Genomic DNA, 72089 nt, shown 5'->3' on the forward strand with positions numbered 1-72089 from the left:
TGGAAAATTTAAATAGCGAAAGCGAAATCACACAAAACAATTAAATTTATGATACAAACACTGTCGAAAGTCTTTGATTCCTAATACCGATGTCCTGCTAGTATCGATATCGATGAGAGGCAAAAATCGTCGAGATTCTCGATTCCCGGGATGGATGAGACATCGAACCTCATAATCGAGTTTGTACAGAATCCTCGGAGAGCGACTCCTGCCCGCACTTGTCCCGTTTTTCACTTTTTGTGGTACTGTCTCCCTCTGACTTTTAATTCTGTTAACTATTTCTTGTTGTGGAAGCGGTTCTCCACTCTTTTTTGGCACTCCTTATTTTCATTTTTCTTTTTTAACTTATTTTCATTACTTCAGAATTTTGGAACTGCGTGTTATGGACAACGTGTAAGTAGGATGTTTAGGTTTATATGTTGGTAACGCCACGTAGCGCTCTGTATGAAAATCAGTGACTGTGCTGTGTGCATTCTGTGGCTGGTTGGACTCATTGTTGGAATATTCGCTATTGCAGTGTTGGGCAGTTGGATGTTAACAGCGCTTAGCGTTGGGCAGTTGGAGGTGAGTCGCCAGCAGAGGTGGATGTGCGGGAGAGATATGCCAGAGTTTTGTGAGCGGCCGATCTGGACGTGTGTCCGTCAGAAAAAGGAAATTTGTAAGACTGGATGCCATGAACTGATATATATATATATATATATATATATATATATATATATATATATATAATGACTTTTGAACACTGTTGAGATAAATACATTGTTTGTTTTCTATCAAAATCTTTCATTTGCTTACTGTTGTGTTGGCAGAAGAGCCAACACCGTGTTACTAGTGGAGGCCGAAATGCACGCGTTTTAGGTCACGCAAGCTGGCGTGAGGAGGGAAGAACTATACTGACGTGAGGTCTGGAACATGACAAGGAATTAGAATTCAGAAAGCGGACGTAATTAGTTTGATACTTACCTTTAATCCATTAATGATGAACGTCGCTCTTGAATGTACATGATTCACAATATCAATAGTAGCTGCATATGGCGCCTTGCTAGGTCGTAGCAAATGACGTAGCTGAAGGCTATGCTAAACTATCGTTTCTGCAAATGAGAGCGCATGTAGGCAGTGAACCATTGCTAGCAAAGTCGGCTGTACAACTGGGGCGAGTGCTAGGGAGTCTCTCTAGACTAGACCTGCCGTGTGGCGGCGCTCGGTCTGACTCACTGATAGTGGCGACACGCGGGTCCGACGTATACTAACGGACGGCGGCCGATTTAAAGGCTACCACCTAGCAAGTGTGGTGTCTGGCGGTGACACCACACCTACTATGCCTATCAGTAGTTAATGCCTTCAGTAGTTAAAATCTTTTATTTAGTTGACAGTATTGGCGCTCATTGTATTGCAGTAACTCGAGTAACGAATATTTTTGTGAGGTAAGTGATTCATGTAAGGTATAGGTTATTGTTAGTCAGGGCCATTCTTTTGTAGGGATTATTGGAAGTCAGACTGCGTTGCGCTAAAAATATTGTGTGCCAGTTTAGTAATGATCAGAATAAGTAAAGAGAAAACTGTTTCGGTACGTTGAGTTTTGCCCAACTGTTTGAAAATCAAATAACGCAAGAGGTTTACCAGTACAGTAATTCATAATGTTTCAAAGGGGACGTTACAAAGTTACACGTGACTTATCTTGTAATGGAGTTTTACCTTATTCTGTAATAATTCCGACAATCTGTTCGTGAAATAAGCTCTGTTTTGCGAACAGCCCCAAACTTTAACAGGCCAGTGTTCATTTCTAACCATTGTTTATAGCTGCCGTTTCTTTACCTGATAGATGTTGCATCGATCGCAAAACCAAACGTATCTTTAGGTCAGTTAGTATCAAGAGAAGCAACCGTTGACGTACAGAATGGACCTTCGTTTTCTCGTACGGCTTTTGAGAGGCTCCCTAATTTTGCCATGCATGTCCGACCTTATACGCAGGAACGCGAGTCGGAAGGAAGGGAGGACGAGCACCATTTGTTGAGGAAGATGGCGAGGCTTTGTAGCTCGGGCAGAGGTCGCCTCGTTATCCGGATGCGCTCCTCCCGACCGCTAAGGGCTCTTGGGCTTTCTGAGAACTCTTTACAAATCGAATGCCTTCTGGGGAGAATACGGAATGCGGAACGCCAGCGCCAGCTAAGTAGTTAGCTGCCAAGTGTCGTCTTTCAGCTGTTCTCCTTGTGTTCCACCAAGTACCTGCTGAATCCCGAGCTCAGAATTGTACCGTCGTTTCATCAGGTAACGCTTAACAGTGCGATGTAAATGGCTACGGAGATTACAAGCTGTGAGAAGTTCAATGAATATATTATGTCCACTAAGTTCACTCTTACATACAGATTAATCATTAAATACACTCCTGGAAATTGAAATAAGAACACCGTGAATTCATTGTCCCAGGAAGGGGAAACTTTATTGACACATTCCTGGGGTCAGATACATCACATGATCACACTGACAGAACCACAGGCACATAGACACAGGCAACAGAGCATGCACAATGTCGGCACTAGTACAGTGTATATACACCTTTCGCAGCAATGCAGGCTGCTATTCTCCCATGGAGACGATCGTAGAGATGCTGGATGTAGTCCTGTGGAACGGCTTGCCATGCCATTTCCACCTGGCGCCTCAGTTGGACCAGCGTTCGTGCTGGACGTGCAGACCGCGTGAGACGACGGTTCATCCAGTCCCAAACATGCTCAATGGGGGACAGATCCGGAGATCTTGCTGGCCAGGTAGTTGACTTACACCTTCTAGAGCACGTTGGGTGGCACGGGATACATGCGGACGTGCATTGTCCTGTTGGAACAGCAAGTTCCCTTGCCGGTCTAGGAATGGTAGAACGATGGGTTCGATGACGGTTTGGATGTACCGTGCACTATTCAGTGTCCCCTCGACGATCACCAGTGGTGTACGGCCAGTGTAGGAGATCGCTCCCCACACCATGATGCCGGGTGTTGGGCCTGTGTGCCTCGGTCGTATGCAGTCCTGATTGTGGCGCTCACCTGCACGGCGCCAAACACGCATACGACCATCATTGGCACCAAGGCAGAAGCGACTCTCATCGCTGAAGACGACACGTCTCCATTCGTCCCTCCATTCACGCCTGTCGCGACACCACTGGAGGCGGGCTGCACGATGTCGGGGCGTGAGCGGAAGACGGCCTAACGGTGTGCGGGACCGTAGCCCAGCTTCATGGAGACGGTTGCGAATGGTCCTCGCCGATACCCCAGGAGCAACAGTGTCCCTAATTTGCTGGGAAGTGGCGGTGCGGTCCCCTACGGCACTGCGTAGGATCCTACGGTCTTGGCGTGCATCCGTGCGTCGCTGCGGTCCGGTCCCAGGTCGACGGGCACGTGCACCTTCCGCCGACCACTGGCGACAACATCGATGTACTGTGGAGACCTCACGCCCCACGTGTTGAGCAATTCGGCGGTACGTCCACCCGGCCTCCCGCATGCCCACTATACGCCCTCGCTCAAAGTCCGTCAACTGCACATACGGTTCACGTCCACGCTGTCGCGGCATGCTACCAGTGTTAAAGACTGCGATGGAGCTCCGTATGCCACGGCAAACTGGCTGACACTGACGGCGGCGGTGCACAAATGCTGCGCAGCTAGCGCCATTCGACGGCCAACACCGCGGTTCCTGGTGTGTCCGCTGTGCCATGCGTGTGATCATTGCTTGTACAGCCCTCTCGCAGTGTCCGGAGCAAGTATGGTGGGTCTGACACACCGGTGTCAATGTGTTCTTTTTTCCATTTCCAGGAGTGTAGTTCTGTGTACGTAGCAGTTACAATAGTAGCTTCGAACGCAAATAGAGCTATCCCTGGCTCACATGAGCGGTCCTTTCCTGCTCACTGCAGTGACAATACAGCTTACCACTTCGTTTTGTACGGTAAGGAAATCTGCCAAGCAGCTGCAGACGGTTTGGAAGTTATGTGATGAAATCTATTATAGCGAAAGTGGATCTGTAATGTTGACTGTGTTTTTAATGCTATGGTCTTTTAGATGGTACGCATACTGATAACTTGCGTTTACCTTGCGTAACACTAGCTGTTGGTGGCAAAATTCAGCTGCGAGATTGCGTAAAAAAAGCTAACTGCGAGAACTCTAAGGAAACCATCCCCTACATTTCCATCTGTACCCTATGAACCACCGTGAGGTCCATGGCAGAAGGTCAGTCCCATTATACCAGTTATTAGGGTTTCTTCCTGTTCTACATCTACATCTACATGATTACTCTGCAATTCACATTTAAGTGCTTGGCAGAGGGTTCATCGAACCACAATCATACTATCTCTCTACCATTCCACTCCCGAACAGCGCGCGGGAAAAACGAACACCTAAACCTTTCTGTTCGAGTTCTGATTTCTCTTATTTTATTTTGATGATCAGTCCTACCTATGTAGGTTGGGCTCAACAAAATATTTTCGCATTCGGAAGAGAAAGTTGGTGACTGAAATTTCGTAAATAGATCTCGCCGCGACGAAAAACGTCTTTGCTTTAATGACGTCCATACCAACTCGCGTATCATATCTGCCACACTTTCTCCCCTATTACGTGATAATACAAAACGAGCTGCCCTTTTTTGCACCCTTTCGATGTCCTCCGTCAATCCCACCTGGTAAGTATCCCACACCGCGCAGCAATATTCTAACAGAGGACGAACGAGTGTAGTGTAAGCTGTCTCTTTAGTGGACTTGTTGCATCTTCTAAGTGTCCTGCCAATGAAACGCAACCTTTGGCTCGGCATCCCCACAATATTATCTATGTGGTCTATCCAACTAAAGTTGTTCGTAATTTTAACACCCAGGTACTTAGTTGAATTGACAGCCTTGAGAATTGTACTATTTATCGAGTAATCGAACTCCAACGGATTCCTTTTGGAACTCATGTGGATCACCTCACACTTTCCGTTATTTAGCGTCAACTGCCACCTGCCACACCATACAGCAATCTTTTCTAAATCGCTTTTCAACTGATACTGGTCTTCGGATGAACTTACTAGACGGTAAATTACAGGTCATTTATATAGATCAGGAACAGCAGAGGTCCCAGGACGCTTCCCTGGGGAACACCTGATATCACTTCAGTTTTATTACTACGAACTGCGACCCTCCTGACAGGAAATCACGAAGCCAGTCGCTTGTGAGGAACGGTGTATAAAGCTTTCCGGAAATCTAGAAATACGGAATCAACTTGAGATCCCCTGTCGATAGCAGCCATTACTTCGTGCGAACAAAGAGCTAGCTGCGTTGCACAAGAACGATGTTTTCTGAAACAATGCTGATTACGTATCAATAGATCGTTCCCTTCGAGGTGATTCATAATGTTTGAATACAGTATATGCTTCAAAACCCTACTGCAAACCGGCGTCAATGATATAGGTCTGTAGTTCGATGGATTACTCCTACTACCCTTCTTAAACACTGGTGCGACCTGTGCAATTTTCCAATCTGTAGGTACACATCTATCGGTGAGCGAGGGTTGTATATGATTGTTAAGTAGGGAGCTATTGTATCAGCGTAATCTGAAAGGAACCTAATCGGTGTACAATCTGGACCTGAAGACTTGCCTGTATCAAGCGATTTGAGTTGCTTCGCAACCCCTAAGGTATCTACTTCTATGGAACTCATGCTAGCAGCTGTTCGTGTTTCAAATTCTTGAATATTCCATTCGACTTCCCTGGTGAAGGAATTTCGGAAAACTGCGTTCAATAACTCCGCTTTAGTGGCACAGTCGTCGGTAACAGTACCATTGGCACTGCACAGCGAAGGTATTGACTGCGCCTTGCCGCTTGTGTACTTTGTATACGACCAGAATTTCTTCGGATTTTCTACCAGATTTCGAGACAATGTTTCGTTGTGGAACGTATTAAAGGCATCTCGCATTGAAGTCCATGCCAAATTTCGCGTGTCTGTAAATTTTAGCCAATCTTCGGGATTTCGCGTTCTTCTGAACTTCGCTTGCTTTTTCCGTTGCCTGTGCAACAGCGTTCGGACCTGTTTTATGTACCATGGGGGATCAGTTCCATCTCTTACCAATTTATGAGGTATGAATCTCTCAATTGCTGTTGCTACTATATCTTTGAATTTGAGCCACATCGCGTCTACATTTGCATAGTCGGTTCGGAAGGAATGGAGATTGTTTCTTAGAAAGGCTTCTAGGGACACTTTATCCGCTTTTTTTAAATAAAATTATTTTGCGTTTGTTTCTGGTGGATTTGGAAGAAATGGTATTGAGCCTAGCTACAACGACCTTGTGATCACTAATCCCTGTATCGGTCATGATGCTCTCTATTAGGTCTGGATTGTTTGTGCCTAAGAGGTCAAGTGTGTTTTCGCAACCATTTACAATTTGCGTGGGTTTGTGGACTAACTGCTCGAAATAATTTTCGGAGAAAGCAATTAGGACAATCTCAGAAGATTTTTTCTACCTACCACCGGTTTTGAACAAGTATTTTTGCTAACATATTGAGGGAAGGTTGAAGTCCTCACCAACTATAACCGTATGAATGGGGTATTTATTTGTTAAGAGACTCAAATTTTCTCTGAACTGTTCAGCAACTATATCATCTGAGTCTGGGGGTTGGTAGAAGGAGCCAATTATTAACTTCGTTCGGCTGTTAAGTGTAACCTCCACCCATACCAATTCGCATGGAGTATCTACTTCGACTTCACTACAAGATAAACCACTACTGACAGGCACAAACACTCCACCACCAATTCTGCCTAATCTATCTTTCCTGAACACCATCTGAGACTTCATAAAAATTTCTGCAGAACTTATTTCAAGCTTTAGCCAGCTTTCTGTACCTATAACGATTTCAGCTTCTGTGCTTTCTATTCACTCTTGAATCTCAGGGACTTTCCAAGCACAACTACAATAATTTACAACTACAATTCCGACTGTTCCTTGATCCAAGCACATCCTTAATTGATTAATTACTTTGATAATGTTGTTGTAAGATCTATAACAATTATTGGTATAATAAATCTAATAAAAACTCTTGTAGATAGGATTAGGATTGTTTTTCTTGATTTGTATCAAGCTTACTGATTGTAAGTCAAATGTACTATTTATACTAGAAAAGCAATTATCTACCTCATCAGTAAATAGAAATGTACAAGAATAACCATACTACGTCTATGAAGTGTCAGTATCATGCTGCTGCTTCAAATCCAAAGTGGTTTCTTGGTGAGAATTGATTTATTGAGTGTCGAAGTAGACAAGTTGTTAAGAAAATTGTTCCAATAATTATGTGGAGACCATGGAACCCTGTTGCAACAAAGAATGTTGATCCATATACTGTGTGTGCAATAGTGAAAGGTGCTTCTCAATATTCATATGCTTGAAGAATTGTGAAATATAACTCTAATAATACTGTAAAAAATAATCCTTGTAATGCTTCAGTGTGATTATATTCTATTAAACTATGATGTGCTCATGTTACGGTTACTCCTGAGGCTAAAAGAATAGCTGTATTAAGTAATGGAATTTGTATAGGATTAAAAAATTGAATTCCTATTGGAGGTCATAATGTTCCTAGCTCAATTGTTGGTGCTAGTCTTCATCTAAAGTAGGCTCAGAAGAATGATACAAAGAATAATACTTCTGATGCAATAAATAGGATTATTCCTCATTGTAATCCAATTGATACAAATCCTGTATATAGTCCTTGATATGTTCCTTCCCATACTACATATTGTCATCATTGAATTATAGTTAATAAGGTAATTCCGAATCCAATTATAAAGAAGTTAATGTTAAATAGGTGGAATCATTTTGCTAATCCTGATACTAGGACTATTGCTCCAATTGCTCCTATTAGTGGTCACGGTCTGTAGTCTACTAAGTGGAATGGGTGATTTGAGTGAGTTGTTAACATAGGTTTAATATACTTCTCTAGAATATAAGGTTCTTAAAATTGAAAAAACATAAGCTTGAATTATGGCTACTGCTGATTCTAGAATTAATAGAAGTATTTGTCCAATAATTAGTAGTGAGATTAAGTTTATTGCTATAGACGGTCCTGTGTTTCCTAACAAGGTTAATAGTAAGTGTCCCGCAATTATATTTGCTGCTAGTTGTATTGCTAGTGTACCTGGTCGAATGACATTTCTAATTGTTTCAGTGAATACTATGAATGATATTAATGCAGGTGGTGTTCCATTTTGGAACAAGGTGTGTAAATATATGATTAGTATGATTAATTCATCCAAATAATATGAATCTTAATCATATAGGTAGGGCGGTTGCAAATGTTAATGCTGAATGTCTTGTTCTAGTAAAAATGTAAGGGAATAGTCCTATAAAATTATTAAATAGTATTATAATAAAAATTGAGATAAAGATGAATGTTGTTCCATTAAATGATTTTTGTGCTAGTAGTGTTTTAAATTCATTGTGTAAAGTTAAGGTTAGTTTATTTCAGATAATATTAATTCGTGATGGTGTAAGTCAGAACATCGATGGGATTAATAATAGACCTAAGAATGTTCTAGTTCAAAATATTGACAAATTGAAGATGTTTGCTGATGGATCAAATGTTGAGAATAAATTTGTTATCATTTTCAATTTAAGTTTTTTATATCAATTGTTCTTTTTTCTGCTCTTTTAATAAGGTTAGGTTTAAATGAAAAAAGTTTATTTTATTAAATAGAATTAAAGTAGCTGAAAATATAATGAATAGGGAGAATCATATGAGAGGATATATTTGAGGGATTTAGATTTAATTTCCCCAATTCAGAAGTAGTCGTTAATATCCTATTGGTTTAAGAAGCCATTACTTACTTTCAGTCATCTGATGTTTCAAGGTGTACTAATTGTTTAGTTATTTAAGATTGACACTCTAATGTTACCTATTTTAACTAACTCCTTAGATTATCTTAGATAATCACTTGAGAAATAAATTTACTGAAGTTCTTTCAATTACAATTGGTATAAATCTGTGGTGTCCTCCACATATTTCTGAGGATTGGAGAAAAATGGTCCAGGTTGGTTTATTCTAAATGTTTATTGATTTAGTCGACCTGGTGTTGCATCAATTTTAACCCCTAGAGCAGGAACTATTCACGAGTGAAGAACATCTGATGCTCTTGTTAATACTCATACTTCTAAATTTATTGGGAAAATTGTTCGGTTGTCTAAGTCTAGAAGTCGAAATCCGTCGTTTTGTAGATCTTGTTCCGGTGTTATATAAGTGTCTAATTCTACGTCTATGAAGTCTGAATATTCATATCTTCAGTATCATTGTCGTCCAATAGTTTTGATTGTGATTATTGCATCTACGGAATCATCAAGTAAGTATAGTAGTCGTAGTGATGGTAAAGCAATAAAAATTAGGGTAATTGCTGGTAATGCTGTTCAGATTGTTTCAATGAAATGTCCACGAAGTATGTTTCGGTTTGTATAGGCAATAACTAATATAAAACTTAGGGCATAACCTACAATTACTGTAATTAACAATAATACAACCATAGTAAGATCATGAAAGAATGATAGTTGCTCCATTAATGGTGAAGCTCCATCTTGAAGGGATAAATATGATCATGTTGCCATTTGAATATTTTTCTAATAAAAGGTCAAACCTTTATTTATAGAGCTTAAATCTACTGCACTAATCTGCCATATTAGAATCTAGAGATTAATGGTAATTCTGAGTAACTGTGTTCTGTAGGTGGATTATTTTGTAGTCATTCTGTTGATCTTTTTATATTAGCTCTGAATATAATTGCTCGGTTTGTAACCATTCATTCTCATTTGATTACAAAGAATATAATAATTCCTACAATTGAAATTGTAGACCCAATTCTTGATACTACATTTCATGATGTATATGCGTCTGGGTAGTCTGAATATCGTCATGGTATTCCTGCTAACCCTAAGAAGTATTGATGGAAGAATGTAAAGTTTACTCCAATAAATATAATTGTTAACTGAATTTTTAATCATGTATTATTTGTAGTTAATCCTGTAAATTGTGAGTATCATTGAATAACACCTCCTATAATTGTGAATACTGCTCGTATAGATAGAACATAGTGGAAGTAGGCCACTATGTAATATGTATCATGTAATACAATATCAAGTGGTGAATTTACTAATACTAATCCTGTTAATCCACCAATTGTGAATAGGAAAATAAGTCTTAGAGCTCATAATAATGGTGGGTTAAACTTGAATTTAGTTCCATATAGTGTAGCTAGTCATTTAAATACCTTAATTCCAGTAGGTATGGCAACAATTATTGTTGCTGATGTGAAATATGCCCGTGTGTCAACATCCATTCCTACTGTAAATATATAATGAGCTCATACAATAAATCCTATTAATCCAATTGATAACATGGCGTGAATTATATCTAATGTTCAAAATGATTTAATTTTTCCTCTTTCTTGACATACAATGTGCGAAATAATACCAATTCCAGGTAGAATTAGAATGTAAACTTCTGGGTGCTCAAAGAATCAGAATAGGTGTTGATATAGAATTGGATCTCCTCCTACCACAAGGTCAAAGAATGAACTATTTAGGTTTCGGTCTGTTAATAATATAGTAATAGCTCCTGCTAAAACTGGAAGTGAAAGAAGGAGAAGAAGGGCTGTAATAGCTACAGACCAAACAAATAAAGGTGTTTCATCTAAAGTTATACTTTCTGATCATATATTAATTGCTGTTGTAATGAAGTTTACTGCACCAAGAACTGATGATACACCTGCTAAGTGAAGTGAAAAAATAGCTAGATTATTTTTAACAGTATTATTAGAGTTGTATTTCACATTACTTCAAGCATATGAATACTGAGAAGCACTTTTCACTATTGCAAACACAGTATATGGATCAACATTCTTTGTTGCAACAGGGTTCCATGGTCTCCACATAATTATTGGAACAATTTTCTTAACAGCTTGTCTACTTGGACACTCAATAAATCAATTCTCACCAAGACACCACTTTGGATTTGAAGCAGCAGCATGATACTGACACTTCGTAGACATAGTATGATTACTCTTATACATTTCTATTTATTGATGAGGTAGATAATTGCTTTTCTAGTATAAATAGTACATTTGACTTACAATCAGAAAGCTTGATAAAAATCAAGAGAAACAATGCTAATCCTATCTACAAGAGTTTTTATTAGATTTATTACTCCAATAATTGTTACAGTATTTGCAACAACATTATCAAAGAAATTAATCAATGATCAGGAAAAAAGATCGCCATTTGAGTGTGGGTTTGATCCAAAAACATCAGCACAAATACCATTCTCCCTCCGATTCTTCCTATTCGCAGTAATTTTTCTAATCTTTGATGTAGAAATTGCACTAATTCCTTCAATTGTACTTATTTTCAATACTTCAGACATTATAATCTGGAGAGTATCAACAATATTTTTTATTCTAGTCCTATTAGGTGGACTATACCGTGAATGAAATCAAGGAGCCCTACAATGACCAGAATAGAGGGTTTTAGTTAACTACAACATTTGGGATGCATTCAAAAAGTATTGATATAATCAATCAAATAGAATAAGAATCGAAATATTGCAGTAAATAAAATACCCTTATTCTTTTTAATTGAAGCCAAAAAGAGGAATATTACTGTTAATGATATAACTGAACTACGAAGTTCCAATTAACGATATGTAAAGTCAATATAAAAGCTGCTAACTGTTTATATTAGGGGTTAAACTCCATTAACATTTCTAAAATTTATGTAGTTTAAATAAAATATTACATTTTCACTGTAAAAATAATACATCTATATTTATAAATACCTAAAAGTAAAAATACCTCCTTAACATCTTCAGTGTCACGCTCTAATTGTAAGCTATTGAAGTATACGAAAAACAACATTACTAAAATAAACATTCAAAAAATAAAAGTTAAATCTTGAAATTAGAATCATATCAACCTTGAATATATCCCATTAAATAAATAAATAATCTATATAAACTTTGGCCATTAAATAACTCACCTCAACCATAATCAAATGATTTTGATGAATAATAACCTAATTTTAAAGGTACATATCTAACAAACTTAGTTGAAGGAAATGGTATAAATCATATAGAACTAGCAAATCCAACAAAAGAAAGCATACTTAAAGAACACAAATTATGAGAAAAATCAAACTTAGAAATAAGATAACCCAAATAAGCACCTAAAATAACAACTGTAATAGTCAAAAACTTTAAATAATAAGGTAAAGCAATCATATGAGGAATAGGAAAAATTAACCAAGATAAAAGACTACCACCAAAAACAGCAACAAATAATAAACCAATCATACCAAATGAAATATAATAACCCTTATCATAAAAAAAATAAAAAATAAAAAATATTATCCCCAGATATTGAATAATAAAATAAACGAAAAGAATAAGAAGCAGTTAAACCATTAGAACAAAATAAAGAAAAAATTAAACAATTAATTCATCTTAAACAAATCATTTCAAGAATCAAGTCCTTTGAGTAAAACTCTGCCAAAAGAGGTATACAACACAAAGATAAACTAGAAACATTGAAACAAACGGAAGTTAAAAGTATGAAATTAACAATTGAGCCCATAAAATGAATATCCTGAGAATCCTTTAAGTTATGAATTATTGATCCTGCACACCCAAATAAAGCGTGAGCCAACAAGTGAAAGAATGCAAGCTTTGGATAACCTATAGCCAAAATTCTTATTAATAAACCAAGTTGTCTTAAAGTAAAAAGAGCAATATTCTTCTTCAAATCAAATTCAAAATTAACGCCCAATCCGGCCATAAATATAGTTATACAGCCAATTAAAAGTAAAAATCAACCACAATTATAAGTATCTAATATTGGTCTAAAACGAATTAATGAATAAACCCCAGCAGTAACAAGAATAGAAGAATGAACTAAAGCAGAAACAGGAGTAGGAGCAGCAAGAAGTCAAGAAGAAAAGGGAATTTGAGCTCTCTTAGTTATAGCTGCCAAAACAATTAGTATAGTAATAAGCTTTATTTTTAAAAAATTAGAAATGAATTCATGATAATAAATATAATTTCAACCACCAAAATTTAACATTCAAGCAATAGAAATTAAAACACCAACGTCACCAATACGATTAGAAAGTGCAGTTAATATACCAGCACTATAAGATTTTACATTTTGATAATAAAGAACTAAACAATAAGAAACTAAACACAAACAATCTCATCCTAACAAAATTCTAATCAAATTAGGACTAATAATTAAATAACCTATAGAAATAATAAATATTAAAAAAAAATAATAAAACGATTTATGTTCTTTTCTCCTGATATATAATCCTACCTGTAGTACATCACCAAAGAAGAAATATACATAACAAAAGATATAAAAACAAGAGACATTCAATCCAAAATTAAAGTTGTAACAACCATAGAACCATTCAAGTTAAAAAGTTCTCATTCCACAAAAACTCTATAATCAATTATCAAATAACAAATACATAAAATAAAAATTATAGTTCTAGAAAAGAGCAAAGAAACAAATACCTAAAGATCAAATAGAAGATAAATTCAAAGCCTAAGATTCCTCAAAACAATGTTTTAAATTGAAATACTTATCCAATTTACACAAAAAACTCACCCTTTAAACAAAGAATATTTAAAGGCAATCAATGTAAAAGTAAAAGGTGATATTCGCGAAATAACCAAGAGAACAAGTATAAACTCCAGAATAATAATTCCTGTGGTGAGAATAAGAACATATATATATATAAAGTATAAACAGCTCTAAAGAAGATAAATTAAAGCAAAAAATTAAAAAGAAGATCAAGTCATAATTCTATTTAATAATATAAGTTCACCTACCAAATTGAATGGTAGAGGGGCAGCCATATTTGATGATCTCAAAAGGAATCACCACAAAGCCATTCTAGGTATCAAATTAATTATACCCTTCTTAATTAATAATCTTTGTGTACCTAAACGTTCATAAATAATATTAGACAAACAAAATAATACAGAAGAATATAAACCATGACCAATGATTAAAAAAAAGAACCCATACAACCTCATCAATTTATGGTCATTAATCTACCAGTAACCATTCTTATATGAGCAACAGAAGAATATGCAACTGAAGACTTTAAATCAACCTGACAAAAACAAATAAATCTAACAATAAATCCACCAGATAAAATTAAGATAATCAAATATAATTAAACGTTAAACCCAAATAAGAAATAACCTTAATAACACGAAAAATACCATAACTATTTCAATAAAACACCAGCAAGAATTATTCTACCTGAAATGGGAGCCTCTACATGACCCTGAGGAAGACATAAATGAACCAAAAATATTGGCAACTTAACTAAGATAGCCAAAATTATAAATACATAAAACATAAAATAATGAGAACCAAAATCAACCAATAAAGGAAAATGCAAAGTGGTAGAAAAATCATAAACCATAAATAGAACCAACAACAAAGGAAATCTAGCAAACAAAGTATAAAAAATTAAATAAACACCAGCCTGTAAACGTTCAGGTTGGTAGGCTCCACCCAAAATCAAAAGCAGAGAGGAACTAATCTAGCATAAAAAAATATGAAAAGAAAGAAGACTCAATCTAGCAAATGAACAATAAAGCATCATCATAAAATTAAAACCATAAAAACAAAAAATTAGAATTATAAGAATTCAAATAAACTGAACCTCTAGCAGTAATTATTAAAGAACTAATTCTAAAACTCAACAAAATTAAACTAAAAGAAAAATAATCAATACTAAAATAATATCTAATTATATTCAAGCCAGCATATGAATAAACACAAATCATAAAAACAAAACTGGACAGAAACATTGAAGAATGAACCAACCATGAACAATTATTTAATAAACAAAGAGGGATCAAATATAGTTATAAATAAATACTTTAACATAAGGATAAACCAAAAGAATTTAAAAAATCAATGCCATGAGACCGAGTTATTGAAACCAAAATAGAAAGACCTAAAGCACCTTCACAAACAGAAAAAACTAAAAAATAACAGGAAAGAAATACTCATAATCAAATTCAATAAGAAAAACAATAATTAATACAAACAAAGAAAGAACAATATACTCCAATCTCAGAAGAACCATTAATAAATGTCTACATTTAGAAGAAAGAACGTAAACACCAGCAAAATATACCAACAAAGAAGTAAAAACAGAGAATATAAACATTAGTATTAGTAATTTTAAAAAAATAAGTCTAGCCCCCTCTTTTAAAACTTCAGAGGTGTGGAAAAGCTTCCATCATTGGTCCCCACACCCAATATTTTAAATCAACTAACCCCTGAAATAATTAACGTAATAATTATATCACTATGAAATGTAATGAATATTAGTTTTATTAAATTAAGACATCCGATATCAATGATGCTTTTCATTATCCTCCAAACTTTTTTAGTTGAATTAATAACAGGAACAATAATGGAAAGACATTGACTCTACTATATATTTTATTTTTAGCGTTACTTGGTGGTATATTAGTCCTATTTATTTATATTACAAGCATTGCATCAAATGAAATACTTCAACCTCAATAAATTACCATAATTATTACCCTAACAATATTAGTATTTATTATATCAATATTAATTATCCTAGACATAATAATATTTATAGACGTCTTCAAAAATAATGAAACTATAAATATTGATAATTCAATCAATTACCAAGAAATAACAACATCTTTAGAAAAATTGTATAATGGACCAACATTCATTATTCCAATAATAATAAAAATTTATTTATTTTTAGCACTATTAGCAGTAGTTAAAATCACTAATATTAAACAGGGGCCTATTCATAAAATAACTTACTAATGAATAAACCCTCGCAATTAGGACATCCTTTAATTAAAATTATTAACAATTCTTTAGTTGATTTACCTGCAGCTACAAATATTTCATTTTGAGGAAATTTTGGGTCCCTGCTAGGGTTATGCTTGGTAATTCAAATCTTAACTGGACTATTTTAGCTATACATTATACATCACATTTTGAAATAGCATGTAGTAGTGTAGTACACATCTGCCGAGATGTAAATAATAGCTGAATTATTCGAACTTTACATGCAAATGGAGCATCTATATTCTTTATTTGTATTTATTTGCATGTAGGACGAGGAATTTACAATGGATTTTAGATATGCATACACACCTGAATAATTGGTACAGTAATTCTATTCTTAGTTATAGCAACCACATTCATAGGATACATTTTCCCTTGAGGACAAATATCATTTTGAGGTGCAACAGTAATTACTAATTTATTATCAGCAATTCCATACTTAGGAACAGATTTAGTTCAATGAGTGTGAGGAGGATTTGCTGTTGATAACGCAACATTAAATCGATTCTTTACATTTCATTTTATATTACCGTTTATTATTGCAGCTATGGCAGCAATTCATTTATTCTTTCTTCATCAAACAGGATCTAATAACCCATTAGGGCTAAACGGAGATATCGAAAAAATTCCATTTCACCCATACTTTACTTTCAAGGATTCGATCACATTTGTATTAACAACATTGCTATTAAATATATTACATTTAATTAACCCTTACTTCCTTGGAGATTCAGATAATTTTGTACCCACTAATCTATCAGTAACACCAGTCCATATTCAACCAGAATGATATTTTTTATTTGCATATGCAATTCTACAGTCAATTCCTAACAAGTTAGGAGGTGTTATTGCACTATTCTTATCAATTAGAATCTTAATAATTTTACCATTTTATAATAAAACACCATTCCGAGGTATCCAATTCTATCCTATTAATCAGATTCTATTCTGAATCATAGTAGTTGTTGTATGTTTATTAACATGAATTGGTAAATGACCAGTCGAAGAGCCTTACATCATAACAGGGCAACCTTAACAATTATCTACTTTACATACTTCTTAATTAATGTCCATGTTGCAAATGTATGAGATAAACTAATTAAGGAATAAATAAGTCAATTAGCTTAGGAAAAGCATATGTTTTGAAAACATAAAACTAGAAGTTTTCTTCTATTAACTTTTCTTAAAAATTTCACTCAATAAATGAGATAAATAAAATCTTTAAACTAACAAAGAAAATAAAAAATTCAAAGATAAAAAAAAAACTTTTTCAAGCCAAGTATATCAACTTATCATAATGGAACCATGGTAAACTAATCCAAACTCAAATAAAGCCAAAGGATATAACAGCAAGCTTAGTAAAAAATATAAAAGAATAAAAATCACCTCCTAAAAAATTAAAGCTAAAAATATTCTCATAAAAACAATTCTAGTATACTGAGCTAAAAAAATTAAAGTAAAACCGCTTGCACCATATTCTATATTAAATCCTGAAACTAACTCAGATTCACCTTCATCAAAATCAAAAGGAGTATGGTTAGTTTCGTCCAAACAAGAAGCAAAACTCGCTAAGGCTAAGGGAAAAGAAATAATAATAGATCAATGATAAAGTTGATAATTTATAATATCAAACATCTTAAAATTACTAATTAAAATAATTAAAGATAATAAAATCAAAGCCAAACTAACTTCATATGAAATAGTTTGAGCGACAGAACAAAGTGAACCTAATAAAGAATAATTTGAATTAGAAGATCACCGAGCAATTATAACGGTATAAACACCTAATCTAGTACAACATTAAAAAAAACAAAAATCCATAAGAAAAAGAACATATATAAGTTGAGTAAGGGAAAATTACTTAAACGCCCAAAGAAACATTAAATTAAAAACAGGAGAAAAATAATAAAGTAAATAATTAGATATAATAGGAATTGGCTGCTCCTTACAAATCAGCTTAATAGCATCGCTAAAGGGCTGTGGGATTCCTACAAACCCTACTTTATTTGGACCCTTACAAATCTGAATATAACCTAAAACCTTCCGCTCCAATAAAGTTAGGAAAGCAACACTAATTAAAACACAAATAAGTAATAAAAGAGAATTTAAAATAAACATAAAGTATCAATACCATTTGTAGAAAAAATCTACATAAAAGAATTCTAAATTCAACACATTAATCTGTCGAAACAGTAAATTAATTATTATTAATTAATATCATAAAAAATATTTTAACCATATGGTCCTTTCATACCAATATGGATTAATAGTCTTAGGACAGAAACCAACCTGGCTCACGCTGGTCTCAACTCAGATCATGTAAGAACTTAAAGGTCGAACAGACCTAATCACTGGGCTGCTGCACCCAAAATTTTTTCTTAATCCAATATCGAGGTTGCAATCTGCCTTGTCGATATGTGGTCTCAAAAACAATTACGCTGTTATCCCTAAGGTAACTTAATCTATGATCATAAATTATGGATCAAAACAATAAACATAAATCAATGATATAATAATGAAGAGTTTACTTATTCTTCATGTCACCCCAACAAAACATCCAAAACATCCACAAGTGGAGTGCAGGAAGAATGATTTTTTGAATGCCTCTGTTTGAGCAGTGAGTAATATATCTAATCTTATCCTCATGACCGTTATGTGAGAGATATGTAGGGGGTTGCAGTATATTCCTAGGATCATCATATAAACCCAGTTCTTGAAACTTTGTTAATATTCTCGGGGTAGCTTACGTCTATCTTCAAGAGTGTAGTTCCTTCAGTATCTCTGTGACATTCTCCCATGTATTAAAGAAACATGTGACCAATCGAGCTGCCCTTCTCAGTGTATGCTCAATATCTGCTGTTAGTCCTATTTGATACAGGCCCCACACACTTGAGCAATATTCTAGAAAAGGACGCACGAGTGATTTGTAAGGAATCTCCTTTGTAGACTGATTGCACTTCCCCAGAGTTCTACCAATACACCAAAGTCTACCACCTGCTTTTCCCACGACTGAACCTGTGTGATCATTCCATTTCATATCCCCACAAAGTGTTACACCCAGGTATTTGCATGAATAGGCCTATTACAACAATGAATCACAGCTATTATAGTCTTAGGATACTACGCTTTTTCGTTTTGTGAATTGCACAATTTTACAATTCTGAACATTTAGAACAAGTTGTTAACCACGTTGAAATCTTATCAAGATCGAACGGAATATTTATGCAGCTTTGTTTAGATAGTATTTCATTATAGATGACCGCATCATCTATAAAACGTCTGATTTTACTATTGATATTAATGTACAATATGAACAGCAAGGCTCCCAACACACTTCCCTGTCGCACACGGGAAGTGATGATGACTTTCCATACTGTGTCTTCCCTACCAAAAAGCCCTCAACCCAGTCACAAATTCCACTTCATACCCCATATGATCGTACTTTTGACACTAAGCGTAGGTGCAGTACTGAGTCAAACGCTTTTAGGAAATCAAGAAATACTGCATCTACCTGATTGCCTTGATCCAAAGCTTTCAGTATGTCATGTGAAAAAGGGCGTGTTGGATTTCACATGATTGGTGTTTTCGAAATCCATGGTGGCTGGCATTGGGAAGGTTAATCTGATCAAGACACCGCATTATGTTTGAGCTCAGAATGTGTTCTGAGATTCTGCAACAAATCGATGTCAAGGATATTGGATTGTAGTTTTCACTTGCACTACCCATCTTGTACAGGGGTGTGACCTGTGCCTTTTTCCAAGAACTGAGCATGGCTTTTTGTTTGAGGATCTATGATAGATTATAGTTAGAAGGGGGCTAACTCTGCCGTAAATTCAGTATAGAATCTGACAGGGATTCCATTGAGGCCAGGAGCTTTGTTCAGTTTTAATGACTTCAGCTGTTTGTCAGCACCACTGACACTAATACTTATTTCATTCGTCTTTTCAGTGGAATGGGAGAATAAATTGGGGCACTTTTAGTAGGTTTTTATTTGTAAATGAACATTTGAAGATGGAGCTAAGAATTCCAGCTTTTGCTTTGCTACTCTCAAGTTCAGTTCCTGTCTCACTCGCTAGAAACTGGACACCAACTTTGGTGCCACTAACAGAATAAACGTTAATAACATTCAACATTTTTATATTTTATGTCTGCATTTGTATTTCTCAACAGCATGACAATGAGCACATTTATTCCAACGATACACCAGTTTGTTGATAGTGTCTAGAATGTTTGACAACCTCACCTCTGCTTCATCACTATCAAGATGAAGTATTCGAAGGTGTTCTTTAAGCTTTGGAAACAGGCGAAAATCTGATGGAACGAAGTCGAAACAGTATGGAGGTCGTCGATGACAGTGAAATCAAGTCGTCGGATTTTTGGCACATATCGCAGAGCTCGTGTGTGGTCTGGCATTTTCATACTGAAGGGGAAGGGTGCCCCATGAGTGGAAGAAATCTTCGAATTCGAAATTCTATTACAGCATGCTGTTTCGCTAACACAGTCAAGGGGAGATTTTGGTGACCCGCGGGTCGGATTCATATACATATTTCAGCTCGCGGGCCGCATTGTCACATAACGTGACAACAGTGCTCCTGACAGATAAAGTCAAAATTAATGGGTCTGTGAACTTAATGTTTACAGACTAACGGACTGATTGAATGACACCCCTTTCCCAACAAGCCATGCCAGCAAATTAAGATTCGAAAATAGCATCATTGAATGAATGTTTACATTCACCCAATCTTAACATTTTCATTTATTAGTGCATGGTAAATAATGTATCTCTATCTATGAGGTTTTGCAGTAGCTGGTTTAAAACGTCCATTGGAATGTTCTGCAAAACCGTTAGTAAAGAAACAATGCTCATGACATGTAAATAAATTGAATTATGTGAAGATTCGATCTTGAAATGTCATCATGGAGACATTAATTTCTATAAAAGTAAGTGGTTGCAGCTAATTCATTATAAAGTACCCACAATTTCAACAGCTGCAGTGTTGTAATATGTCCACAACAGACAAGAATTAGTTGCTAATGTTTATACGAGAGGGAACTGTAAACATGTGAACACAATGGCGATTTATCAAATGATAATGATTGTCGTCACATGTTCAATACATGTTGGTAATACTGAGAATGTTTTGCATATCATCAGCACTGTTCCTCGATATTTCTAGTATTATTAACACTCGTTCTCAGACAGTCATTATATTGACATATTGACAATAGTATTGAACATGCGAGGACCTTGGGACTTCCGTGTGAAATTTGTATCACTGCTAATGGTAAGCACAAATCGTATGTTGTTTATACTGCATGTAAAGGTCGAAACTGCTCACATCAATGATAGCAGAGGTTTTACAGACTGTACAGTCAGTAAAAGACAGCACTCATGTCACGCGATAGCAACGCCTGTAAAAAAAAAAGTTTGAAGACGTCTGTAACATGCAGGTTTGCAGAAAATATATTTAGACTCACCTCTAAGATTTTCAAGAGAACATGAGTATTATGTTACATAATGAAATACAAAAACTCGGCCATAAATTCAAAAGGATATTCACCTGGCTTGACCGCAGCTTGCCAAGCGAATAAGGTGAAATTTTGTCATGCATGACTGACAATACACGACACCCCTTCTTCGGATGTTTATATTTCTTTTCGAGCTGTACTTTAACTCGGTGTCTTGGTTCCTTAGAATTCATGATAATAACTTATATCCTAAAATAAAACTTTTCAAGATCATGTGATTGCACAGAAACCCATGTGAAACATGGCGACCTTACCTAAATACAGTAGATTGAACATACAAATTTTGCCATTAGGCATTAGGAAAGTTGAAAAGCTGCACTTAACCAATGTATTTACAGTGGTTTATCGATTTAAAAAAAATTCAAGCGCAGATTAATGTGAGCTCTGAGTTTAAATTTTTAACACAAGTTTGTTGATATCTGGATTTATGTCACTGATACCAACTGAGTCTTAAGGTATTTCCCAGGTTGTCGTCTATTCCCTTGCAAGTGTGTTGCATTCATTCGTTTTCATAAGCATAAAAAGTTGTTCGCACTTACATGTGCTTCCAAAAAGACGAATTTTCCTTCTTGAAAATGACCTCAGTTGTGGATATTTCTCTTTGGTCAAGTAAGTTTTTTAAAATTCGACCAGGTTTAGTTTTTCAAATTTAGATTTTAAAGACAGATCTTCTTGAAGTTCAATAATTAGACTTGAAGATTTACTGGGGTGTTATTGGATTATCAAATGCAACAAACATGCTGCCTGCAGTCCTGAAATCGGAAAACCTTGTGGTAAATTGCACTAATAATGATTTCAGGTCATCAGCATAAGTAACATAATCAACATTTTCAAGGGTTGACACTGTGAGAAAGTAGTAATAGTTTCCAGCTCTCATCTATTTTCTCACAAGCACATATTTGTCTGAAAAGCTTTCAGGTTTCTTTATAATTCGTTAATTAACTGTCCTTGTTTCTGGAGTTTGTAATGTAGGTCATGAGCTGTGATATCAACCAGAAATGCTAAATTACAAACCCATCGGGTATCATTTATTTCAGGCAATGGTTACCCTGTGATAGCAATAAAATCTTCCATTCCTTGTCGAAGATCGTAAAAACATTTGCCCTCATTTCGCAATGGTAAGCCAAATCTTCATGTTCTGAGCACTGGTCGTCCAAATACTGTTTGAACTGGTGGTGGGGGACTTAATGAAATTGATGCTTGTGGTAACCACGTTCATGACATGTTTCATTTTAACTGATTTAGCATACATATTTTGCTGGTGGTCAATGTAGTGAAGAGTAGTTAAACTTTCTTCGTCGGTATTTAGTTCAAAAACTTTCTCATTTAAAATGTCGATAAAACCTTTTCGCGAACCGTCCATCGTAGGTACTCCATCAGAACAAACTCAGAGTTGACTCTAATGCAGGTTGAAGGTTTCGATGATTTTTTCAACTTCATGAAAAATATCTTCACCAGTTCCTTTCAACGGCCCTAATGCTAATAGTCCTTCCATTATTTTGAAGTCCACATCCACACCACGAACAAAAACCGCTAATTGAGCCTGTGTCTGCAAATCAGAGCTCTCGTTCATAGCAATGCAAAATGCTTCGAATGTGGCAGCACCTTCACAGAAACTTTTGTTAACGTCACCAGCCATCATCTCAGTTCGTCAAACCACTGTTCGACACCAGAAGCTTATTTGTTCAAACACTTTTATTTTATCAGGTCATAGTACATCCACAATGTCCAAGAGGCACTCCTTCGCGAATTCACCTTCAGAAAAAGGCTTTAATGACTTGGCAATGTTTCTGCTCTCTATATAACTAGCTGTAACCAAATTGTCGCACTGTCTTCTAGGTTTGGCAAACATTTACTGTTGGTTGTCCAAATTGAAAATTAACAACTTAATTTTGTCATTTCGCAGTTGCCCTGTAAGCTGTTGTTTAGCAGTGTGCATCGTAGAAAAGTTCCTTTTCATGTTATATTCTTTCACAACAGGGCGGACATGGCCAGCTGTGCAGCACAATTTATATTTATTTGGTTAAGCATAATGAAATAAATTGCTGTACAACAGCCCTTCTGCGTCAGATGACGTTTGTGAATTAAACTAAACATGAAATGGATGCTTAACCCATGGGCTATAATGACTCCAGAATGTGATTTCCTCGATGACGAGATGTCCTTACCAGTTTGTCCAATATGAGGAAGCTACATATTACTTAAGAGTACGATTACCAAAAAATCGAAGGTGCTCTGCTCTCCAAAATGTTATAACAAAATATGTTTTAGTTCGCCTTATTAAGAACAATGAAATCTGAAGGCAAATACTTAGATCGTTCGCCCAGCAGCTTGGCCTCAGTTCACCTTCAAAGGTTAATACCAAACACGCAAAGACTAGCGTGCATATGTATTGCATTGCATTCACCCAAACTGACCACTTCCATCAGGCACAAACATAATGCTATTGCAGGTTTTAGAGTTAACCTCAAATTCAGTCACACGCCAGCAACCATATAAAAACTGCGGCACCACGTTACACAAACAATAAAATTGCTTGCCAAATCATATGTAGTCTTGACAAATAGCCAGGTGCATTAATACATGCACGTTCTCGGAACAGGCAGTTGCCATTGAATGATTCCCGTGCATGTCTGAAAGGCTCCTGTTACGGGGAAGGTTCGTTTTATGAAAATATCTTTGTTAATGGAACAAGTAGAAAGATTCCTGGTCGTATGGAGGCTTAATAAAAGGTTTCTCCTTCTACTGCTTCAAGCTTATTTATCATTCTCTCTTTCTCTGACTATTACTTCTCTGGTTTTCATTCTCATTATAAATACAGGATTCTATTTTAATTTTTTGGAATAATAGCAAACCAATGAATTAAACATTAATTTATTTTACTGATTGCAACATTTAATATCTCGATAATAATGCTAATCTCCTGGGTGTTTTTACAATTATAAGCGAACGGATAATGTACTCAGGTAATGGATGAGCACTGGATGTTTCCACATTAATGCTAGTACTTGTGTTCTAGAGTCATACATTTACTGCACACCGGATTATATTTCATGCATCACGATTAGTGTGGTGCAACAAGTTACAAGTAATGCATCACAGTCGAACACTATCTGGACTTCGTTATGAAGTTCCAAGCTAAGGTGCATTCCGCGATTCTAAATTAGCAGAGTTCTGACCGAAAGATCCGCGCACTAGCGAGACGCTACACATCGCTTAGCGGGCCCCCTTTCGCTCGCCTCCAAGACGGCGGATTTCCCCAGAGCGACCAGAACTCGGCCCGGCGCAGCCTCTGTCCCTTCTGCACAACGCGGTGCTTTACCTCGCAGTCCAACTCCTTTCAGACTGGAACGCTAAGAGGGTTCCTTTAGCTAACTGCCGACTAGGATCTGTTCCTGCGGTGAAGCCGCACGTGTAGCTTCACGAAGAGAAACTGTCCAAGAATGTAATATTGCTCTTTCTACTTACAACACTAATAAGTCAGGCTAATTCATGTGAGGCACGTGGCTTTCCCTGGACTATAATATCGAACCAACGCGTTACTTGGCACCTAAACATTACCCATATGATGAATATTAAAATCGCCCTACAATACATATAAATTCACAACTTAAATAACAAGAAGAAACCCTCTAGCATCCTAACTAATTTACTGTATTAAGCAAAAGGTGGATCTACACATTGCCTACCACGTGGCCACAAGTCCACGTGTTAGCCGACTATTCAAGTTAAATCTCGGGATTTACTGTTCCCTTCTTTCACGATGCACTAATTCCCAGAACATATAACAATTTTACAAACATGGAAACACATTACACATATCTTGTTCTCGCCACTGGAGCGCTCGTGTACAATGGATCTATAAGTCACACGTGTTGTTCTATTCAATCTCAAAACACGAATGGTATTTCACACACGCATCTTAATTTAAGATATATCCTGACCTTAAGCTTTAGCAGCTGTGTCTTACCATTTCATCGTCCTTTTAAGCTACACGACTCAGAAATTTACCATGACAAAGCTTCACACGATATCTTAAAATATTCAAAAGATTCTTAATTATTTCACACACGCAACTTAATTTAAAACGTATCCTGATTTCCTAACGCGGAAATAAAAGAGTTAGTATTGTTGTGGCTCACTTAAGGTGAACTCACCAACCAGCTTTCTTAGCGGAGATACCCAACACGTCCACTCACCATGGAGTCCGCTGCCAGAGTGCTTTAGAACAGCACATCACCCAGCATTCTTTGTCCCCAGCGGAAGTCCACCCAAGTATCTTAAAAGAAGCTCCTCTCTTACCGCCAACCTTCATATCCGCTTGACCAAGACCTGAAGATTCGACTAGCTGTTGCTCTCTTTGGAGCACCTTTACATCTCTGTCCAGCAGACGCTATCGATTGCTGCAATACTGAAATTGTGCAAATATCTTTCTCTCTCTCACACACCACACATAACATGGGATGTTGATTTAGAGAATTACACAGGAAAGGTAGGGTTTACAAGGTGTAACATTAATAGACTAATGGCCATTAAAATTGCTATACCAAGAAGATCACGTGCTACAGAAGCCAAATTTAACTGACGGGAAGAAGATGCTGTGATATGCAAATGATTAGCTTTTCAGAGCATTCACACAAGGTTGGCGCCGGTGGCGACACCTACAACGTGCTGACATGAGGAAAGTTTCCAACCGATTTCTCACACACAAACAGCAGCCGACGGGCGTTGCCTGGAGAAACGTTGTTGTGATGCCTCGTATAAGGATGAGAAATGCGCACCATCACGTTTCCGACTTTGATAAGGGTGGGATTGTAGCCTATCGCGATTGAGGTTTATCGTATCGCGACATTGCTGCTCTCGTTGGTCGAGATCCAATGACTGTTAGCAGGATATGGAATCGGTGGGTTCAGAAGGGTAATACGGAACGCCGTGCTGGATTCCAACGGCCTCGTATCACTAGCAGTCGAGATGACAGGCATCTTATCCGCATGGCTGTAACGGATCGTGCAGCCACGTCTCGATCCCTGAGTCAACATATGGGGACGTTTGCAAGACAACCATCTGCACGAACAGTTCGACGACGTTTGCAGCAGCATGGACTATCAGCTCGGAGACCATGGCTGCGGTTACCCTTGACGCTGCATCGCAGACAGGAGCGCCTGCGATGGTGTACTCAACGACGAACCTGGGTGCACGAATGGCGAAACGTCATTTTTTCGGATGAATCCAGATTCTGTTTACAGCGTCATGATGGTCGCATCCGTGTTTGGAGACATCGCGGTGAACGCACATTGGAAGCGTGTATTCGTCATCGCCACACTGGCGTATCACCCGGCGTGATGGTATGGGGTGCCATTCGTTACACGTGTCGGTCACCTCTTCTCCGCATTGATGGTACTTTGAACAGTGGACGTTACATTTCAGATGTGTTACGACCCGTGGCTCTACCCTTCATTCGATCCCTGCGAAACCCTACGTTTCAGCAGGATAATGCACGACCGCATGTTGCAAGTCCTGTACGGGCCTTTCTGGATACAGAAAATGTTCGACTGCTGCCCTGGCCAGCACATTCTCCAGATCTCTCACCAATATAAAACGTCTGGTCAATGGTGGCCGAGCAACTGGCTTGTCACAATACGCCAGTTACTACTCTTGATGAACTGTGGTATCGTGTTGAAGCTGCACGGGCAGCTGTACCTGCACACGCAATCCAAGCTCTGTTTGACTCTATGCCCAGGGGTATGAAGGCCGTTATTATGGCCAGAGGTGGCTGTTCTCGGTACTGATTTCTTAGGATCTATGCACCCAAATTGCGTGTAAATGTAATCAGTTGTCGGTTCTAGTATAATATCTTTGTCCAATCAATACCCGTTTATCATCTGCATTTCTTCTTGGTGCAGCAATTTTATGGCCAGTAGTGTAAATGACCATTGGTTATGCCTTCCTTAGTTTGCTATTACATTTTCTTGTCTAACTGAGTTTACTTATATGATTGTCATTACATTTTCTACTCAAACTAAGTTCATTTCCATGAGAGGGTCCAAGCAGGGACTTCTCAACATCAGTGTGCATGGAACAAAGAGGAAGGTATTCCACCGACCAGGGCCGTACAGTACGTCGCAATAAACCATGAAGGTGACCCGGTACAAGATCCACGATGGCCAACTGCCTAAGATTCACTTCTGCTGCCACGCCACAACTAGCCCCCGTTCGCCATGCCTACGCTCTGCAATGCCGCTCACTGGATTGCCTGGCGAAATCGTCACTCCACGACTGCTCCCGGCGGTCGGAACATACTCCGCTTACACCACCTGCGCCCTTCGTAAATGCTCTGTAGCTCTCCCGACATGGCTCTGAGTCACAGGTTAGAACTCTTTTCGGAAACAAAGGTCGGCAGGAGCCCGCATGACTCTTTATTGATAAAAGACCCTCTCTCTACTGGACGAGGCCCATAACTTATGTGCATTAACAGTCTACGTTAAGACCGCCTCCCTCCCCCCCCCCCCCCCCCCCCTCCACGCGTCCGGCCCTCCTGATCCAGGTTTTCTGTCATTTTCCTAAATCACTTCTACATCTACATATACATGGATACTGTGCAAATCACATTTAACTGCCTGGCAGAGGGTTCATCGAACCACCTTCACAACTCTCTGTTATTCCAGTCTCGTATAGCACGCGGAAAGAATGAACACCTATATCTTTCCGTACCAGCTCTGATTTCCCTTTTTTTATCTTGGTGATCGTTCCTACCTATGTAGGTCGGTGTCAACAAAGTATTTTCTCATTTGGAGGAGAAAGTTGGTCATTGGAATTTCGTGAGAAGATTCCATCGCAACGAAATACGCCTTTCTTTTAACGGTTTCCAGCCCAAATCCTGTATCATTTCTGTGACACTCTCTCTCATATTTCGCGATAATACAAAACGTGCTGCCTTTCTTTGAACTTTTTCGATGTACTCCGTCAGTCCTGTGTGGTAAGGAGCCCACACCGCGCAGCAGTATTCTAAAAGAGGACGGACAAGCATAGTGTAGGCAGTCTCCTTAGTAGGTCTGTTACATTTTCTAAGTGTCCTGCCAATAAAACGCAGTCTTTGGTTAGCCTTCCCCACAACATTTTCAATGTGTTCCTTCCAATTTAAGTTGTTCGTAATTGTAATACCTAGGTATATAGTTGAATTTACGGCTTTTAGATTAGACTGATTTATCATGTAACCGAAGTTTACGAGTTCCTTTTAGCACTCATGTCGATGACCTCACACTTTTCGTTATTCAGCCTCAACTGCCACTTTTCGCACCATTCAGATATTTTTTTCTAAATCGTTTTGCAGTTTGTTTCGATCTTCTGAAGACTTTATTAGTCGATAAACGACAGTGTCATCTGCAAACAACCGAAGACTGCTGCTCAGATTGTCTCCCAAATCGTTTACATAGATGAGGAACAGCAAAGGGCCTATAACACTACCTTGGGGAACGCCAGAAATCACTTCTGTTTTACTCCATGACTTTCGGTCAGTTGATACGAATTGTGACCTCTCTGACAGGAAATCTCAAATCCAGTCACATAACTGAGACGATATTCCGTAAGCACGCAATTTCACTACGAGCCACTTGTGCGGTACAGTGTCAAAAGCCTTTCGGAAATCCAGAAATACGGAATCGATCTGAAATCCCTTGTCAAAAGCACTCAACACTTCAGGTAAATGCCGTGATGGTTTCTTTGAAAGGGCAACGCAGATTTCTTTTCCCATCCTTCCCTAATTCGAATTCGTGTTCCGTCTCTAACGATCTGGTTGTCGAATGAATGTTAAACGCTAACGCTCTTCTCCCTCTCCGCCTCCTATAGCCCCGAAATCTTAATCCTGACATGATTCAACAGTCAATGGCAATTTTCATAATAGGATAGAATCCCTCTCTACACCTGATCCACGCATCAAAGACTCTTAACAACTGCAAAATTGTGTGTGTGTGTGTGTGTCTGTGTGTGTCTGCGCGCGCATATATATATATATATATATATATATATATATATATATATATATATATATATATATATATATATATATATATATCTGCACACACTGAACATAGCTCAATCTGTTACAAAAAGGCGTGATTAGTGACGAAATTTTCAAATAAGTCTATATTTAGACGAAAATAGCACAAGCATTGGTGGTTCACAATATAAACAAACATTGAGCTAAATACTAAAGGCACATAATGTGTGACCACGAGTTAGCGCAAGCGCAAGTCTCACAATGATTATTATTGCAAAAAGGCATTGAAAAAGTTGAGAATGGGCATAAGAGAATACAAAGAACGAATGTGGGAAGCAAAATCCTCCACGTCGGTCAGTGCATGTGTCGAATTATCGATTGGTCTTAATGCACGTTAAGATTTGGGAAAACCAACTAATCGAAATTCTGCAACTACAATATGCCCAGAATGGGGTTTTAATTTTGTGATTTACATAATCAGAAATGCATAAGTTACTTATTTTTTCATGCTTAGCACAACGCGTTTCGAGAATCTGCTGTCATTTTCAAGTGAATTTTTGCATTTGTTCATATGGAGGTTTTTGGTGATGTTTTTGTGCTTCTCTTGCGTCTTTTTTATGTTATTTTTCGATCGATAAATCGGACAAAGTGAATTTCTGAATGCTTTAAATTCAAATGCTTATGCTGGAAATCGTATGGTTTTTTTTTTTTTTTTTTTTTTTGTCTATTTACAGGTATTGTGTGCCTCATCCATTACACAGAATATCAAGCACACGCTAAACATTACTTATACTGTTTGTTTTAGTAATCAGAATATGTACAAAGGTATTACGACACTATGATTTCATAAAGAGTTCGTACACAGTCAGAGTTGTTGCAGTGTTTTTATATATGGTACCTAGAACAAATAACGCAACGTACATCTTTAACGTCATGATCAAAAGGAGATTTTACAAAGAAATTTCAGGCAAGAAGTGGACCTTCCATCGTTTACCCAGAACGTGCAGAGATTGGTAAATGATCTACGATGTTATAGGCTGTGTAATAGCGGTCTTCCTGGGGGCAGTGTAAAACTCTGAACTTTATAGTGTACAGTCATATAAATGGCTTTAGCTTTGCAGTGTAAAGTGATGCTCCGTCATCAGGCCACAAGTATATGGTAGCACTTTAACGCCATGTAGCGTTATAAATCTATATACAACCGTGCAATGGCGTTATATGTGTAGATACAAAAGATTTATGTCAGTACTGTTTTGGTAAACCACCTAAATAGTCTTTACTTTATGCTACACATCTATAATACTAAAACAATCTTGTTGCGTATAATTACTGTAGCAGTTCTAAATGGTATATTTTTAAATTTTAGATACTGAAAAGAGCACTGTGGTCAAAAGAACATGTGAAGGCTGCAATGAATGCAGTAAACGGAGCAATGAGTGTGAAAAGAGCTTCAAAACTACATAAAATGCCTACAAGGACACTACACGATCGTATCCAGACTGCATCATTAACCATAATCCTTACCTTAGGAAATGGAAGAAAAATTATGCTCTCATATTTTTCGACTGAGTAAGACTGGTATGCAAATAACAGCGAAAGTTTTGCGTGCCTCCGGTTTCAACTTTTGCCTACTTATCAGTTTACCACACCCTTTTCAGGTGTCAAAATGGTCTGCTGGCAAGAAGTGGTTCAGACTCTTCCTGCAATGTCACCCAAAGGTAGCTGCAAGAAAAACCCAAACAATGAACCCAGGACGTGCAATGAAATAAATTTTTTTTCCGAGGGATCATTTTGCAAAGCTACGAAATCTTTTTATCGAGAAAACCCAATGATGAAGCCAGGGGAGACATATATAACATCGGTGAGAAAGAAGGCCGGCTCACTCTACATCGTCACCTAACTGTTATAGCAATGAGAGGCGCCAAAAGAAGTAATTTATTCTTGGACAGGAACAAGTCCATTGACTTCAGGAAAAGTGAATTTGGAACAATTTTCAACACAGTATGGGCAAGAGCTCTCTCACCGAGCAACACGAAAGGCATTTCCTCCTTCAGCCGTGTCTGAAGCAGCAGAACAAACAGAATTAGCAACTGGGAATCAAACTACGCCTACAACAAAAGGTTCACATACCACTAGTACTCAATACAATCCACCAAGAGTGTCTCTCGCATTGGAAAGAGCTCCTCAAAGTTCTCGCACACTAAAAAATCCTAATTTTAGTCGTTTTATCGACAATGGTAACGAAGACGTGGCAAGAACATCACGAATAACTACACCTTCAACTCCATTTTCTGCTGTTCTCATCATGCTAAAACGGAAACACCCTGAGAGAGCTGTACGCAATTCGTTGAACTACAAAGGAACTGTAATTAAGGCTTCACTGTTTAATGACTTCGAAAATAAGCGTCAGAAGACCAGCTCTAAGGATGTTCCTGCCACAAGTGATCCCCAACAACACAAACTCAGGCACAGGATGGATGTACTTACTGGGTAATAAAGATCGTGTGGAGCACATGTCACTGTGAAAATTTGGTATCAGGTATTTGCGCGATAAATGTCAGGTCATTAGAAAAAACACAAACCTTGCAACGTACAAGTGCCCAGAAGGCGCAGAGTGATGACGTTGATGTATGAATATTCATGTGCTACATAAGGTCAAAATAGGTTGACAGTGACACTTTTAGTAAATTAATGATACCTATGAGAGAAAATAACTATTTATTTTCTGTTTAAAATATATGGCGTTAATTGAACAATGTGTTCTGATAACGTCAGCGTGCAACTTTTTTCCTAATTCTGAGTTTCTGAACCTCCAGAAATAAGTATCAACAATATCTTCATGTTTTTATGGTCAAAAGAGGTTAAAGAACCGGTTTCATAAATTTTGTTGGTTCAGAATGACTTACTAACGAAGCCACAATATATAATGTAATAAGGTGCTATTATTTGCTCGCTGTATCCTACACAGGCTGTCAATTGCAAAAAGAAATATTCAGATATTTATTAATACTACACAGACAGGTCGCAGCAAAAAGTCATTGCGCAAGAAAGTGTTAAATGACTATAAACAGTATAAACAAAGATAGCTTTATACTACAAAGTACTTAACACTCAGAATTTAAAAATAATTTATACTTATACAGGGTGAGGCAGCTTAGTCATAACACCCCTTGTATCTCCCCAACCGTAATAGATACAAAAATGCCGTTTGGACAATGAATTGCAGGGACAGGGGCTACTTGAATACATCACGTTTCATGTTTGTGCTATCTTTTATTACAGAGATGTAAGACCATCTTTGGGTTTTTTTAAAATGGAACCCTATGTTAAATTTTAGCGTAACATGATGGGCTTAAAAAGACGGTTTCAAATAAGTGTGTATCATAATATTTAGGTGAATAGTTTTTGAGACACTGATATATTCCCGTATCGCATTCGTCCTTCGAAGCGGCGTTGTCCAATGCGACCTTTCCTGTTGACTACTGGGGAACTTAACAGGGAAGGTGTTGTTTTCTTGCTTCTCGGTAACGCAGCAAGGTGACGCACCAGGTAGCTGAAGAGAAGGGTATGAATGTGCTATTGAGGTAATTAGACATCGCATTTCCGTCACAGTTTCTTGGAGCAGACACGTACACCAACTAAGAAAAGTTAGATATGTTTCTAGTGTATGGTGAAAGCAGAAGAAATGCTGTTAGAGCAATAAAGCGATATGGGGAGCTGTGTCCTGATCGTGAGCGTCCTACGCGCCAGCTTCTTGAATGTATTTGCAAGGAACTACTTGAATCGGGATCGCGGAACGCCCTACAGAGGACAAGGCAGAAAACTGCAGTTGGCGAGATACGTGAAGAGGTCGTACTATCGTTGGCGCATAACGACCCTACTGTTTCGTCGCGACGTATAGCCTCGGAATATGGTACAAGTCAGAGAAGTGTTCTACGCATATTGCACCGGCATAAATGGTTCAAATGGCTCTGAGCTCTATGGGACTTAACACCTGAGCTCATCAGTTCCACAGACTTAGAACTACTTAAACCTAACTAACCTAAGGACAGCACACACATCCATGTCCGAGGCAGGGTTCGAACCTGCGACCGTAGCAGCAGCGCGGTTCTGGACCGAAGCGCCTAGAACTGTCCGGCCACAACGGCCGGCGCACCGGCATACATTTCACTTCTCATTACATCAAGCACTCTCCGGTGTGGATTTCGAAGGGCGCCAGGAATTTTACGGGTTTGCTCTGCAGCACCTACAAGATGATGCAACGTTTTTCCAAAGGGTGCTTTTTACTGAGGAAGCGACTTTCACCATCCACAGTAATATGAATTTGCATAATATGCATTACTGGTTAGTAGAGAACCCTCACTGGCTTCGACTGGTGCAGCATCAGCAACCGTGGAGTGTCAACGTGTGGTGCGGCATCGTCGGAAATGTCATTGTCGGGCCGTACGTCTTTCCGGGTATACCAAATGGCAATAACTATGCACAGTTCCTGCGAAACGTTCTGCCCATTTTGCTGGAAGAGGTACCACTAACTTCGCGTAACTGCATGTGGTTCCAACATGACGGCTGTCCTGCTCACTCCTCCCGTGTGTCTACAGAGCTGTTAAATGAAAAGTTTCCGGATTGTTGGATAGGACGACGTGCTGAACCAACCCGGTCTCCTGATTTGACCCCTATTGCTTTTTTTTCTGTGGGGAAAAAATCAAACATAAAGTGTATACTCAAATACCAACTACGCCAGACGATATGAAGCAATGTATCATAGAAGCGTGCGCTGATAGGTGACACCCTCGCAGCCATTCACAAATCATTCGAACGGCGACTACAAATGTGCATTGCAGCAGAGGGGAAGCATTTTGAGCACATGCTTCAGTGAAGTTTTGTATCATGTACAGTATGTATTTTGCATCTTTGTGTGTATTTGCTTCGTACTGTGATCAATAGTAAATATTTTCAAATAAGAAACAAATACATACGAAATAATTGTGAGGCCTCCTCATTTACATTTGTATTTTTGTTACTTAAAATGTATTAACATCTTGTAGTATTTGAATACTGTATGTTGTCTACAATTTTGGTATCACAGTTGTCAAATAACTGAATAATATTTGCGCGGCATCATCAGTTAATGTTTGCGCAAAGTATCGCAGTATATATTACTATTGTCGGGTAAATGGGCGCGTTTGTGTAAGGACGGACTCACGATGTGTACCATGTACTCTGCACAACAGGAAAGGTCGCACTGGACAACGCCGCTTCGAAGAACAACCACGATTCGAGAACACATCTGTGTATCAAAAACTATTCGCATAAATATTATGATATACACATATTTGAAACCGTCTTTTTAAGCCCATCATGTTACGCTAAAATTTAACGTAGGGTTTCGTTTAAAAAAACCAAAGATGTCCTCAGATCTCTGTAATAAAAAATAACACGAACATGAAATTTGATGGCCGGCTGCTGTGGCCGAGCGGTTCTAGACACTTCAGTCCGGAACCGCGCTGCTGCTACGGTCGCTGATTCGAATCCTGCCTCGGGCCACCACATTGAACATCTATTGGCCTGAGATGTCGGGACACACTCTATTCCACTCCGTAATTGAAAACGGAAAGCACGTGTGTACGTGTACCTCAACCCTCATGGTAATGTACATGTGCGTCAGTGAAAAAGACCAATAAAAAGGTGTTAGCATGTAGACGTAATGGGCTGTTCCAGTCTCTTCTGTACCTAAGGTCCATCACCGTTCCCTTTGGATCCCTACGTAATTCGGTGCTCTCCGATACACACGATCCAACAGCGGAGGAGTGGTACTCAAGCGTCAGCTTAAGGTAACAATATCTCCGGATGTAATTAACATTTTACAATGCAACGAACGGCACTGATTACGTATTTGTTTATATGTTCAGATGTGCTAACAAAACTAACGGGGTTCCATTTAAAAAAGACGTAGGTTTGTGTTAAAAAACATACTTCCGTGCATTTTTGTATGGTTTGTATTAAACAATTTCACTAGCCCCTCTCCTCACGTTCGGTCTGTGGAATCGGTTCGTCAGTATTTGATGTGGTTTACGAAATATATCCAGCGGTAATGTTAGGTGACTCACCCTGTATATGACAAATAGAATAATAAAAAGGTTAATTTAATAAGAGCAATTTTCTGAGACCTAGTCTTAATATAAGTAAAAACTTTTTTTCCAGCATGAAAACTTATTACTGAAATCTGAATCGCTTTGAAAGCTCGTAATTGCAGACAGTTCAATTAGTGACACTTGATAGGAGAACGGCTTCGCATCAGCCGCAGCAGCTCCATCGCCACCTGCGAGAGCCCTGTTGTAAAGGTCGGCCACGGGATCGCCATTCTGCAGGCCCCGAGGCGACCGTAATGACGCAACCCTCGACGTGCCATAAAGCAGCCGCCTCGGCCCGCACGTGTAGTGTTAACAGCAGGGGCAGCCACCGTTAAACGGCGCGCAGATCTGGTCGCGAATTGAGGTCCAGCAAGAGCTGTTATTCCAACGAATTGCGGCGCTGCGCTTTATTCGGCGAGATAACCCCAGTTCCCACTCCTTCTGCTTTCTCTTCCCCACCCTACCGCTCCCCCCTCCTCGTCCACTCTCCCCCCCCCCCCCCCCCCCCACCCGCCTCCATTCGTAGCTTCCTGTCCGGCGGGCGTCGGGCCGTAAAGTTTATGGCCGCGGAGTTCATTTCGAAAAGCGCGATGCTAAGCAGTCGTCCGCGCTGCGAGCTGACTACTGCTGGCTGTTGTTAAATTGGGAGCAGCTCGTCCGACGGCTGGTGGTCAGTCTGAGAGTCAGGCCTTTGGCGGCACAGCCGACAGCACCGCTGGTCGTTACTGCGGTGTTCCAGGAGAAAAAGTAGAGCCACTGCCTCCGCCGTCTCGCAGCCATTCTAGTTCAGATATAGTCTCAAATTTAATGTAGGGTTCTCTCTCATGGCCTGACTCACAGCATTCGGAGGCAAAAAAAAAAAAAAAAATGGTTCAAATGGCTCTGAGCACTATGCGACTTAACTTCTGAGGTCATCAGTCGCCTAGAACTTAGAACTAATTAAACCTAACTAACCTAAGGACATCACACACATCCGTGCCCGAGGCAGGATTCGAACCTGCGACCGTAGCGGTCGCTCGGCTCCAGACTGTAGCGCCTAGAACCACACGGCCACTCCGGCCGGCCATTTCGGAGGCACACCATTGTGATTGCATTATAGTTCTTCCGTGACTATCTAGTGGAACAGCTCATAACTTATAGTACATACAAGTAATTAGTGAAGATTTTGCAAAAAACGGCTTTTAATTTAAGTTCACGTAACGAAAGAGTGACTCAGTTAATGCTGTCGTAAAATGCCTTAAAATATAAAGGGCACTACCTATGCCATTACTTGTGTGTCGAAAACTTTGTAAATGATGGTCGGGATATAAGGTGTATTTATCAAATCACTAATGTGAGTATTGTACAATGACGTACAAGAAATCGCAACACAATAAGTTATTAACGCAGAGAAACCAAATTTTGGGAGTACATTTGGATAGGTAACATATTTAAGTGATTAACATTGCAAGATCACAGCGCAAGATAAGCCACTGATAAGTGAGATTCTGATACATTAATAACCGATGTAAGAACCAGAATGTTGAACGCAAGCATACAAATGTGCATGCAGTGCTTTGTATAGGTGCCGGATGTTAGTTTGTGGGATGGAGTTCCATGTTCGCTGCGTTTCATCGGTCTGTACAGGAACGGCTTGTGGATGACGCTGACGTTGCCGTCCAATGATGTCCCATACGTGCTCGATTGGACACAGAGCTGGTGCTCGAGCGGGCCTTAGCCCACCCGGTTAGCTGTGCGATCAAACGCACGGCTTTCCGGATTGGGTTCAAAATGGTTCAAATGGCTCTGCGCACTATGGGACTTAACTTCTGAGGTCATCAGTCCCCTAGAACTTAGAACTACTTCAACCTAACTAACCTGACATCACACACATCCATGCCCGAGTCAGGATTCGAACTTGCGACCGTAGCGGTCGCGCGGTTCCAGACTGTAGCACCTAGAACCGCTCGGCCACCCAGCCGCCCCTAATTGGGAAGAAGCGCCTGGTCCCCGGCGGGCTTGTGTCGAAGTCGGCTGAGTCGGACAGTCTGTGGATGGTTTTTAGGTTCCCTTCATTCCGCCTCAGCTACACTATGTCGGCGATTGCTGCGCAAACAAGTTCTCCACTTACGCGTACACCACCATTACTCTACCACGCAAACATAGGGGTTACACTCGTCTGGTGTGAGACGTTCCCTGGGAGGGGTCCACCAGGGCCCGAACCACACAATAACCCTAAAAGAGTGGTTTGGTGTAGGTTGGCGGAGGGGTGAAGTGGACTGCGGTAGTCGTCGTGGGGTTGTGCACCACTGTGGCTGTGGTGAGGACGGAGCTTCTCAGTCGTTTCTAGGCCCCCGGTTAACATACAATACAAGACAAAGCAACTCTGTAGATCAAGTTAGATTACACTGGCGGTATGTGGTCGAGCGTTATCCTGTTAGAAAACACTCCCTAGGATGCTATTCATCAATGGCAGTGTCCGCAGCTCGCGGTCTAGTGGCTAGCGTTGCTGCATCTACGTCCCGGGATCCCGAGTTCGATTCCCGGCCGGATCGGGGATTTTCTCTCCCCAGAGACTGGGTGTTTGTGTTGTCCTCGTCAATTCACCATCATCATCATTCGTGACAGTGGCTAGATTGGATTTTGAAAAAAATTGGACTGTGTAAAAATTGGGATTTTGTACAGGCACTGATGACCGCGCAGGTTGAGCACTCTACAAACCAAACACCATCATCATCATCATCATCAATGGCAGCACAACAGGTCGAATCATGAGACTGACATATAAAATTGCATTCACGGCTCATGGGGTAGGTCTAGAACGCAGACAGGCTGGTTGCAAGCCCTCAAGTGGCCTCCTTCTAACCAATACCCGGCTATCACTGGCATCGGAGTTCTTCAGTTTTTATCAGAAAACACATCTCCTCCCTGCCCTCCAATTAGCTCTCATCTGCAGCTCGTGGTCTCCCGGTCGCGTTCTCGGTTGCCGAGCAAGGGGTCCCGGGTTCGAATCCCGGAGGGTCAAGGACTTTCACCCGCCTCGGGATGATTGGGTGTTTGTGTTGTCCTCGTCGTTTCATGATCATTCATGAAAATGGCGAGATTGGACTGAGCAAAGTTTGGGAATTTCTACAGGCGCTGCTAACCGCGTAGTTGAGAGCCCCACAAACCAAACTTCATCATCATCCAATGAGCTCTCGTTTGACACCACTGAAGTCACAAACGCCTGTTGGCTGGAGTAAAGCAGCATGCACGTAACAGGAAGTCTGTCTCGGAGTTGTCCTTGATGTAACAGATTCGTAGCAGTTCGTTGTGTCACTGTGGTCCCTTCCGCTGCTCAAACTGGATCTGAAGATGCAGTTCGATGGGCCAGGGCAGTACGCCGATCACGATGGTCGTCCCTCTGAGTAGTGCCACATGACTGTCGGGAGCCTGGTCTTCTTGCGACCGTACATTCTCGTGACCACCGTTGCCCGAAATCTTGTACAGGCTGTATTCTTCCCAAGTCTTTCTGCAGTTTCCCACACAGAACATTCTGTTTCTCGTGACCCTCGTGGCCTCGATCAAACTCAGTGAGGTGTTGATAATGGAGTCTTTGTCGCCTTAAAGGCATTCTTGATCATCATCAACTCACAAAGTGCGATGTCAGAGCTAAATAACGCTCGCGACCGTTACAACGTGTTTTTAAATCAAACCTGATTTGCATCCTCAAAATGGCGCTACTAGCGCCCCTTTCATGCAACTGGAACGAAGTTTTAATAGATATCATCTTTCCGATGTAGAAGCACGCCTACAAACTTTCGTCGCACATCTCCTTTTTAGCGTTGCGACTTTTTTCCTCAGTGTACTTACTGGGTGACCATGAAGTATTAAAACATCATTGTCGACTGAAAATTGTTAACATTTTACAAAATAATTGGTCTATGTTATTGAAACAAGATTTAGTATGCTCAAGACTATGGTACAATTGGTTTTACACAGAAAATTACATAATGGCGCTAGGATTTTGTGCCAGTTTCTACAGTCGTTTGGAAATGTTCTCAAGCGTTTCCAACAGAAACTCTTCTCGTTCATTGGTGAAACCATGTTGATTACAAGCTTCGAAATCATCCAGCGTAAATGATCTGATCCGATAAATTTCCTTCATCGTGCTAGCCACAGCTAGAAATTACACTCATTAAGATTAGGACCCTGCGCTGGCCTAAGTTTGAGAACAACTGATAGAAGTTTATGAATCACCCCAGCATGATTTCTTTGTACTCTATCGAAGTAATTCGGCTCAACAGAAGAAATTGCAACTCCCTTTTAGCTCACTTCAACTATGTACCACGGTAGACCACTTTCACAGACTGTCTGATGCGCCGATTATCTTGGGCCTTCGTGCAACTACGGCAGATCATCCTCTGACGTGCGTTTACTGGGATGACAACTCTTTCAAAGATCCACCACAGATCCCATTGCCATCAGTTCTGTAGAGCAATGTCCGGTGGTCCTCAGGATGCAAAGCAGCGCAAAGCCGATGCATAGTTCGCATTATTCTGTACCAGTATCGCAGAATACCACACTACATATCAAGAGTCCATCTGCGCCCACTCATGCACTGACAGTTATTTATCTATGGAAATCAATTTCTATCACAGCAATGACAGACCACAATTGTTCAATATAACTGTTTTATACATGTGTTGGGTTCCCTTAATAGGGTTTTTTTCTCTATCATATCCCTGGATTCCTCGCCTGGTTACCAGCGATATGCACTCCGACTGGCTTGCAACTTGACCTGTCTGCCTACTTTTAGAGGGTTGGAATTTAAGTGCTGGCGCTGAGGGACGTTTGCAAAGCTACCGCAGTCCGTTCGCTTTTCACACTAGCACATTGGATGTTACACACTCGCTGGGCCAGATTTGAAGAGACGAGTTGCAGTCTGAAAGTTCAGGCTAGTGTTAGACAGAAGCCGGCTGGACCTAAGCAATCAACTGTCGACGACTTCATCCCGTGCACCTCCTCCGGATCCTCGATACTCTCAGAACAGTCGCCTTCAGTATTGGGTCTCCCACAGGCAGTGCCTCGTGCCTTTCTATGAGATTAACATTGACCTAATTGATCTATTTTGCCAAGCTTCATCGTGTTCTGCAGCATTAGGGCAGTGTGTCCTCGCTCTTGTGGTGTTCCAAATATTATTTGTGAAATTACAAACCACTGCCACTGGATGTTTCTAAACTATGTTAACGATCTTGGTATCGTCTTTCATTGTGGTTTGTTGTATATTTTTCAAAAGCTAATATCTTTTATTTAAAATTATCAATTTTTATAAATATATATTCAGAGTTTTGTGAATTTGTGGGGTTTAAATGTTAATGATGTTGTCTAATTACACAACATTTTTTGGTGTAACTTCGTTTATTGCCATGTTTTAATGGTATTACCTTCTGAATGTTATAGTACACCCAATTTACTGAGGGATATTCTCAAATTTGCAGCTCCGCCAGGTTTGTGCGTCCAGTCTTACTGACAGAGGCTGGCTCCTAATTTATTTCGCCTGCTTTCACTAGCGTTGTATTAACTTTTTGATGTCTTTTTGATCCATGATTCATTACTTGTATTATTAAGCCATATGGCCACAGAATTTTGAAGTTTTTCTTATATTTTGCAGTACTGTCTTTTAATAGTAAATGTTCTCTCTTTGGCAGAAATATTTCTTGACCTGGGCCTTTCACTCCCTGAGCCTTGCCTCACTACCTTTCATTAGATGGCCTCCCGGGGATATCAAGTGTTTAAAGGAACAAGTCTAGTTCTTCTCCAGTTGGTGATTTCAACCCATACGACGCAGTGTCACAGTGCTATGTGCACCGATTCGTGGTATACTTGCTACGAATCACAGCGGCCGACAGTGGCGAGGTAGGTGCTGCCATGTGTATGTTCCGGCTTACTTTCCTGTGTGCAGAGAGGCACTGAGTTCTTAGTGTGTTAGATTGATTAGCCTGAAAAGGCATTTTATTTGACAGTAAGGGTTAATCCCTTTCCATGCGAAGTTGAAGGCCAAGCGTCGGCTGGCAGATTGCTGAATGGTTGTGGTATGAAGATTCTAGACAATTTAAGAAATTAAAACCTCATTTTGCCCATATTGGGTAATTTATCTAGCTATTTTCTCTGTTCGTGTAGGACAACTTGCCGGTATACTTCAAATTTTTCATTCGGTCATTTTCCAAGTAATTTAGTGTGATTTGGTGACGATGTTAACTTTCAGGTGTGGTGAAGAAAGGTAAATGTATCCATTTGAGGTAAGGGACCTAGTTCAGAAACAATAGAGTCGAAATGTGTAAGTGAAAGTCACTCAAGTTCTTCCTTAGCCTGACGCAGCGCTCGAACTAAGGGCCCCAACTTCATAACGCTGGTCATGATGTACTGAATTGTCACTCATTATGCCCCAGTGCTCTCAGAAAATTTCCCTTGTTGATGAACTAGTAATGGTGCACGTGAATTGATGTCAGAGAGACCGAAACTCCTAGAGTTCTGTTTGTAAAGATTATCCAGGAGAAATTATCCAGCAGGGTCAGGAACGAGCTGACTCAAAAGAACTTTTACCAGGTGCATACTGTCAAATCGCACACCTTTCGCTAGTCTAAATTTCCAAATTGTTATTTTATTGGGCTACGAGATGAACACTGATTTTCATCTTTGTCTGATTTTGATTGCTTGTCTAACAGTCTGACGGTGGTGTTTGAAGTGCCGATCTCTCAAAAATCTACGGATACCAGCTACTGATTGCTGACCCCTGTTTTGACTGGACCGGAGGTGGGAATCTTCCTACGTGTCGGTCAGGGGGGCTGAAGGAGGCGTAATGTATCGCCGAAACTGGTAGCACAATAACTATTAATTTGGAAATTTAGAGGGCTGAAAGGTGCTTGATTTGACATTCCGCACTGAACAGCCGAGCTCCGACAGTCATCTGTGAAAAGACAGACATACAGTGACCTTTCGAGAAGCAGTTTCACGATGGAAACTTTTCCAATATTTAGCACAAATTAGAGCAGCTACCTCGGATTGGGTTTAGAGGTCACCGAAGAAGAAGCTTTAACTCACATTTTGGAGGCAATGCGTCCTGAAGATAGTTTATATTCTTTACTGATTAACCCAGTAACTTTGATGAACTCGACAGGATTGTTGCCAATATAGAGAGCATTCGGTTCTGTGAGAAAACAGTAATGCTAATCAACAAGTTCACGAGTATGCTTTCAAAATTCATTTTGGTCAGAAACGAGAACAAAGTGCGACTTGAGATAGTGAACATTATTATCGTTACAATAAACCTGGAAATTTGGTTTGCTGCGATTGCCCAATGCAACGCGAGATATTTCTAACCAGAAAGCAGAACGGGAACAGGAACAGAAACAGAAACACTGGTCGGCCCCGACGGAAGGCTGCCTCCCCGGGACGATGTAATCAATTAAAATCTGTTTCCAGGCAATCTCTTCCATTTCTGCGCAAGATCATTAAACTTGAATCTGCATACGTGTTATTGGTCTCTGGGAGTAGTTATTTCAATCTCGACTTATGAGTGGCACCCTAAGTGCCACGGTATATGTAGATTTTCGCTATTACACCACTTAATCATCTATGTCAGGCCGTGCATGAAAAAGCGTTGCCTGGGTCGACGAGATGGAGTGTAAGCGTTCTGGAGTTATCATGGCTATTCAATTCTGTGATTGCAAGAGGGTTGTTCGCTAGTGTTTTGTTACGTTGTGATTTTATAGTGAAGGCTACCTTGGTATTTGATTATGCTGGTAACGAGTTCCTTTTTAAATTTCGGCCTGATAAGATTCATAGATTATGAAATCATAACTGCACCTAAGGTGTTAATTGTGTTACAAATAATTCTGTTGAATTCCATGTTTTTCATTTGAAAGGACGGTGGACTGAACAGATTTTAAGCCTTCGTAAGTGATTTCCAAATGTGTTGACCAACAGTTCGGGAATTATTGACAGGACTCAGTATCAGATTCAGTTGACCTATTGTATGCCTTTTCGACAAGTACAGTATCGATAATTCCCTTCCAAAATGAAAGAGATTGTTCCCAAATTATTGGCTGATGGTGTCACTAGGCCACCATAGTAACTCATGTTTGTGGTACGCAAACGGAATTGCATCGGTTATAGGCCGGTAGAAGGTTATCGTGTCATTAATCTTAGTTATTTTGCAGTAAGTTCCAGTACTCTACACAACTGTCTCACGTGGCTCGCCAGGGACATTGTTTTACTGTGTTACACCTTAGCTATGCTTACCATCAGGTGCTCTTCGTGGAAGAATCCAAATCTTGACAGTGTTTTGTACCGACAAACGTGAAAGAACCGCTGCACCTGTTGACGAGCCAAAATTAACGTGATCGAACTCAAACAAATTCGAATTCGATCACGTTCCGTTTGGTTTGCAACCGGTGCAGCGGTTCTTCATGTTTGTTGAACACAAATTTGGGCAACCTCTAGTTTAAGGGTACTGATGTACTGATATGTTGTGGACTTTTAGGAACATTTAGATTATTTAAGGCAAGTTTTCGGACATTTGTGAAAAGTGGATTTAACTCTTACACCATTTAAAGTTAATCTAGCCCACCACACAATCTCCTTTTTAAGGCATTTAGTTTCTGCCACTGGCATCAAAATTGATCAAGAAAGTACCAAAGCTATGCAGAGTTTACCTCCACCTAAAAATAAGAAAGATAACAGCTCGATTTATTTGTGTGATAAGTTCTTTTAGAAAATTCATACCAATTCATACCTAGTTTTGCGCAGAGAGTTTTTTGTGCGTTAGCGAGGGCTCTACCTCCGGAGGAGGTTGGTCCCTCAAGTGTGCGGGGTAGGTTTTCTTACTGGGGACACCATTTATTTGAAAAAATGGGACACCTTGTATTCATTTGAGAGCCTTTGGGCACGTTTTATTGGTCCTTGAGGCCCACAGTCTTGGTATTTTATATATACTTATTGTTGCTTCGTTGTTTTGTTGTGATCTTTCCGATTTGATTTGCATCTTGGTTCTTAGTTGTATTGTAATATGGATAGCGGAACTCTTATTTTGTGCCAAGGGGCTGGTTCTACAGTTGCCAATTCTTGTAATTGCTGTCTGGTAGGTCTGAGCCTTTCTATTTTTTCGATGAGTCTTCTTGTAGAGGTGTTGATTTGGTTGTCCACTGTCGGCATGTTTAGTTCTTCGTGTATTTGATTAGTACTCGTCCACCATGGGGCGTTAAGAATGAGCTTTAAGCATCTGTTTTGAAGTGTCTGAAGTGGTTTCCTATTGGTTTTACTGGTTATGCCCCACGACGAGCAGCCATAGAGCATCATTGGTTGGACTATAGCTTTGAATATGTTTAGTTTTGTTCTTTGAAACATTTCTTTGCTGGCCAGAAGAGGGTAAATTGCGTGGATGGTTTTTGATATGCGTTGTCGTTTTTGTTCTATGTGTTGCTTGAATAACATTTTATTGTCTATTGTTACGCCAAGGTATTTTACTGATGTCCATGGTATTTGCGTTCCGTTTAACTCGATTTGGTCGTGGATTTGTGGTCGACGGCGTGTAAATACGATGGCGACTGTCTTCTCTGGGTTTATTTTGATCTTGTTTAGTTTGGCCCATTTTGCTGTGTAATCAACTTGTTTTTGTAGTCTATTTATTGTTGTTGATAGTCGTCTGTGCGTTTCTAGAAGTGCTGTATCGTCTGCGAATTGCGCTATTGTCGAGGTTTCTGTTTTCGGGATGTCGTTTACATACGCGGTAAATAGGGTTGGCGAAAGTACCGAACCTTGCGGTATTCCTTCCTGTAGTATTTTGTGTGCTGATCGTTTGTTATCTATCTGTACAAAGCATCTCCGGTCGTGTAAAAAATTATCAATCATTTTGATATAGCATTCAGGTATGTCGGTCTGGTCTTTTAGTTTCGTGATAAGGTTGTCCTTCGATACTTTATCGTATGCTTTCTTGACGTCTAGAAAAACTGCGGCTGTATACTTGGAGAGGTTCATGTTTTGCGTAATATATTCTGTAATACGGAGGACCTGGAGTTCTGCTGACAGTTTTTCTTGGAAGGCGAATTGTTCTTGTCGGATGATGTTGCCGTCAAGTAATGGTTGTCGGATTCTTGGGAGCAGGATGCGTTCCAGGAGCTTTGACATCGTTGAGAGTAGGCTTATCGGTCTGTAATTATGTGGTTGTTTCAGGTCCTTTCCAGGTTTTGGGATTGGTACTATTTTGGAGATCTTCCATGCTTGTGGGAAATAATGGTTGATTAAACAGGCGTTGATGATTCTGGTCAGTAGGACTAAGGGCTTTCTAGGCAGGTTCTGAAGTTGAATGTTGGAGATCAGGTCCGGTCCAGGAGCGGAGTTTGTGCCGAGTCGGTTGATAATCGTTTTTATTTCCGCCGGAGTGGTTAGTTCTGGTAGGTCTCGAGATAGTGTCTGACGTATATTCTGGGCTGTAGCTGTCACATGTTGCTGATATTGCAGTATGTCGGGTTGTTGGTTTCCTTGAGGTTCTATTGTATTTATATTATGGGCTGTAGCTGTCACATGTTGCTGATATTGCAGTATGTCGGGTTGTTGGTTTCCTTGAGGTTCTATTGTATTTTTTTGTTCGTAGGTAGCTGCAAACAGTTCTGCCTGGCTGAAGGCGTCGAAGATGAGGTTGTTATTGTGCAGTAAGGCCGGTTTATGTGTTTTTGTGCGTCGCAGGTTTTTAATTAGTTTCCAATCGTCTTTGTTTCGGAGTTGCAGGGTGCTCATTCGGTCTTCCCAGACTTCGGCTCTCCATACTTGTACACGGTGATGTATTTGTTTTTTGAGTCTGTTTAATTGTCTTCTATCTTCGGGGTTGCGTGTTTGGAGCCATCGGCGTCTAGCTGCGTTTTTGAGGTACTTGAGATCTTGTGTAAGTGGTGGCAGAGTGTGAACGTTTGTTTCAGGAAATATGTTTGTTGTAGATGCTTTCTTATAGGCTGTTTTAAATTTTTCCTGTTAGAGAGCCAATGGCTTCTTCTATTTTTTGAGTAGTTGTTGGGTCTAGTGTGGGACGAATGTTATTATTTAACCATCTTTGGAATTGGTCCCAATTTATTGTGGTTTTGTGTCGTGGGTGAGGCGGTTCTATTGCGTTACCGACGTGGCCGATTACAGGTAGATGGTCGGAGGTGAGATCTTGAAAGGTTCGGAGATGCAGGTCGAGATCGAGGTTCTTGGTTATGAAGATATCTAGGACGTCCGGTTGGTGGCGGTGATTGAGTGGAATGTGGGTAATATCTTCAGGAGCCGAAATTGCAGCATTCAGTCGTCCTTGTAAGTTACATAGTGTGTTTCCGCGTGCATTGTTACGTCGGGCATTCCACGTGGTGTATTTTGCATATAAGTCGCCGGCCAGTAAGATTTTGTTGTTGTTATCAAATATTTGTAGCAAGTCATTTTCTTCGAATATTGCTCTAGGGCTGAGGTATGCAGCCACCAGGGTTATTTTTCCTTGTACTGTTTCTATTTTTACTATTGTGGCTTCTAATGATGTCATTTGTGGCGTAATTTCAGGATTGTGTCGTATATGTGAGCGAATGAAGATGGCCGTTCCGCCTCCCTGTCGGTTGGTTCGATCTGTTCGGTGGCATACCATATTCCTCAGTTTAAAAGATTGTGTTGGACGTAAATGCGTTTCAGTAACAAATAGTATGTCGATCTTGTTTTCTTCTACGAATTCATTTAATAGGTCTTTTTTGTTGTGTAGTCCTGAGGCGTTAAAGTTACAAAAACGAAGGTTTTGTTTCCTGATAGGTCTAATTTCCATTGTCGGTACCAAAGAATTTCATTACTCCACCGACAATTGCCATTATTTTTGATAGTATGTCTGGTGCAGTCATAAACTGCTGAAATGTGGTGGTGATGATTGATATGATGTTCGTCCACTGTGTGTTTTGCCAGAAGTTTTTAATGTGGTTCAGGAAGTCGAGGAAGGAAGCAGGTCCAGTTGTTTGATTTGAGGTTGAATTTGGTGCCTGTTGTGTCTGGGTAGTTGAGGATGATTCCTGATTTGTCTGGAGATTTGCCCATGTTTTGCGTCCTCTGCGGCTGGCTTCAGCTGGAGTTGGCATTGGTGTGTTCTATATGGCTGGTTGAATTGTTGCTACTGCTGGAGTGGTGGTTCTTGGTTGTTGGGCTTGATAAATGCGTATTGCTTTCTGGAATTCTTCGCAGCCGCGAAAGGACGCGGGGTGGCCATCTTGTTTGCAGTTTACACAGTGTGATGTAGCATTTACTGGTAGGCTGCATTCTCTTGCTCTATGGGCGTCACCGCAGCGGACACAGCGAGTCGGCATAGAACAATAGTTTGGGGTGTGAAAGAAACCCTGACACTTTGTACATTGTGGTGGACCGTCTTTATTTTGATAAGATTCAATTGTCACCTTTGTGTCAAGGATGTAGCGGACGTGGTAAATGGCGTCGTTTTCAGGTTTTCTGTCAAGTGTTACGCAGAAGACGTCCATGGGTCGAATTGTTTTGTATTATTGTCTCTTTTCTTGTATTGGTGAACGTTACTTGGCTTGAAGTTGAGGTATCGTAAGTCTTTGTCTACTTCTGCTTCTGTGACTGTTTCTGGTAAACCTTTTATCATTACTTTTAGGTGTCTTTCACTTTGCGGTTGATGAGTAAAATTGCAAATGTTATGATGATGAAAGAAGTCGAGTGCTGTCCGTTGGTCTTTCATTGAGTCAAAGTGATATTTGATAGTGTTTCCTTTATAGATAGCCTGTATTGGTCCTTCCATGTGCTTTTTCAATGCTGCGTTGAGCGTTAGGTAGTGGCCTTTGTACTGGATAGTAATGGGCGGGATCCTTGGTTTCTTTGGGATGGCTTGAGGAGCGTTTGATGATGATGGAGTCGGTTGGGTTGCAGTTGCTGGATTTTTGGTACTATTGCTTCGTTTTGTTGGTGGTGAGAGAGGTTCAAATCGGTTTTCTGTTTGAATGGTGAATTGTTTGTGCGGTGCTGTGTCGTCTTCAGTGTTCTTCCGTTTTGCTGTTTTCCGTGGGGGAGGGGTTTGGAAATCCCCTTCCCCAACGCCTTGTTCCATCTCTTCTTGCTCAGATGATTCAGATTCCGAAGAGCGGTAGTACTATGAAATATTGTCATCATCGTATGTTTGATTTGTGTCTTCATTGGTCGAGTTTTGTTCTGTGTCCAGTCGTGGTGGGTCGTGATTGGTTGGTTGGTTTTTGCGGGAAGTCGCCATGTTGTTGTCTTGTTGTGCCTGTTGTAGCTTCTGAATTTGTTGTCTGAGTGCATGTTCGACATCTGTTTCCTGTGTGTTGGTGGTGTTTGGCTCAGACCTACTCGCGAGATCTACCTCACTCCTATTGCTAGCTCTTTGCCTGGAAGGCCGCGGACGTACAGCTCGCGGGGGGCCGGCCTGTTCTCGGTCGGGCCCCTGCGTCTGAGATCCTGGGTCTTCATCGTTCCCTTCGCTATCCATTCTATCCCCAGCTATTCCAGGGAGGCTCTCCTGAGTCCTATTTCGCCCTGTCAACCTATCGACACGACAATTCCGCAATACGTTCACAACGGTGCGATGTAAAAACGCCGCCCCTTTGTGACCGTCACACAGCTCGCGCTGCTCGGCGTCCGATGCGCAGATAGCTGTGACTTTGAATGAACTAAACCGTAAGCAGGAAATCTTTCAGTGGACTAGCAGTCAGTAGGCCGGTTTTGATTCACTCAAGCTCGCATTAGGTGTGGCTCCCACTTTGGCCAGCTCATATTTTGAACGTCCCTTTATAGTCCGGACTGATGTCCCCGATTTTCGGATTGCAGTTACACTCCTTCATCAGCATGACGATGACAAATGATCAGTTGTACACAGTTCTAGATCTTTGTCTGTGGTTGAACTCGAGTACACCATATGAAGAAGCTGTTAGAAATTGATAACCATGCTTTAAGCAGGATGGTTGCCAGGCCTCGTAAGACAGGTAGGATTGCATCTTTGACTGTCCGCTTTTCAGCCTTTTGCTTTGCAGTGAAGCATATAAGGGGATCTCCGTAGTTGAGTGCTCAGCATCCTGATTTCCATGGGGAGGACCCAGTTTCAAGTCTCTGTACTGCTAGGAAGTTTGTCTTCATGTGAGGACAGAAACAGGTACGTTTAGAATCGTGATGCTACTTTACAAAGTTGTAGCAGCTCCAGGTCACCAAAGCTCACCATAGCAGGGAGAGCGGTGTACTGACCACACGCCTTTCCACACTAAATCCAGAGATGGTGATGGCAGAGGGTGACACAGTAATCAGTCGACAGTGATGGGCTTGGAGGTTCAGATAACCATATTGTGAGAGGTATCATTGAGGCCGATCACACTGATCCAGAGGCGTTTCTCTATACTAAACGCGAGGCCTGGGTTTCGACCATAGCTAATCGGTATTTTAATCGCAAAACAATAACAGAATTCAGATGTAGATGAGTTTTTGTATGGTCTGCGGGACTTCGGCTGTTCACTTACGTAATAAAATGATGTTATTTTGTTATATTGCAACCAGTTTCGGTGATTTAATACACCATCTTCAGGGCTTAACTGAAGCTGAAGGGGGGAATTCCGATCGTATACACGATCCCATCAGTGGCCAACAACTATGAACTGACTTCCATATAATATTGTAACAGTGATTTTGTGTCTGCAGTTATCAACAAGCAAAGAAAATCATTCCTAGCATTAATGAAAGACTTTCATCACAGATCTTTGAATGTGGTACGTTTGGTAGGTATAGAGAGATATAGTCAGCAGCATAGTTTATGCTCCCGCAGCGAACAGATATTAATCATAAAACATGTGCAGCCATAAGCTGGTACCAAAAACTTTTTTATTGTTATCAGTTTCATTGTTACAAATACGTAATCATCATCAAGCACCTGAATAAAACTAAGTCATTTGCACATTTTAAGATTTTTATTTCACACATTACACTGCGCTTAATGTGCAGTTTGTTATTCATAATATTACTTTGATGTGTTCATTAGAAGTCTAAGGAAATTACAATTTTTATCTATAAATCTTCAGTTTATTATTAAAACTAGAACAATTTTACTACTGTATTATCTTTATTAACAAAGTTCTTTCTTCGATTATTGAACATGGTTGGGCGTTTATTTGTTATTAGAAACAGTTAGCTCTGTTTAGTTGCTATCAATCGTGGTTCAAAAGTCCAACAATGCTGTTTGTTCCAACAGGTTTACATGTCTACAGCGGTTCGATGCGTTACACTACTATTTTACTTACACAATGAAACTTCTGAACAATTTTAAAATTACAATGTTGAGATCTGTTGTCCAGTTAACGTTTTTGGCATTACATACATTGGCACATAATGTTGTGTACGTATTAAAACTTACATGAAAGTTCAAAAGCTTATTGTAAGTCCAATATTCAATTTTATAACACTGTAAAACTTATTCCCTCACAGTTTTAAGATAGCCTGTTCATGTATGCATGCAAGTTCCTGTTGGTAATTATTAACAGTTTAAACTGGTTTTCATAGTAGTTGACAGTGACACAGTATGGTTTTCGATAAATATTAAGTTCAAATACAGTCGTTCTTAGGTTCTCAACACAAAGGATCACCAAGTTCTCATATTTATTACAGAAAGAGAATCTGATAATTTGCCAAGATACAAGCACAGTGCGCTAGACAGTCACACAATTAACAGGTACATGTAGGGCGAGTAGCTTACTGCTGGCGGAGGACATGTCAACGGTACTGGCTGTGGAGTCCCCGTCGTATAGGTTAGCCGTGATTGCAGCACAGAGGCGGTGAGGAGAACACTGGGTTTGCGGAGTGAGTGTCAGCGGGGTGCTGGGGCGCTAACAGAGACGTCACCGGCTGGACGTGCCCTGCAAATGAGGGGCGCCGCATTAGCAAGCCGGTGGCACGCTGCCAGCCGCCAGTCGCCACGAGGGGACTCCCCGGCACAGTGCCGCCGCTGTCCGCGCGTCAACTGTTAACGCAAGGCTGCCAACTGCCTCTGCGGTCACTGCCCAGTCGAACAGGCTAGCTCTCTTATTCACACCAGTTAAAAAACTTCTATATTTGAAAATGAAAAAAAACTATAAATCAGCGACATGAAAACACTGTAACTGAAGGGAACATTATCAAAGGGCACTGAAGAAAGTGTAGGAAGCCTTGGAATATTATTTTAGATCCAATCCAGGACATATTACCATGGTTTTTCGTGTCCAACCTCGTAAATGTTTTTGAACTTTCTTAAAGTTCTTGACATCAACCCAAGCAATAGCTCAATGACGCGCATTACTTAGGGAGGAGGACTTCACAAACACTGAACATATAAAATGAAACAAAAATTAGGTAAATTGTTGTTGATTTACGTTAACAACTTTCAAAGAGGTATTGACGTGTTAGTAGGGTGTAGAGCATGGAAACCTTCTTCAGAACACTCTTAACTATACCATCTCCCTTTCTGTAACACGTATTACAAAGAGTTGGGGGTGTCCTTTACACTGTCCCTAAAAAATTAAAAAATGCAAATTTTGTTAATTATTGTAGACTCTTACTCGCAATGTGCTTTTGAAAGACATATTGATGTCCAAGCAAGGTTCTGATCTTGAAAATATTGGACAAGATGTTCACTGGGGAAAGTTACATCTATTACTAAAACTCTTGGATTAAGTGAAAGTGACAAAATTTACAGTATTTGCAGGATTTGTTACAGGTACTCAATACAGCAATAACCACTTTTTCCAAAATTTTAAAATATAGCGAACTATATTATGACATTTTTCAAAGGTGGGCCTAAGCTGATGGACCGAGAAACTGTGACAGTGAACCCAGCGGAAAGAAGAAAAAGTGGACAACGTACGAAAGAGCTAGAGTCGAGAGGTCCAGGACATGATGGATGCCAGGGGATCTCAAGAAGGAAACTGGAATTATCAGGAGAAGTGGAAAAAGGGAAGTGAGAAGCATCACCATATGCCAGCTGAAGATTACTCACAAGATGATGACGATGGGCCTAAAGTAGCCTCAACCATCATGCTGTTACGAAGATTAAACTTTATTTAGTCAGCTGTATGTTTCACTAGACATAACGTTTTTCAGAAATGGTTTGTTTGTTTTAATTACATCATAAAAATCACAACAAAAAAGTTCTGAATGCATTTTAACATTTGGCAGATGTTTAACATAAAGTACTGGAAATCTACTCCCTTAATAAAGGCCATCTGTTCCCCACAGTGGGAAAAACTAACTCAACTGGAGCAGATGCTCCAGGTAAAGACATCACAGGCTCAAACACTGTAGAATTATTACAACATCAAATATCAGTCTTCTCAAATACCTTAAAAATTACATTCCATTTCTCTTCAGTAGCATCTGCTACTTTTTCAGAACTTAAACAATCCTTTGATTTGATTTACCTGGTTCAACAATGTATGTTCACCAAATCAGTCATCAGTATTCGTGGAATACTGTATAATTTCATTAACTAGTCATGAACTCTCCTAAATCAGGCCAGGCAATTTCTGATCCTAAGTTTATCCACTGAAACTTACTATCGAAAGTGTTTTGCCACAACTTTTCTTCTTTGTTCTTTCTAAGAGTTTTCTGCACTGTGCAGCATCTCTCATACCCAAGTTTCCATCTGCTTCTATCCTGAAAGTCCTCTTCTTGCATAACGTTGCCCTGCATCACACACTTCACTCCATCGCTCAAATGTAGTGCGGTCTTCCTCTTTATCTGTTATAGAGGTCTCCAATGCCATGTTTTAGAGGACCATCTTCCGTCTGGCATTCTTCTAAGATGTTCATACCATGTTCGCCGTTTATTTGTCAATAATGTCTACAATAACTTTTGTAACTCCCAACTGTTCTTGTAGCGCTTCATTTCCTATCTTGTCTCTTCCTGTTACTTCACAGCTTCGTCTCCAAAACTGGATTTCCACTGCCTTCAGTTTCTTCTCATTGACCCTGGAGACTTCCCACAGTCGAGCACCATACATAGCAATGCTTTCTACTATAGTTTCGTATATCCTCCTTTTCAAATTTTTTGATGTTGCTTAATTCCAAATAATGGAGTGTAACTGCTTAATTGCCACTTTTCTCTTTCCTGTTCTGTGCTTGATTTCCTCGTTGCATCCAGCTTTATCAAAAATTATTGTCCCTAAATATTTGTAAGAACGGCTACACTTTACTATAGATCCGTCATCCATAACTAGATACCTTCCTGTACTCCATACAGCCAATTATTCAGTCTTTGTGACATTTAATTTCATGCCCTGCTATTCATACTCTTCTTTAGCTTTCTTAACAAATAAGACACATCCTCTTCTTCTTTGGCGAAGATGTACTGGTCTGTGGCATAATTTAGATTGAGCAGGATGTCATCACCTACTCTAATTTCCATGTTTTTGCACTTCTTTTTCCAATTTTTCTGTGCTTCGTTCAAAAACATTTTAAAGAGAGTAGGCACTAAACAGCATCCTTGTGTCAGTCCTTCGTTTCTGTGATAGTAATATACCCAAGTGTTATCTGAATACAGCTTTCTAATGGCTTGTACATGACATTTATGAATGTTCTGGTTTTTAATTGCTCCCCACATCCTAGAGATTGGTACACTGTAATAGGACTTCTGCAAATCTATTAGAACCATGTGTGCCTCCAAGCTACTTGCCAGACTCTTGTCAGTGACCAGTCTAATGCTGCAGTCACAAAACCTTCGTGCCTGAAAGCTAGGATCATTACTAGTGGCTCCATGCCTCTCTTCGCTAAAACGAAACTTCTGAACGTTGGCCACTAACCCTTCTAGATCCGAAAAAGTTTGTGGTCTATCAACAAAGAGTATTCACGACCAATCCTCAGGTCGTATTCTCTCAATAACCTCCAGTTCAGGTACATTACAACATAATACGGTAACTGCCATTCTAATCTCCTCAATGAATTGCGCTAAACTCTCCCCATGCTCATGGACATGGTAAAAACAATGATTAACAAATTCACTACGAAATCTGCTGGACAAACTTTTTTCTAATTATCTTTGCCAGGACGACTTCAGCAGTTATTCTACTAAGTTTGCCCTAAGCCAAAGACTATATAACCTGAAAAATAACAGTATCAGCAAGTTGTAACAACATCACCTGCTTCTGCAAGCGGACCATTAACCACAACAAGTCAACAATTTCCTCGTTTGTGTTCACACCCAGATTAGAAATGTCCTGGAGCAAACTCAGAAGAGGAATAGACAGTTTACTAAATAAATCACAATTATGCAAACTGTTCCCATCCACAATACCAGCAACCTTAAAATCATCACTTTCCATCAGAGCCCCATTTCTTTGCTGCATTCACTTGCCACTTTAAGAGACTCACTTCAGGTTCAAGCCTAATTACAATTAATCTTTATATGTAGGGCAACCACAGCTAAAAAATTTGTACATGATCTTAAGTACAATCAAACAACTTCAAATCAGAGGTGGTACAATAGTCTGTATTAGAACTGCATGAAAGTCCAAATCCACAATAGTTGTTTGTTGTATTTTCGCTGTATGATGACTAGTTTCAAACCCAGGAGGTATACTATCAGGTAACATAAATCTAAAAGTCATGTGCCACATATTCCAAGGTGGAAGTGGGCATAAAAACTTTCCGCTCCTTGGTAAAACCTTGGATGAAGCACAGATGGGATTCCAATCCAAACCATGTGTGATCACTTTGGAGATGTAATAATGATTATGCGTAGTGATACTCCCAGTAAATGCATTTATTGTATGCAGGGAATAGCAACTGCTATACACAACACAATTGTGCACATGGTCATTGGACACTCGCAATAATTTCTTGCAGACTGAAGCATAAGTTGAGACCCACTCGACCAAAGATTGTCATCAAGTAGTGTTATGACATTTTTGCTAAGAATCAGGAACCAATGGATACTAGTCACCAGATGCCCCACGGTTCTTGAAACTCGCAGACAGGAACCCAACCTGGCACCACAGTGGAGACAGGCTCCTTACAAATTCAGATGCCAAGAGCAAGTCTGCTTCTGCACAGATAGCTTTGTCAGTGACCATTCTTCACTGCTTCAGCCGACACTCAGTTCCACCAAACCCATAGTGACCAACAATGTAACTTTTAATAGTTGGACAAGGATACTGTTGGCCACAACGTCACAGCATTTGCTCAGCTTCTGTCAAACATCAACTTTCCATCACTTCGAGAGTTCCTTCTGAATGTGGCAGCACATAAATACTGGCCCACTGACCTGCCCTCTGAAGGCGACAAACCACGTGAGAGGCTGTTGCGGGTAGTGAGGCTACTAATCAGTGTGAACTATCAATATCAAAATGCTGCCACAAGGCACATATATGACAGAAACCTCCAATTTACTTTATCCTGAAGTTCTCTTATAAAAGCTTCAGATAATTTTTGGTTCCTTGATATGTAAAACAAACCTAATTTATCTTCAAATTCTCTTATGAAATTTATAGTTAAGTTTCATTGTGATGTTGTGTTCTAATTTATTCTATCTTGAAATTCTCTTATAAAATCTACAGATATAGTTCATTTAGTTGATATAATATCCCAAATACTTTTATCTTTAAAGTCTCTTATGAAAATTTTAGTTCCATTTTGATGAGATACAGTATACGAATTTATTTTTTCTTGAAATTCTCCTATAAGCTCCACAGATAATTTTGTTTAGTTGATATAATATCCCAATTAATTTTATCCTGAATTTCTCTCATAAAGCCTTCAGCTAATTGGCAATGTCCTGTTACAAATGTCTATCAAACTTCATTAAATTGTTTTTCCTTTTTAATGTAATCAACAATTTTATTTCTGTATGTTACAATCGTTAAATACAATTTCTATCATTCTTTAAAACACATATTTCAGAATCATTACCAGTCCATGCAATAACTTGTTTCTTTTCTAGTCTAGAATATCCTTTAATTCCTAGTTCCTTACCTATAGCTTATAGATCTTTTACAGTACACGAGGCAGTGGCAGCTGAAGTATCCTTACAGCTGTACCCAATCTTCAGACTGTGTCTAATCTCTTATTGTTGTTGGTGATAATAAGATCAATAAATTGTTATGTTCTCATTTTAGAATATCCCATCCTTGACTGGAATAGCCCAAATAAATTTTGAAAAAACTTCAGTAACAGCTAACAAATATTTATATCTTTTATTAATTTTTGAAATTCCTTATAAGATCCCAGGATCAGTTTCTCCTAGATTAGCCTGCCATAAATCTTCTGTGCCACACATATCATTGGGCTGTGTGTCATCACCTACAACATTCTTTTAAATACTCTTTCCAGTTTTACATATTGTGTGAACACCTTCAATCCTTTGTCTTTCATTTTCTGTAGTTACTCTTTGAGGATGATATGTTGCAGTAAATTTTCTGCACTTCAAGTACCAGATATGTTTGTCTACTTATATAGATAAAAAATGTAATAAATCTAATTTATTTCACCAAGTACAATCAGTTTTACATCTACAGATGCAGTTTTCACTGTATCTTTCCACATTACAATTCGAAAATTTGAAGTCCTATTTTTATTGATTGCATGGCAGGAGTTATTTGGCAAAGATTATAAGAGACACATATTGCGATATCAAACTCATGGAATGATAGGGGTTATCTAAATTTTTGCAAACAAGAAAGACTTTTTTAAGGATACAAAATACTTAAAATGATGTATTTTTTCTTAATTTCCTGTCATAAGTGTAAATTTGAAGACTTTTTTATCATATGCCTTCATCTCTAGCATATTACTCCTATCTAATGCATGACTGATGTTCATAGATGTATTAGGTACCTTTTTATGGTCATCCTCTGAGGCACCCTTGTAGAGAGCATTTCTCTTCTTGAAATCTGAAATAATTTAGTGTGTTCATCCTTTTTTAATTTTTTTCTATATAATTTTTGTAACATACTTATCTTTTGTCCACATTTTTATCAACTGGATCATTAACACCCACTAATCTCTTATAATATCCATAAAACTTTCAATTGATTTAAAAACACTAAATAATTCTTTATGAAAATGTTTAACTATATTTTACTTAAAGATTCTAATTTTTCTTGATTAATCTGCGCAATTTTTTATTCTAATTCTGTTTCATTTTTTCTTAGTCTCCAGATATCATTTTTGCAGTCTTTGGTCATGTATGTTTATTTTCTAGATTTCATTAAGCTTGTAATTATATGGCAACAGTTTTAAAACAAGTAGACCTAAATGAGCACAAATTATCTCATTAAAATTTTGTATTCACAATCCATTATAAAACAACTCACTTCAACCAAGATATTTAACAAATTCTTCAAAAGTATTTCGTCCAAACGAGTTGCACACACATTTCATATCATTATTAGTAACATGATATATCTAGTGTCTGCCAACATTATCAGAACTATTTAAATTAACTATTCCAGATTCATATTTGTTTGGTTTATTAGGTAATGCATCAATTACATAAACACCATGAATGTGTTAATTTTTAATTATTTAGCTAATTTTGCTAGACCAAAATTTGACTACAGTTGTTTTATAGAATTTTTTACTGCAGATGCTTTATTCTCTAATGCTAGTTTATACCATTTTTGTCCTTTCAATTCTTTATCACCTATTTTATTGTTTCTTACCACTGCTGCAACACCAGCAGCTCCACTAGCTAATGAACCAACAGTAGTGAAATATGGTAGTGCTGCTAAAACTAGTGTCAGAAAACCACTTTCATGTTTTGTTAGTCCAGACCCTTCTTTCTTTTTTATTAGATATTCAAAAATCTTTTTCACAACAGGTGTGACAAGCGCTATGAGTAAATTTACACCAGTTTTTTTATTTCTATTTCTCTCTGACCATCAGTTAAAAATACTAATATTGTGAACCTGATAATTATTTAGCTTTATTTTACTTGCTTTTGACTCAGTTTTTCTACTAGGTGGTAATCTGCAATCAATGTGGATATTTTTCATTTATGTAGAATAAAACTTTTATGACGATAAATATTTTTAGATGGTACTGAAATTGTGCTACCAAGAATTTTATAGTACATATCCACTTTCACCCTCTATACATTATTCCTCTAACTGCAGCTGCTACTCATTTCTCTTGAAAGTGATGCATCAGAAGTATGCATTCTCTATTTTACAGCTAGTTGAAACTGTTTACCTGATTCATATCTTTTCCCTATATCTTTATTGTCTCTGTATGCAATGTCATGTTGTTTACATGCTTAATCTAGTTTCATAAATGGTCTACAGTAGAAGAATCCTGGTAGCTGCATCTTTCGGATTGGCAAACTATTTAAAACCAAATTTATAAATCCTTTCCCACAATTTTCACACTTCGAAAATGTGTGTGGCAAGTTATTAAAAAATCTAAAGAAATATGCAATGCCTTTATTTTTATTTCCAGCCATTTCATTTCCATGAACTGCAGGTAATGTATCAATTAATTCACACACATCATTCATTCAAATATATTTTTTACTAAGCCTTGACCTGTTTCCTCACTGAAACTTGATTCTAAATTTGCTTTTAATTTTGGAAGAATTCATCTACAATTTATTTGTCAAACTATTTTTATATTTCTACCCCTACTTGATTTGATTTGGATTACTGACAAGTTTCAATCCAAAAGCTTTAGCTTCACTATGACTGATACAGTCCAACATGCTATCACTTAATTTTTTTTAAGATTTTTATTCTCATAATTCTGTTCCTTATGTTTTAATTTTTCTCTGTTGTTTTCTCTTCTTCATATTCCTTTCGTACATCCTGTACTTCTGATTCACTTAATGTGTGATCAGACTGCACTTTCAATCAGTTTCTTATTTTTTTCCTTTTTGTCTTCTTCATTTTTATTCAATACATCTTGCATCTCTGATTCACTCAATATGTAATTTTTACTACACTACTGGCCATTAAAATAGCTACACCACGAAGATGAAGTGCTACAGACGCGAAATTTAACCGACAGGAAGACGATGCTGTGATATGCAAATGTTTAGATTTCCAGAGCATTGACACAAGGTTAGCGTCGGTGGCGACACCTACAACGTGCTGACGTGAGGAAAGTTTCCAACCGATTTCTCATACACAAACAGCAGTTGACCGGCGTTGCCTGGTGAAACGTTGTTGTGATGCCTCGTGTAAGGAGGAGAAATGCGTACCATCACGTTTCCGACTTTGATAGTAGCCTATCGCGATAGCGGTTTATCGTATGGCGACATTGCTCCTCGCGTTGGACGAGATCCAATGACTGTTAGCAGAATATGGAATCCTTGGGTTCAGGAGGGTAATACGGAACGCCGTGCTGGATCCCAACGTCCTCGTATCACTAGCAGTCGATATGACAGGCATCTTATCTGCATGGCTGTAACGTATCGTGCAGCCACGTCTCGATCCCGGAGTCAACAGATGGGGACGTTTGCAAGACAACAACCATCTGCAAGAACAGTTCGACGACGTTTGCAGCAGCATGGACTATCAGTTCGGAGACCATGGCTGCTGTTATCCTCGACGCTGCATCACAGGCAGGAGCGCCTGCCATGGTGTACTCAACGACGAAACTGGGTGTACGAAAGGCAAAACGTCATTTTTTCGGATGAATCCAGGTTCTGTTTGCAGCATCATAATGGTTGCATCCGTGCTTGGCGACATCGCGGTGAACGCACACTGGAATCGTGTATTCGTCTTCGCCATACTGGTGTATCATCCGGCGTGATGGTATGGGGTGCCAATGGTTACACGTCTCGGTCATCTTTTGTTCGCATTGACGGCACTTTTAACAGTGGACGTTACATTTCAGATGTGTTACGATCCGTGGCTCTACCGTTCATTCGATCCCTGCGAAACCCTTCATTTCAGCAGGATAATGCACGACCGCATGTTGCAGGTCCTGTACGGGTTGCGCACACAGGACAGACCAGTCTGACGACCAAGTACAGTGCTAGCGTTGCCGGAAGTGTTTCGTCCGCAGCTCGTGGTCGTGCGGTAGCATTCTCGCTTCCCGCGCCCGGGTTCCCGGGTTCGACTCCCGGCGGGGTCAGGGATTTTCTCTGGCTCGTGATGACTGGGTGTTGTGTGATGTCCTTAGGTTAGTTAGGTTTAAGTAGTTCTAAGTTCTTGGGGACTGATGACCATGGATGTTAAGTCCCATAGTGATAAGAGCCATTTTTTGAAAGTGTTTCGCAGCAAACGGCTCACCGCCCATTTCTAAAGATGGAGTTCTGCAGCTGGTGACCCCTACTTGTTCCTATGGTGACATGACACGCCGGACGAAGTGGCCGTGCGGTTAAAGGCGCTGCAGTCTGGAACCGCAAGACCGCTACGGTCGCAGGTTCGAATCCTGCCTCGGGCATGGATGTTTGTGATGTCCTTAGGTTAGTTAGGTTTAACTAGTTTTAAGTTCTAGTGGACTAATGACCTCAGCAGTTGAGTCCCATAGTACTCAGAGCCATTTTTGACATGACACCGACAATTAACGTTGCAGTGGTGACGGGATCGTCGAGATTCGAGAGTGGATTAATAGAAGTGTTGCTTGGTCGGGTGAATCACGGTCACTGTAACCAGTCGGGTGGTCGTGACCGAATACGACGACATCCGGGTGCCATGTGTGTAGCCTGAATATGCTCAACACCTCGGGCATGTTGTTCATGTCAAGCTGTACTGTAGGCCTGATCCAGTTTTGTTTGCCTCGCACTACGCCACATGCCGTAATAAGCAGACCGCACGGTGTTGTTAATGTTTTGACAGGGGACCTTTACCTGCTATGATATTTTTATGCGCATTTTCTCAAGTACCCATCAGCCAGTCCGAAGAAGCCTAAATGAAGGTGAAATGCGTCACTGGGAAGTATTGCACTATGGGGGCTATCCGCCGTGACATCCACGGGAGCTGTGGTAGTAATCCATCATGAATGCTGTGGACATCGATGAACCCTCTGCCAGGCACTTAAATGTGATTTGCAGAGTATCCATGTAGATATAGAAAGCATCTTCCAGCAGTTGTCTGTGTCTCAAAACCAGAACAGTGCTACAGTGGTACAGTGGTTTGAGGAAAGTGATTATGAACTGATCTGTTGGCCACCAAATTCGCAAGACCCGAATCAGTTTGAACATATCTGGCTCGTTATCTTGCGTAAGCTCAGCGCCCAAAAGCAACCGCTCCGTTATATATAGAAACTGCTTGTTTGTGCATAGAAATCTGGTGCCGTATACGTCAATAAATCTACCGAGTATTTGTCAAATCCTTGCCATTGAGAATCGCTTTTCGTTCCAAAGGCAGATCGAAACGCTCTTAAGCAGGTGGTTATAACGTTTTCACTCATTGGTTCAAAATGGTTCTGAGCACTATGGGACTCAACTGCTGTGGTCATAAGTCCCCTAGAACTTAGAACTACTTAAACCTAACTAACCTAAGGACATCACACAAATCCATGCCCGAGGCAGGATTCGAACCTGCGACCGTAGCGGTCTTGCGGTTCCAGACTGGAGCGCCTTTAACCGCTCGGCCACTCCGGCCGGCTCACTCATTGGTGTCCGTAGAAGGAACCAATACACGGTGTGTCATAATTAATGACGTATACGTATACAGTTGAAAGTACACGATAGTAGAAGCAAGAAAGTCCAGTAAACTTTTGCTCTAAAATTCTAAAATAATCCCTTATGAGCTATGAGCATTTCTACATCTTTTGATACTGTGGAACAAATTTCTTCTACTGCGAGCTCTCTGTTTTCCATATTGTGAGAGGTCGTAATATAGATAAAAAAAATGGAAAAATTGTCCAGTAGACATGGGCTGTAAAATGCATACCTTAAGAGCTACGAGCACTTGGCAGTGGAAGACACGTGTTTAAAAATTAGTGCACTACTGAACTGAAACAGACTCTACACATAATTTCAAACATATACGGAGCTTTTTCTCGCTGACGACACTCACTACATTCTTGCTGTTCATGCAGTAAAACTGCAGCATGAAGCATGATGTATTTTGTATTATTACTTCTTTACTACTAAATGTGGTTCAAATGGTTCTGAGCACTATGGGACTCAACATCTGAGGCCATCAGCCCCTAGAACTTAGAACTACTTAAACCTAACTGACCTAACGACATCACACACATCCATGCCCGAGGCAGGATTCGAACCTGCGACCGTAGCGGTCGCTACTAAATGTGTTCGGAATAGATTTTTATAGAGAGTAATCACATCTACCACTAAATGTATAAGCACAATTCTATTGCTCTACATACAAAATTCAGGAGTTATGACATCATAGATACTCAGATGGTTGAAAAATTGCGGCGTCATGCATGACGTTTCGATTTACTACTCCTTTGCAAGAAATTCTATTCAAAACACATTTTGCAGATGGTATCAACGTACGCCACTGAATATACCTATAAAAGATACGTTACATAGTTCACGAGATAGGACGTCACAAACATTGAGCCGCGTGAAAATGAAACTCATAGGAAAATTCTGTACATACAGGGGAACTACGTGTACAAGTACGTGTTAAATATCAAATATATGTTAAATAAATTTGAGACATGCGTATGCGGGCAAAACCATGGGTAAAAAGCTCATCACAAACCTAGAGAACGATTTCAAGAAAATCCAGTTACAATCAGGAAAGAAATACTTCGTGCGTAAGAGCCACCAGCCTCCTAATGAGGTAAAGGTGATGACGTGGAGAGCGAAGGGGAGAGGAAGAAATGGATGGATAGAGACGGAGAAGAAGGAGCTGGCCTTAGATAAAGGGAGGAGAGAGAGAGAGAGAGAGAGCGGCAGGGGGAAACTGATAGAGGAAGGAGAGAGGAGGAGATGGACAGGAAGGTGAAAAGGAAGGGATGGACAGGGAGAGGGGAAGGAAAAGGTTGACAGAGTGAGGGGTAGGAAAAGATGGGCAAAGGGAGGGGAGAAGAAATTGAGAGAGGGGGAAAAGAGCAAATGGACAGAGGACGAAGAAGCAGATGGACAGAGGAGTTAAAGGAGATGGAAAGAGAGAGGGGCAGGAGGAGACTGGCAAAAGTGAGTGGTGGACGACAGAGAGATTTGGTGGAGGAGATGGATAGTGAGGGGGTGAACGAGGAGATGGACAGAGAGGGGTGAAAGAGGAGATGGGCTAACAGAAGACTGGAATAAATTCAATGACGCAGGGTACTCAACCAGTTAATGAATCAGTGCAAATATGCTTTCCTGGTGACATAAAGAGCGTCCATTTATAAGTGTATGTTTGTACGGAATCCAGATGGCAGTTATAAGAGTCGAAGGACATGAAAGGGAAGCAGTGATTGGGAAGGGAGTGAGACAGGGTTGTAGCCTCTCCCCGATGCTATTAAATCTGTATATTGAGCAAGCAGTGAAGGAAACAAAAGAAAAGTTCGGAGTAGGTATTAAAATCCATGGAGAAGAAATAAAAACTTTCAGGTTCGCCGATGACATTGTAATTCTGTCAGAGACAGCAAAGGACTTGGAAGAGCAGTTGAACGGAATGGACAGTGTCTTGAAAGGAGGGTATAAGATGAACATCAACAAAAGCAAAACGAGGATAATGGAATGTAGTCGAATTAAATCGGGTGATGCTGAGGGAAATAGATTAGGAAATAAGACACTTAAAGTAGTAAAGGAGTTATGCTATTTGGGGAGCAAAATAACTGATGATGGTCGAAGTAGAGAGGATGTAAAATGTAGACTGGCAATGGCAAGGCAAGTATATCTGAAGAAGAGAAATTTGTTAACATGGAGTATTGATTTAAGTGTCAGGAAGTCGTTTCTGAAAGTATTTGTAAGGAGTGTAGCCATGTATGGAAGTGAAACATGAACGATAAATAGTTTAGACGAGAAGAGAATAGAAGCTTTCGAAATGTGGTGCTACAGAAGAATGCTGAAGATTAGATGGGTAGATCACATAACTAATGAGGAGGTATTGAATAGAATTTGGGGAGAAGAGGAGTTTGTGGCACAACTTGACTAGAAGAACGGATCGGTTGGTAGGACATATTCTGAGGCATCAAGGGATCACGAATTTGGTACTGGAGGGCAGCGTAGAGGGTAAAACTTGTAGAGGGAGACCAAGAGATGAATACACTAAGCAGATTCAGAAGGATGCAGGCTGCAGTAGGTACTGGGAGATGAAGAAGCTTGCACAGGATAGAGTAGCATGGAGAGCTGCATCAAGCCAGTCTCAGGACTGAAGACCACAACAACAACAACAACAACATTCCTATGTACAATTATTTACGAAGTTCCATCTATAATGTTTTAGGAGATGCGTATTAAAAATTGTGTGGAACCGCGCAGAGAACCGCGTTAGCCCGGCCTGGATCACGTGTGGCTGGGAGGGACTTGCTTGCAGCGAGACATCGCGGCTGTCAGCTGTGCAATGTCGGCACGCCAAGGCAGCGGCGAGCGCCGGAGGCCGGTAGGTGGAAGCCGGAGCCTGCGGGCGGCGCGTATTGATCTGTAGCGGCGCATCGCGGCTGCAGCCGCTGCAGCTGCCGCCGCCGGCGAGCGAAAAAGTGACAGCCAAGTTGCCGCCTGCAACAAGTGCCCGTCGGCCTGTCCACTGCTTCGGCGCACCTTGCTACAGGGGCGATGCTCAGCGCGCCGCGGAAGTTAGTTCTGTCCGCAGTCTAGTTGCTGTTGTCAGGAACCAGTCAGTCCAGCTACTGTAGAGAGTAGCACGAGATGTAGCAAACATAAAGCGCGATACAGATTCTGTAGCTCCCACGAACCATAAAAAAAATTGTGTTATCCGAAGGCGAAGTAAAGTAAGCACTTGTAAACCACCGGTACAGTTTATTTTAATCATCATCGTCTCCAGTCATATGACATTTTTGGGCAAAATTACTGGGAGCGGAGTGTAATGTGTGCAGGACTAAACTAGGCTGTTGAGTTAGGGGCGATTTAGTATCTTGAAAACACTATTACAACGACAGGAAGACGACATGCAATAAGCGTCAGATTGGCACGAAGTCCACTATTACCTTCGACGTGCAGTTGATCTGTGCAGCCGCTAAAAGTAGATAGGAACAACATCACTCGCCACTGTCTATACATATTGCTAAATAAAAATCCTCTCCCGCCTTTTTTTGTCTGTATTTGATGCCTAATATCAGGAAATACTGTGTGGATTTAGATACGATATACACTAATAGATAGATGATTACGGGGAAAGTTTGTTCATGTAATATATCATATTCCTTGCCTATTAACTGAACTATGAATTTATGGTGATCTGTAGTCCACCGCCTTCATAAAATATCGTTCTTGTGCAAGGTAACTCTCTTAATTCTCATTAAGGGGGGGGGGGGGGGGGGAGGGGTAGGAGGTTAAACGGACCGACGTGGAACAAGAGAGGCACCATAGGACATTTTAATTTTCAACGGTCTATACTTTTACAAATAAAGTCATCAAATTTTGTCAGCATGACCAGGAAACTTTCAGGACTCACACTTATAGCGGTGGAAGTTCAAAAAAATAACTAAATAAATTTTTTACATGTGAAACTCCATCATCTTTTCACTGACTATTGGCTGCATTTCTTGTTATAGGTACACTTTACTTCATAAGTAAGAGAAATTCTTCGATGAATTTTGCACAACATACAAATCACCCGTACAGGTGTATGAATCTCTAGAATTTTCCAAATCTATCAGAAAATATGGTAAAAATTGAGGTAATTAACTATAAAATATGAGGTTTTTCTAAAAAATGGAGTTTAAAACGTAACAGCTCATTTATTTTTTCACAAATTAAATAAATTATACAATTCCATACACATGTAAGTATGGTTTGTATGCTGTGCAAAATTAATCGAAGAATTTCTCTTACTTATTAAGAAAAGTGTACCTATAGCGACAACTGCAGCCAACAGTAAGTGAAAAAATGATGAAATTTCACATGTAAAAATTTATTTTGCTACGTTTTTGTACTTCCGCTGCAATGAGTGTGAATCCTGAACCCTTCCTGCTCATTCCGAGAAAGTTTTATGAATTTATTTGTAAAAGTATAGGCAGTACAAAATAAAATGTCCTGTGGTGCCTCTCCTGCTCCAAGTCGGCCCGTTCGACGTACTACCCAACTTAAGTGATGAGTGCTATCGGCAGGGTGTTATATATTGATTCCATATTTCTAAATTTCCAGAAATCTTTGCCCACATGTCGTGGTCGTGCGGTAGCGTTCTCGCTTCCCACGCCCGGGTTCCCGGGTTCGATTCCCGGCGGGGTCAGGGATTTTCTCTGCCTGGTGATGGCTGGGTGTTGTGTGCTGTCCTTAGGTTAGTTAAGTTTAAGTAGTTCTAAGTTCTAGGGGACTGATGACCATAGGTGTTAAGTCCCATAGTGCTCAGAGCCATTTGAACCATTTTGAACCAGAAATCTTTCGGTATCGTTCCTCACAAGCGACTTCCAATTAAACTGAGTGCCTATGGAGTATCACCTTTGTTGTGCCACTAGATTCTTGATTTTCTGACAGAAATGTCACATTTCGTGGTAACTGACGGAAAGTTATCGAGTAAAACAGAAGTGATATATAGCGTTCCTCAAGGAAGAGTCGTAGGCTCTCTGCTGTTCCTACTCTATATGAATGAACTAGGAGACAATCTCAGTAGCCATTTTAGATAGTTGACAGACGTTGCTGTCATTTACCGTCTACTAAAGTCAGTAGAAGATTGAAACCAGCTGGGAACTGATTTACACCAGATGTCTCTATGTTGGAAAAAGTGGCAATTGTCCCTAAATAACGAAAAGTATGTAGTCATCAACATGAGTACTAAAATGAATCTACTGAATTTCCATTACATGAGAAATCACATAAATCTAAACCTTAACAATTCACTAAATACTCAGGGATTGTAATGACGAGTAACTTAAACTGGAACTACCGCAGGGACAAAGTTGTTGGGAAGGGGAACCAAAGACTACGTCTTTTTAGCAGAACGCTTAGAGGATGCAACAGGTCTGCTAAGGAGAGCCTACACTACACCAGTCCGTCCTCTTCTAGCGTATTGCTGCGCGATATGAGGTCCACACCAGATAGATCTGATGGAGACCATAGAAAAAGTGGAAAGAAGGACAGCATGTTCCGCATTATCGTGAAATAGGGAAAGAGTGTTACGTATCTGATAAGGGAGCTGGGGTGGCATTCGTTAAAACAAAGGCGCTTTGCGTTTCGGAGAGGTGTTTTCACAAATTTTCACTCACCTGCTTTCCCCTCCGAATGCGAAAACATGTTTCTAGTGCCCAGTTACACAGAGAGAAATGATAACAGCAGAAAAGGAGAAATCTGTGCTCACAGGGAGATTCTTTAATGTTCGTTTTTCCAGCACGCTGTATGAGAGTGTAACGGTAGAGAAATTGTGTAAAAGTAGATAGATGAACGCTGTGCCAGACACCTGAAACAGTAGAGAAAATGTGTGAACGTGGTCCGATGACCCATAGGCCAGGCACTTTCGTGTGAACTGCACAGTAGTCATGTATATGCCGATGTAGACTGCTGCCTATGTGTGAAGGCTCATCTGAGGGACTACTGTAAGAGTTTCGATGCGGTTTTCAGTAATTGATTCACGAGAAGTGTTCCTCTTTATAATTTATTACCTCTAAGCTAGACAAGTCACCCGACTGTAGATATAGGAGCGATTGAAGAGTATCCGTTTCGGGGGTTACTACGGGGTTTATGAAACGTAGCGCGACTCCGATACGGATATACACTACTGGCCATTGCAATTGCTACACAACGAAGATGATGTGCTACAGACGTGAAATTTAACGGACAGGGAGAAGATGCTGTGATTCGTAAATGATTAGCTTTTCAGAGCATTCACACAAGATTGGCGCCGGTGGCGACACCTACAACGTGCTGACATGAAGAAAGTTTCCAACCGATTTCTCATACACAAACAGTAGTTGACCGGCGTTGCCTGGTGAAAAGTTGTTATGATGCCTCGTGTAAGGAGGAGAAATGCTTACCATCACGTTTCCGACTTTGATAAAGGTCGGATTGTAGCCTATCGCGATTGCGGTTCATCGTATCGCAACATTGCTGCTCGCGTTAGTCGAGATCCAATGACTGTTAGCAGAATATGGAATCGTTGGGTTCAGGAGGGTAATACGGAACGCCGTGCTGGATCCCAACGGCCTCGTATCACTAGCAGTCGAGATGACAGGCTTCTTATCCGCATGGGTGTAACGGATCGTGCAGCCACGTCTCGATTCCTGAGTCAACAGTTGGGGACGTTTGCAAGACAACAAACATCTGCACGAACAGTTCGACGACGTTTGCAGCAGCATGAACTATCAGCTCGGAGACCATGGCTGCGGTTACCCTTGACGCTGCATCATAGACAGGAACGCCTGCCATGGTGTACTCAACGACGAACCTGGGTGCACCAATGGCAAAACGTCATATTTTCGGATGAATCCAGGTTATGTTTGCAGCATCATGATGGACGTATCCGTGTTTGTCGAAATCGCGGTGAACGCACATTGGAAACGCGTATTCGTCATCGCCATACTGGCGTATCACCCGGCGTGATGGTATGGGGTGCCATTGGTTACACGTCTCGGTTACCTCTTGTTCGCATTGACGGCACTTTGAACGGTGGACGTTACATTTCGGATGTGTTACGACCCGTTGCTCTACCCTTCATTCGATCCCTGCGAAACCCTACATTTCAGCAAGATAATGCACGACCACATGTTGCAGGTCCTGTACGGGCCGTTCTGGATACAGAAAAAGTTCGACTGCTGCCCTGGCCAGCACCTTCTCCAGATCTCTCACCAATTGAAAACGCCTGGTCAATGGTGGCCGACTAACTGGCTAGTCACTATACGCCAGTCACTACTCTTGACGAACTGTGGTATCGTGTTGAAGCTGCATGGGCAGCTGTACCTGTTCACGCCATCCAAGCTCTGTTTGACTATGCCCAGGCGTATCAAGGCTTTTATTATGGCCAGAGGTGGTTGTCCTGGATACTGATTTCTCAGGATCTATGTACCCAAATTGCGTGAAAATGTAATCACATGTCGGTTCTAGTATAATATATTCGTCCAATGAATACCCGTTTATCATCTTCATTTCTTCATGGTGTAGCAATTTTAATGGCCAGTAGTGTACAAAAACCGACACGTAGGCAAGGGACCAGTACTGTCTCACCAGGTGTGTGCCGTAAATGTAGAAACACGATGGCGACATTATTACCAAACGCGTCCAAACGGGAGTAACGGGTTGTTATCCTTTTTTTGGCTGCCGCACGGCAAACATTGGTAGACGTTCATAGGAGAATGAAGAATGTGTACGTGGCTGCGTTGTTGTTGAGTGGTTCGCCAATGGGCGCTGCTGCTACGCACGTCCACAGATCGAAAATGTCTTAATGAAGATGTTACTTCAACTCTAGTGGGGGACACTCGAGCAGCCGACCTATAGTCCCTCTCTCTTCCAACCTGATTATCATGCATCCGGTCCCATAAAAAAGACCTTGAAGGGTCGACGATTCTTATCGGAGGAGGATATGGAGCGGGCAGTCACAGATTTCTTCACGGAGAACGACACGGTGTTTATCCAAACCTGGTGCGGTCGGTGGCATGATTGCCTCAATTGCAGACTGTAAGGCTTTCGAAAGAAAACCTTTTGACCCCCGCATTATTCGAGGGTTATTCGGAAAGTAAGGGACGATCGGTCGCGAAATGGAAACCACAGTGAAAATCCGATGAAGTTTTGCACAGGTGTGTTGGGCAGTGTCCCTAGTATGCCTGTCGATCGCGTTACGTCGATCTTTTTAGCGCACAGGGAGCACAGAAAGATACCTAGAACAATTGGTCCCCCGTCAAGTACGAGGACCTGGTGAGAAATTTCGCCTGAAGCTATGCAACCAACGTTAAATAACTGTCGTGTGTTTTTTTCTTCGAGACACTTCTCAGCCGCATTCTACAGGGCAATGAAGATGCTCTTGCATCGTTTTCAATTGGAAATGTTTGATTACCCATATTACAGCCCGTAATTGTCTCCCTCTGAGTTTAATCTTGTTGTGGATTTTCAGGAGCCAACCCACGGGGTTTGGAGGAAGCCGAAAGGCACGCGTTTAAGCTCACGCAGGCTGGCGTGAGATCTGGAACATGACAAGGTATTTAGACTTCAGAAAAAAAGTGGTACTTGGTGGAATACTTAACTTTTAATCCATTAATGTTGAATGTAGCTCTTGTCTATACATTATTTACAATATCAATAGCAACTGATAATGGCGCCTTGCTAGGTCGCAGCAAATGACGTAGCTGAAGGCTATGCTAACTATCGTCTCGGCAAATGAGAGCGTATTTTGTCAGTGAACCATCGCTAGCAAAGTCGGTTGTACAACTGGGGCGAGTGCTAGGAAGTCTCTCCAGACCTGCCGTGTGGCGGCGCTCGGTCTGCAATCACTGATAGTGGCGACACGCGGGTCCGACGTATACTAACGGACCACGGCCGATTTAAAGGCTACCACCTAGCAAGTGTGGTGTCTGGCGGTGACACCACACATCTCTGCTCGCATGAACCGCTGGCTATGAAGACAACATTTTGGCACAGACAACGAGCTGTGTGCCAGCCGAGACAATTGGTGGAAAGCACTGGCGGCTGCCTTCTATAATGAGGGTACTGGAAAGTTGGTACAACGCTACGACAAACGTCTAAGTCTGATGGGCGACTATGGAGATAAGTAGCTGGAAGTTGTAGCCAAAGGTCACGTTTCTTTCACAGTGCAGCAGGACTAAAATACGATACAGGGTGATTCACAAGCCTCTCTGCAGCAAGGCGCCATATTGTCTGACTTCCACAGATCCTATTTGTTTTGAATCGATTATTCTCGAGCAACGTTTGCTGTTATCTCTGAACCAACCGATCGATTTTCGCTGAAGCGTCTGGGACGGTAGTTTCTTTGTAGAAGTTCTTCGAGGCGTGAGCCGCCTACGCCAGTGAGGGGCGAATGCACGCAAACGTTACGCAAGCTTTTTCGAGTTCGAAGAAGGACCAGGTCGATGTCTTCTTCCTGGTTTGTTCGTGGCTGTGGTAGAGGAAAAGTGTACTTTGTTACGGTATGAAAAGGTGCGCTATAGAAATTGGTGGCATGAATACATGATGAGAAAGAGAGAGAGAGAGAGAGAGAGAGAGATAGAGAGCAACATATGAAAGAAGCACCTTGAATGAAATATGAAGCTCCTCTAGTACGACTATCCTGGATCATAAAGTAACACTGTTTCCAGAATGAGATTTTCACTCTGCCCGCGAAAGGCAAAGGTCTCGAGATCGAGTTTCAGTCCGGCACACAGTTTTATTCTGCCAGGAAGTTTCTTTAACATTGTTTCATTACTGTGTGCCGAGCCATGATGGCTTACCGAGATTTATGTGAGTCAGACATTGAATACTGCAACAGATTAGTTTGTGCAATTGCCATTCAGTTGGGAAATCTTCAGTCTGTTTACGAATTGCATTTAATTCGCGATCGCGTTTTGAAAGTCTGTATTTGATTTACCAAATCTGCTTC

This window comes from Schistocerca americana, chromosome 4 (genome assembly GCF_021461395.2).
Source record: "Schistocerca americana isolate TAMUIC-IGC-003095 chromosome 4, iqSchAmer2.1, whole genome shotgun sequence".
Classification (NCBI taxonomy): domain Eukaryota; kingdom Metazoa; phylum Arthropoda; class Insecta; order Orthoptera; family Acrididae; genus Schistocerca; species Schistocerca americana.